This window comes from Tasmannia lanceolata, unplaced genomic scaffold (assembly GCF_043159265.1).
Source record: "Tasmannia lanceolata isolate RefF3 unplaced genomic scaffold, GAP_Taslan_0.1 ptg000002l, whole genome shotgun sequence".
NCBI lineage: Eukaryota > Viridiplantae > Streptophyta > Magnoliopsida > Canellales > Winteraceae > Tasmannia > Tasmannia lanceolata.
In genome coordinates, this window is record NW_027518679.1 from 31,271,949 (window position 1) to 31,328,461 (window position 56,513).

General features: G+C 38.1%; 4 protein-coding genes across 6 annotated transcripts in view; 2 read left to right on the plus strand and 2 right to left on the minus strand.

Annotated features, from left to right (window-relative positions):
* Window positions 1–415: 415 nt before the first annotated feature.
* Window positions 416–26,858, plus strand: LOC143867266 (F-box/RNI-like superfamily protein). The gene is made up of 8 exons (XM_077376075.1): window positions 416–813; window positions 3,749–3,994; window positions 5,558–5,964; window positions 7,066–7,251; window positions 11,570–11,762; window positions 14,003–14,079; window positions 23,536–23,686; window positions 26,058–26,858. Exons 1-8 carry the CDS (start codon window positions 502–504, stop codon window positions 26,352–26,354), a joined length of 1,869 nt encoding a protein of 622 aa, XP_077232190.1. The 5' UTR covers window positions 416–501; the 3' UTR covers window positions 26,355–26,858.
* Window positions 26,859–27,856: 998 nt separating this feature from the next.
* Window positions 27,857–29,721, minus strand: LOC143867420 (putative galacturonosyltransferase-like 4). Its single transcript, XM_077376092.1, has one exon. It carries the CDS (start codon window positions 29,562–29,564, stop codon window positions 28,518–28,520), a length of 1,047 nt encoding a protein of 348 aa, XP_077232207.1. The 5' UTR covers window positions 29,565–29,721; the 3' UTR covers window positions 27,857–28,517.
* Window positions 29,722–32,001: 2,280 nt separating this feature from the next.
* ABP1 (endoplasmic reticulum auxin binding protein 1) lies at window positions 32,002–38,369 on the minus strand. Its single transcript, XM_077387419.1, has 5 exons — window positions 38,255–38,369; window positions 35,461–35,567; window positions 34,768–34,971; window positions 32,953–33,020; window positions 32,002–32,326 (listed from the first exon to the last, which is right to left on the minus strand). Exons 1-5 carry the CDS (start codon window positions 38,364–38,366, stop codon window positions 32,224–32,226), a joined length of 594 nt encoding a protein of 197 aa, XP_077243534.1. The 5' UTR covers window positions 38,367–38,369; the 3' UTR covers window positions 32,002–32,223.
* Window positions 38,370–53,861: 15,492 nt separating this feature from the next.
* The window catches only part of LOC143867543 (putative protein phosphatase 2C 35), an 8,354-nt gene continuing 5,702 nt past the window's right edge, over window positions 53,862–56,513 (plus strand). The window contains exon 1 of one of the 3 annotated variants that reach the window (XM_077376137.1): window positions 53,862–55,923. In XM_077376137.1, the coding sequence (XP_077232252.1) occupies window positions 54,985–55,923 (939 nt within the window). In that variant the 5' untranslated portion in view covers window positions 53,862–54,984. The remainder of the gene's footprint in view (window positions 55,924–56,513) is intronic. The other 2 variants (XM_077376134.1, XM_077376131.1) reach the window with 2 other exon arrangements.

Genomic DNA, 56,513 nt, shown 5'->3' on the forward strand with positions numbered 1-56,513 from the left:
CCTGTAAATGATTTTTGGGACACAACATATTTACATTGTGTCCCATCACATGGTCAGTTTGGATCATCCTATGATGTGGTCCGTACAGTACCTTCTGAAAAGTAATGGACTATATAAGAGCTCACACCATATAAAATCTCAAATGATCCTAGCCCTCCAATCTACTGTAGATCAGCTACATATTATGGAAATCTCTATGGATCGGATGGTTGGGATTACCAATAGACATGGTCCAAATCTATTGGCCATCTAAACACGCCATTCATTCGATGATCTGGACCGGTCATATGGTGGGACATATCATTTGTATAGATCTAGACCCTCCATAAAATCTATGGGGGTGTCAATACCAAAATACAAGGTCGGCAAAACCATCCCCTTCCTCCTTTTTCTTACACACCTTAAAACGAATGTCCTCATGTTTTTTCCTCTCAAACCTCCCAAATCCAAACCCTCGCCTCTCTGTAATTTCTCGCGCGATTTTGGGAAATCTCAAATTCAATGAGAGGGCGCGATCTGATAAATACAGTACTTCCCGACGAGCTACTCCTCGAGATTTTCCGTCGGCTCGATGGCTTCAAATCCACATGCGATTCATGTTCACTCGTATGCAAAAGATGGCTTAAACTCGACCGATCCAGCCGCCGAACTATTCGGCTCGGCTCATCTGGCTCCCCCGATATATTCGTCAGTCTTATCGTCCGAAAATTTATCGACATCCGAAACGTTTTTATCGACGAGAGATTACCCGTTTCTTCCCCATTCCCCTCTGCTGGTTCCTCTCTAGGGCACGGAATTCCTCGTCCTGTTCTTGTAAGCCCTAACTAGTTTTTTTTTTTTTTTTTTTTTTTAAATTTTAATCGTTTGAGTTTTTGAATAAATTGAGAAATTTCCCAACAGCATTACACGTCAATGGAAATTGGGTTTAGTTTAATTTTTGTTCTTCTTATTTTAGTTTATTTGTTTCAATTTTTTATGAGTTAGAGATTTTTTTTAATTCTAGGTATTAGTTAGTTTTAGATGAATATGAATTTTCGCATTTTCTTAGAATTTGAGTCCATAGGTTTTAATAAGTAGAAAGTGGAGTTTTAGTAGGAAAGAGACTAGGGGGCTTTATAAAATTTGGACATTTGTTTTGCAATTAAAGAAAATTTCACTTTCTTAATTAGATAAAGCGTTGGTAATTCTTGTTCTTCGTGGATTCAAAGGTTATTCCGATCGGGGTCTAAGACGTTCGTGCTTCTGGTTACGCCAGGTGGTATCAGAACCTTGCTACGTTCCATGGTTTTCCATGGAGAGCGAGAAAAACAATTGACGGTGATGGTAGAGATGTTCAATGCTCTATAGGCTACCGTTAATCAAATAGCGGAGTAATTGAACTTTCATGTCAATTAAAATTCAATTAAATTCAATTAGTTCGTCTGGGGTGGACGAAAGTTAAAAGAGTATGAATCTGGGACTTTTTGGAGTGTTCTTCGTCAAGTCTTTCTATAATCATCTCGTGCCTTGTTCTTAGACTTCTATTGTAGCTAACGTGTGGAGGATCCAAGCACTTCCTAGAGTTTGTTTGTTTGGATGGGCTGCTTGTAGCGGTTGTATCCAAACGATTGATTTTCTAAGGAAATGGGGAATGTGGTTAGTGGATCATTGTTTGTTGTGCTTAGCGGCGGGGGAATTGATAGACCATATTTTCATTCATTGCAAGGTGGCAAGGGAGATTTGGAGCAGTATCTTTCTAGGTTCGGAATTGATTGGGTTTTTCCATCTTCTCTTTCATACCTTTAGGTGAGTTGGGAGATGGCTCCTTGGAAGAATTTTTTTCTTGTTAGGTTCGATAGTAGTAATGTTTTAATGGGCATTTGTTACTAGTTTTGATGGCAGTAAGTAGAGGCATTGCCTTTATTATTTTTGAAAGGACTTTTGTGCTGGCAGAGTAACTCAGGTTTAGTAATGATGTTTGTTGCAATACTTCAGTTACAAATATCACTCAACTTAGACTTTTCCAGTGGTTTGGTAAAAATATATAATCCAGCTGGAGGGGGATTGTTAGAAGAGTTAAAGTAATTATATGCCCGTCCAAAGGTATTTTAGTCTTTCTCATTGTACAACCCCAGTAATATATATACATATATCATATTCTGTGAGAGGTCTGATTTCGACTTTCACTTTTCTCTATCCATCTTTCTCATGTCTCTCTCTTTCTCAACTTTTCTCCTTCATCATCAACATGCCCAACAAAATCATTCAAAAACTCTTTTGACTCTACCGAGTTATGACTGCTTCAACCGAGTGCTTTGTTGCGTCAACTGAGTACTCACCCTCGTCAACCGAGACTCTGAACGCGCTGAGTCAAATAGGATAGTAGGATTTTCTTTGTCTGCATTTTGGCCTGCCCCAAAACCCATTTGAAAATGACAAAAAAAATGAAGTTCAAAGTCTTCATGTGAACATGAAATGATATGGACACTGTATCGGTTGTCTGATACAACTTGGGCATTGGTTATATTGGACGATATGTTTACAATTTTTTGTTAGGTTCTATACTATTAATGTTTTAACGGACATTTTTGGCTAGTTTTGATGGCAGTAAGCAGAGGCATTACCTTTAGTGTTTTTGAAAGGGTTTTTATATTGGCAGACTAACTCAGGTCTAGGATTGATGTTTGCTGCAATACTTCAGTGAGTTGCCCCCCTGATTCTCAGATGTACCCTGAGTTGGTTTGGTCAAGATAAATTTCAATCTTAGTTGTAAAAAAGCTGCAGGGAAAGGAGGAGCGCCCTCATCCATTTGCTTTGGAGGGTTGACAATCAATATCTGTTACCCCAGCATTCACTGGTCAAGATGTAGCAGCTCATGCTTTGAGGCAAGAGCAGCATCATGTCATGACATCGATCTTCTATTTGAGTTCTGTCCATTGGAGATTTAGATTTAATGTGATTTGGTTCTCACCATCCATTGGTTTAAAAAGGAATATCCTTCTTTGTGTTTTCTACCTTGCTTCGGAGAATTTGATAATCTCCTGGTAGTTTTGGGATTGGTTAGATTTTGTGCATGTCAGAAAGGCAACTCGTGGGCACCTATTATTTGGCAAATTTTTGGAGGCAGGTCTTATATGCCATGGAATTATATGGTGGATGTATAGATTGTACTTTCTCCTTTCTGGGGTACCTTTTCTATCTTTGAATTTGGATTAAAATCATTTGTTTCACTTGTAAGGAAAACAAAAATAAAAGAAAAGGAAAAAGACTAGGATTTGTTGAGGTTCATTGGTAGGCAATATTTGTGGTAAAAATGTACTTAATGGAAACGATTCATGCTAGTGAACAATGATAAATGAGGCACCAATTCACTTTCCATTTAACATTTGTTTGGTGCTAAACTTTTTTTTTTAATGCTGATAAGCTAGCAAACTATGATCTTAACTGTGCTGATATTGGAAGATCGGGGCGAAATGCTGAATATTTACTTTTTTCTTTTGGCTATTGTTGCCTTTTCCTTTCTTTTTCCGGATTGTTATCTCTTTTTTAGTTAATCTTTTAAACCAACCAAAAACTTAGTTCTTAAATGTTTTATATCACATTCAATGCTCATATAATGTTTTGCCTTTTCTTAATTCAAAGTAACCATTGCACTGCATGCCAATCTCCATAAACTGTTTACCTTAGCAAGGAGTTCAATTGAGCTTTTGCTATTACTGTATTGTAATCTTGTATGCTAAGAGAACTGGTTCCTTTATTCATCATGCAGAGGAAGCGTCGTGGGGGTAATAAAATTGCACTTTCAGCTTCAAAACTTCGTTATGTGGCCACAAATAGCGGGTCTGAAGAAAGTGACTTGGAATCTTCCACTCTATCTGATGATGGTCTAACTGTTCTTGCTGAAGGATGTCCAAGACTGAACAAATTGAGCTTAATATGGTGTTCTAACGTAACAAGTACTGGGTTGAAATCCATTGCAGAGAATTGTAAAGCATTGAAATCCTTGGACTTACAGGTGGATTCTCTTGTTATATAGCATGAAAATTTAAAATAGTAAGTCCAGAATTGTGCATGATATTTGTTTTACATTCTCACTTTCAAGCAAAGTTTTAAATTTCGCTTTCGGTTGTCACAGAAACAGAAACATTTAGTTTTCGGTTGGAAATTTTGTGGAAATTGTGTAAATGCACATAAACATATGGAAACACATGCAGATTATATAATTTTAAGATGAAGCTCCGGAAATGCTAGAATAAACACAAATACACACTTAAAAACCATCATATAAGCAAGGGCGCAAGGCAACCATCCATAATGATTTAACAACACCGAGCACCTTGTGCATGGCAACCATCCATAATGATTTAACAACACCGAGCACCTTGTGCATGTTTGATAATTCAGTACATACCACACTTTACATGTAATTCAGATGCATATTTATACATTATGCATGCACCACATTTCACATGTAATTTATATAAATATAATTGCATAACACATACTGATGTAGTATACCAGTAATACACTTACAGTTTTGGTTTCGGTATGCATTTCAGTGGGGGATGGAAACAAAAATATTTCTGATTTTTCGTGTCGGTTTCAGTGGAAATTTAAAATAACGGTTTCAAGGATGGTCAAAATTAAAAGTTTGTTGCATCATATAATATTTGTTGGGCATTCCAAAGTTTGGATACTGCTGAATTCATGATCTCTACCCTACAAAGCGATCTAGTTTTGATCGTTCAAATTTCATCTTATGATGTTCTTAATGGATTAATATGCAAAATAAATCTCATCCATGTAGTAGCAATATGTAATATTTAATAAACTGTTCTGGTAAGTTGTGGTTGCCATTGAAACCTGCTTCGATCTTGATGAAAAAAGGGTTCTGTCTGACTGGATGCTTCCCTTAATCATCTAATTGGTTTTGCAGACTCTATGATAGTTGATAGTTGCTCATCCATCGTGATATGTGTGAGGTTATTTATGCGAAAAATGTGCATGGTGAAAGGCACATAGTGCTTATTAACGCATTATAACTTTAGTTGGTGCATGCTATTTGCTATACTTGATAGAAGTTATGGAAAAGCCACACTGCCCCGACTCTAAACTAGTATGCTTGTCATGATAGCTTTATAATGTGAATTTCAACTCTAGTCCCTCTGTCCAATAATTCTTTTAGCTGGCTCCTTCTCTTGTTATCGCTAGGGCTGGTCCATCCGTCCATATTTTCTTGTTTATGATGACCAGTTCCTCTATTGGAGGGGAGCCATACCAATTGCAGAAGGGGAGGGAAATTTTAATGCCACCAATAGGAGTGCTGTTGAACCCGAGAATTCAACCTTTCTTGCCTTTCATTTTACACTGTTCCAATTAGGTGTCAAAGGCTGTTACAATTCCTAAAAAGTAAAAGTTAAAAAGCTATCAAAATCCTATTGAAATGATGTATAACATAGTGAAGATGATTGCCCTTATCAAAACAAGGGGATGAGGATATCATTTCACATATTTTATTGCTACATAGGGGTTATTTTTTGAAATTACAAGCATGAGAGTTTCTTACATATGTGTACAGGGTTGTTACGTTGGAGATCAAGGTCTTGCAGCCGTGGGGGAGTGTTGTAAGCAGCTTGAAGATTTGAGTTTGCGTTTTTGTGAAGGCTTGACCGATAAGGGTTTGACTGAATTAGCTGTTGGATGTGGGAAGTCATTGAAATCCCTTGGTGTCGCAGCTTGTGCAAAGATAACTGATATCTCTTTGGAAGCAGTTGGGTCTCACTGCACATCCCTCCAGACCTTGTCATTGGATTCGGAATTCATCAAGAACAAAGGGGTGCTTGCCGTAGCTCGAGGATGCCCATGCTTGAAGGCTTTGAAGTTACAGTGCATAAATGTTACGGATGAGGCTTTGCTAGCTGTGGGCTGCTTTTGTTTGTCATTGGAGTTGTTGGCTCTGTACAGTTTCCAAAGATTTACTGACAGGTTTATAATTCTTCCTCGACTCTTTAATCCTCCTATATAGTATTTTGTTCTTAAAAAAAAAAAAACCGTGCTCTCTTGTGCATTATCTTTTCCGGTTTGCTCCCCATTCACGCGATTTTGAATCCCCTTGGGCTTACCCGATGTGCATGGTTTACAAGTGATTGTGCGCATCCGTAGGGAATAGTCCGCCCTAAAAATTGGGGTGGGAGTACCCTATGTCATAAAAAAAAAAGTTGAACCAGTATTTCTAATAAAAGTATTATATTCGCGAGAATTTATATGATGGGTGGCCGTGAAAACACGTGAAGTCTAAAAAAGTAGGTACAACCCACTTTTTTGATGATCCAAACCGTTCAACTGTTTGGGCACAATGTAAATAGGTTGTGCCCCAAAAATCATTTCCATAGGATGATTCTAACCCTCTGATCTGAACTGATCTGAATATGTAGTGCCCGAAAAATCATTTATGGAATCTTCTACAGATCGGAGGGTCAGGATCATCCTATGGAAATGATTTTTGGGGCACAACCTATTTACGTTGTGCCCAAACAGATGAACGGTTTGGATCATAAAAAAAAGTGGGCCGTACCTACTTTTTTTAGACTTCACGTGTTTTCACGGCCACCCATCATATAAATTCTCTATATTCGCAATCTCAACCCTTGTGCTTAATTTCCTTCCATAATGAACACTGGAAGTTCTAACAATTGAATGGTGATTATTTTTACTTATTACTGCTCACTTTGAAGTGCATGAAGAACTTTTGGTAATGTTGTAAATTTTTGCAATATTTGCTTTCTTCATGTTTTTTATGAACTTTACCCACTCCATACGGATCGAAATTGTACAGGATTACCTTATGCATTTTTTGTCCACACATGGCAGGCCCTCTTAAGAGTAAAGAGTACATAAAATATTGCAATGTTGTTGCAAATTTATTTCATCTGCCTTCTGTTGCTTCATTTATTTTCTAGTAGAAACCAATTGTACAGAATGAGCTAGTCCATTTTCATTATAGTTTCCATTATGGTAATAAAACTGACCATTTTCTATTTCTTTTTTGCGACTCTATATGTTTTCACCTCTGTATACATCTTGTAGGAGCCTTTGTGCAATTGGAAATGGCTGTAAGAAGCTAAACAATCTTACTCTAAGTGATTGCTATTTCTTGAGTGACAAGAGTCTTGAAGCAATTGCCGGTGGCTGCACTGAACTAACCCATCTTGAAGTTAATGGCTGCCACAATATCGGAACATCTGGACTTGAGTTCATTGGAAGATCCTGTCCGTACGTTTTCTACCTTCAACTGTTCTAAAGCTTATACCTATAACTTATCAAAAGATTGCATGGATGATATTATTTTTAAATTGTGTTGGAGTGCAGATTAGCAAATTTGTGCACTCCTTGAATCCTTTCGTATATATGCTTCTTTTAGCTTAATATGATGATCATTTCTTCGTAGTGATTTCTTGGAAGCTTCTGTAAATGCATGCAATTTGGAAGTTGAAAAGTCTTAAATATAGTTTTTTTACAAGACAATGCATTGTTGGAACATTAGGTACATTTGAGTTGACTCAGATGGGCCAAAAACATGGACCATTTCTTGCATGACTCTATCAGGTACTAGAATAATCTGAAGTTTGTAGGACAACATAACTCAGTGGAATGGCCAAGTCTTGAAACTTGAACCCAGTTTTGCAAATCTAGCTTGAAAATGGATAAAGAAGTTACCAAGGTTTTAATTTCGGTTTCGGTCATCACGGAAACGGATTCATTTCGGTTTCGGTGGAAATTTCGGTGGAAATCTTTTAAAATCATGGAAACATATGCAAATGATGAAAGTTTTTAATTTTCTAAAAAACATGTGCAAATGAAGAAATTTTAAGTTGAAACTTTGGGAAATGCTAGAATAAAAACAAATACACACATATAAATCATCACATAAGCAACAAAACCATCCATAATTGCTTAATCACATCGAACACCTAGTGACATGCGTTGTCACGCATGTCTAGAATAGTAAAGTCAATAAAGTAGTACAATGCAAAAAAGTATAAGAAAGTACAATAATCCGTCACCCCTCTCAGAACCCCAACTCTATGTCAATAGACTCAACAACATAGAGTTACGAGGTATTATTAGTCCCATGCCAATCTCACATCCCATCCACAAGTACGGTTACTTTGCTGTGCAATTCAATAATGTTGCCTACAAAATATCATTCTCCACATTTTTTTTGAGTGGTGAGCAGCTTCATTAAAATGGACCGACATGGTCAAATACAAGAAAACAAAGATGGAATATACAAAGATAGAAATCAGAAAAACAAATAGAAAACCAAGAAGCCAAGAAGGAAGTCAAGGAGGGAGATGATAAAAAAGCTCAAGAACCTCCCCTCGCGCCCCATCTCTTGCAAGCCCATCCACTACCCCATTACCTGATCTTCTGATATGACGGTAGGAGATATTTGAAGGGTGGACTGTTTCTTGGAAAGATGTAATTATTTGCATTTCATTTCATTAATGCGGAGAATGATCTCTCTTTGATCATTCTCCGCATTAATAAAATGAAATGCAAATAATTATATCTTTCCATTTTTTTGTCATTCCGACCATTTCGGTCGCATTTTGGGAATTTTGGTCGAATTTCAAGAATTTCGGTTAAAATTTCTGGGAAATAATGACATAAAAGGAAATAATGTAAATTGTCCCTTCAAAAAAATATGAAATAACATAAATTTCGTTTCGGCGTGGATGAGAATGGAAACATTTCGGTCATTTTGGGGAAATTTTGAGGAAATTTAGAACCATTGAAGTTACCCTCTTTTTAACATTTGTGGTTTTATATATTTGTATTTTGTTAACCTAAAACTACCTCTATATATGTGCCCACCCTTTTATGCGCCATTAGATTCCCCTTTTTATTGCCTTTGGAAGTTCCTCCTCTTGGGCATGTTGTAGACTTGTAGTGCAGCCAAGAAACAGGCCACTCGCCTCTTGGCTGGTGATATGTTGAAAAACACATTCGAAAAGTAAGAAGATAGATCGAGTAGATAGAACCCACCCTTCACCCAAATTCGCACATGTGGCTGCTAAGTAGGTTGGAAGGAAAAGGAGAAAAAAAAAACCCTGGGATTATCTTCTCTAATGTTGTATAGTTATGCATAATATATAAACTATGTGTGACTTTGTTTTTATTACATAACAAAGTGAGGTTACTGTGATTTGCTCCTATCATTGAGAGATTAAGAGAGAACTATTCCTTACTTTTTGTCAAATTATACTAAGTTAGAAAGTTTACCACACAGTTACCAAGAGCTCCGTAGTTGGGTCAAAAGCTAAGTTCTTTTCGCTTCCCAAATTTAGCAGAAGCCTGCTTGCATCACACTCTTATTCCTAACTAAGAGTACACTTCTTATTTAGGTGATTATTGTTTCCTAAAAGAGTGTCTTCCCGTTTTGGTAATGACAAAGGCGTGTATTTAAAACTTAAAAAATCATCTCAAGTGTCAAATTACACATGTGATTTTTTTGTCAAAAGCTCAACATTAAATCCAAATGAATAAAAATCAAGCTTGTAGAATTGTCAATCCTTATATACTTGCAATTCTAATTAGACGTGAATTCCTCTTTAACCACTTTTTACCCTATCCTACATTAACCTTGCAACCCTAACTTACATTAACCCTTCCTCCCCAACCTACTATGATCCTATTTGTTTCTATAGCTTCTAATGAGATTTATTACATTCTTCATGTTAACTTCCTATGACGCTTTCCGCATATTTTTTCTTTACCTTTCTCATTGATTCTTTATTGCTTTTTTGCTTTCCGCATTTTCTATTTTAGAGCCCTCAGTTCGCTTTCGGTTATGCTTCTCACATATGCTTCCCACACTTGCAACTATACCACATTCAAGCATTATGAAAGTCGTTCAAGTTATCGAGTTGACTTGCCTGACTCAATTTTTTTCTCCATTGAATCTAGTCTGAGTTTTCCAACAATTGCAGAATCCTTGAATTATTGTTCTATTACCTACATTGCATTAACGTTCAATGCATATTTTCCAGGTCTTTTTTTACTCTAATTGTCTACCAAGCCATCCTTTTCCGATTATTTTTCAAAAAGAAGTCTTATATATCTCATGGATGTTACTGTGTGTGAAATTAGAAATAATTTTCACATTCTCTTTTTATTTGAAGCAAATCATTGATCTAACCAGTAAAGAAGGTGTGTGATGGACATGGTTTCATGAAAGAAAAGCAAAGATAAAAAGAAATGAAAAATATAAAGAGGAAAAGAGAACCATAAAAAAAGATTTAGACAAGTGAAAAAGCTTGCCAAATGCTTTCAACACACTTGCAATTGCAATGCTTGAAGTTGAAAAGCAAGACAATAAAATTTATGTGGAAAATAAAAATGTAATGCGATCCGCCTAGATTTACATTAAGAAAGGCTGTCCTTGCGCACCATACAAATGGAGCTCATTTTTTAGTTTAATTAATTAAAAATACGTTGTTGAACATATCATTCATAAGAACAATGCTATCATATGTGTATGCATATATAATACATATATATGTGTGTGTGTGTGTGTGTGTGTATTGTTAACTATGTGTGTATCAATATGTGGTTGATACACTATCATGGAAAATAATTTCAGCGTTATTTGTAATTGATTTCTACAGTGTGTTTTGTTCGGATGGTTGGCTGGGACATCATTCATTATATGCCTAGCTTTTGATACGTTATCATAGATAATAATTTCAGCGTTATTCGTAATTTAATTCCTCTAGTGTGTTTTGTTCTGATGGTTGGCTTGGACAGCATTCATTGTATGCCTAGCTTTTTTTACCATGAAAATTTTGGACCGTTGGTTATCTACTTTGGATGCTATTAATTGGTGTGGTCTTGATTACTCACGAGTGTTCCATATATAGTTTTGAGCCCTAAAGTATGCTGTAGAACTGTATCTATTTTGTAATTGTTGATGTTAGAAGTTCATCATTCAAAAAGAGAAGGTCACCACCATTGCTTGAGTTCATGAAGGAGGAGGAAGAAGAATATGAAGAGAAGAATGAAAAAAAGAAAAAAGAGGAGTAATTTTTTTTTCATGTGGGTTGGATCCCCTACCCCATGAATTGTCTATTTGCAATATCACTATCTCATAATTATTAGAGGCCATTATGATCATCTAAGATGGGCCCTATCAAATTAACCTAAAACTAACTCTTTAATAACTCAATTACATTGAGATGTGGGTCCTATCCTATCTAACATAAACTCTCAACACTCCCTCTCAAGCTGGTGCATAGATGCAATCTATGCCCAGCTTGAAACAACTGCTTTGAAATTGTCTTAGTGCAAGTGCCTTTGTAAATACCAAATCTTCACGGATGAGTTGTCATCCATGCCCAGCTAGATATAGAGAAGGCTTATAACTACATGGAGATCGGTTACGACTATGTTGGTTTGTCCTTTGCTGCTTACATTATGGAATGTTCGGTTACGGCTATCTTTCTAATGGTATGATGCATTGGACTTGATGAAATGTAGGCATATATGTCTCAGTCCTGATTAGTGTACAGTTCTCTTATATTGATTGCAGGGGCCTTTCAGAGTTGGCGCTGTTGTACTGCCAAAGGATTGGTAATAATGGTCTTCTTGAAGTTGGCCGAGGTTGCACACTCCTGCAAGCTCTTCATTTGGTAGACTGTTCAAATATTGGTGATGATGCAATATGTAATATAGCTCAGGGTTGCAGGAACTTAAAGAAACTTCATATTCGACGTTGTTACGAGGTAGCCCTCTTGGGTTTTCTTTTGGATCTTTTCTTTGATTGCTTTTGTAGTTTTTCCATATTATTAGTTTTTGGATGATCTCTGAATGGTCTCTTTGGCATTCTAATTATGTTTTCACATGAGTAAGTATTTTGGTTCCGTGTGCACATTTCTTTCCATGGAAAACTAAACCATAAACAAATCACTCTGACCAATTGAATGTTTCTCATGATGGAAAAATGAGGCACATGTTGGATCTTTAACAGTGCTCTGAATCAACCATATTCAAAACTTAAACATGTGATCAATTCCAGCCACATTAAATCTTTGTATTTATTACTTCATATAATACCAACAATGATATTTCTCATGCTAAAGAATGCATGGAATCTGGAATCTAGATATTAAACAGTTTGAACTATTTAATATGATATAATTAGTCAGTGATCACAGATACCGGATGCATGCATGGAGGGAAACCATTAAAGTTTTTGCAGTAGATTAACCGCCATCCTCTTTAAATTGACCTATTTAATGTCATAAATGCTTTCATTGATTGTCTTCTTGTCCCTTTCTCCTTGGTGCCCGTTTAAAATGTAGGGATGTGTTGTACTTTATAGTGGTTTGGTCCATTGACCACTTAATGGTCCATTACTCTTTCTTTGTTTTATGTTGGGCATAAACTTATGAGAACACGAATCACTGAATGTAAAGTCCATTACTCTCGAATTTCTCTTTATGGTATCTGATCCTGTTAAAAACAAAAGCACGATCTTTATCTTAGCATTAGGAGCACCCATGTTAATATTGATCTAGTCCCAGGTTCCAAACAATTTTCTTCAGTGTTTTTGTTGGTTCTTCACCATCCATACTGCTGACATCAGCATCATACCACTGATGTCCGCACCCCGGAACAGACCAAAAAGAGAGGGCTTTGAATTGTTAGTCTCTCTTGGATTTGTGTGTAGTTTTCCAGAAAATTCTCAGGTATTTTAGTAGCTATTCAGAGGGCACTAATTTGGAAAATTATAAGCCCTGTTCTCTGGTTTCATCCTATTTCATCCTAAATAGAATCTAATCCAGTTGAAGACGTGGTGGATCTGGAAGGTTATTTTTCAACAGAGGGCGAGCCTTGGTGCAACGGTAAGGTTGCTCCATTATGACCTGTTTGTCACTGGTTTGAGTCACGGAAACAGCCTCTCTGCAAAGCAAGGGTGAGGCTGCGTACATCTAGCCCTCCCCAGACCCCACAATGGCAGGAAGCTCTTGCACTGGGACTCCCATTTCTAGATCTGTCTCAGTTCTACTAGATTATTAACCTGTGCATTGTTTCTAATTTCTACAGAATTGGTGGATCATCTGCTCGTCTTCTTTCTGGGTCATCTTCTCGTCTTCTTTCTCCCTATGTTGCCAGGTTCTGGCTCCCAATTATCACTTTGTTTAGTTTGGTATAGATATTCCAACCTCCGTAGATGGTTTTCTAGAGACACGGGCTAATGGTCCACTCCCAGCTAGAGGATGTTTCATGTGGTAAATATGCTCTGTCACCACAGGGAAACAGTGGAATAACAAGATTTTAATTCTCCGTTTGGTTGCCAGAATTTTTTTGGTTCTTGGGATTTTTGTGGAACAAAAAGCTTCCTGGGAGATTGGTGGGAAAAAAAACTCCCTGGAAGTATCCCGGTAAAATAAAAATCCCATGTTTGGTTGACCGGACTATGGTGGGAAAAAAAATGCTTTGTTTTGTTGCTTGAACTGTTGGGAAGAAAAAAAAAATCTTCTGCAAGCTTATTTTTGGTTCCTCGGATTATTTTGGTTCCTGGGAGTATTTTTTTTTTCCTTCCACAAAAGTCCCAAGAATCAAAAGAATTCCGGCAACCAAACGGAGCAATAGGAACAAAAGTCAGTTTTGTTGACTGTACGGAACAAAGAGTCTAATTTAGATTTTCTCTTTTATTATTTTTTTAATGGCAATTTTCTCTTTTATTGTTGATCTTTTTATATTGATTGACTGGTGATTTGCTCAATTTGTATGGAAATGCTTGATTTCCTGCTTCGAAACCACTTCTTTACCACAAATTAGTGATTTAAAATTTTCAAATGGTGAAAGTAGTTTCTAAGTGGGAGTGTGGGACTATATGATAATTTGTCATTGTGATGGTCAAGTTTTAGGCACTGCAATTGACTAAATTATTTTATTATATATATATGTATATATATTGCTTTAAGGATTTGGCTTATCTCATACCTCTCATTAGCAGATTGGAGACAAGGGTATTATTGCTGTGGGTGAGAACTGTAAATTTCTCACAGACCTAAGCCTTCGCTTCTGTGATAGGTGAAAATCTTACTCCTACTCCCGACTTAATTTCCTTCTCACCCTCCTTCAAATTTGCTATTTTCTTAAATGTCTTTTATTTGTGTTCTTGTACTCTTCTGAAAAACTAATTGTTTCATGATATTTATAGGTATTTATGCACATCCCTATAACAAGAATTATGACATGCTGATACTTGTTGTTGGTGTGCTGGTGTCATTTCATTCTACTCTGTGCTGACTTAGTTGATCGAAGAGTTTAAAACCCTCTTTGCAATGCATTTGCTGTATTCCTTTCCTTTTTTTTTGAAATGGCAATATATTGAAAGAATGGAACCGAGATGGTCCACAAAAATACAAAGAAAAGAAAAATTACATTAAAAAAAGACTAAAAATACATTTCACGGAGGGAGATGATCAAACCATTCCAAACCCTCTTTATGGACACCCGATCTCGCAAGGGAATCAGCTTCACCATTGGCTGATCTTCTAACAAATTTAAACACTATGGATGAACCTGAAACAAGATCAGGTAAGAAATCGCCACGGTGGTGCAACCTTCCCAGATAGCCAACTGATTACGTTAGAAGAATCACCTTCCACAATCACCTAATCGAACATATCCATACTTAGGCGTTTTACTCCTTGAAAAGCCGCTTTAACTTCCGCTTCAGATGAGTCGCTTCTACCAATTGGGCCAGCAAAAGCCCAAGACACCACTCCTACAGAATTCTTAGCAAGGCCACCAATAACAGCCAGGCCCGGATTACCCAAACTAGACCCGTCAAAGTTTATTTTCAAATACCCTTTAGGAGCCTCCCATCTTTGAACTATCTTCTCTCTCCTCACCCTTTCCCAACACACAATTCTCCATCCTTCCCACAGATCAAAAGCTGAAACAAATTGAAACTGAGGAAGACTCTTCGCCAAAAAAATCACCAAAACAATAATTTTCATAAATAACCAGTAAGATGACTTAGCCACTCCATTGAAAACTCTCGAATTTCTTTCTTTCCAAATAACCCACCACAAAGCTATCAAACACAGCTTCCAAAGCAATTTTCCTTTCTTCTTCCAAGGCACAAAATCTCAACTCAACACAAGTTTTGGTATAGAGTTTGGGAAGATCCAACAGATACCAAACCTATACAGAATGAGGCCCCAAATCTCCCTTGCAACCTTGCAATGAATAAACAGATGATCAATAGATTCACCATCTTCCATACAAAGCGAACAATAATCTACCAACCACACTCCCCTTCTTCTAAGAAATTCAATGGCCTGAATCCTCCCACAGCAAACTGCCCAACCAAAAAAGGAAACTGATGGTGGCACAAGGAATTTCCAAACGTCAGCTGCAAGAGGGGAGCCTGAAGCATGCACCAACCAAGAATAAAATGACTTCACAGAGAAGAAGCCGGATGGGTCCTAGATCCAAATTCTTTTATCCACCCCACTTCTTTTTATATAGCAATTCTCAATCAAAAGAAGTAACCGAGAAATGGAATTTAACTCCCTGTCAAAAAAATTCCTTCTGAAGCTAGGCTTCCAAACCACCTTGGTGTCCACGCTCTCAAAACAATCACACACCAACACATCTTTCTTCAAAGCCACCGAGAACAAATCAGGAACAAGAGTCTTTAAGGGTTCATCAGAGCACCAAGCATCCACCCAAAATTTTATACGATCCCCTTTGTAAACTTTAAACTGGATATCCTCCTCAAATCTTTGCTTGAACCTCAATGTTTCGCCAAACAGTCCCACCTTTCTTGCTATATGAATCATCCGAGCTTCAATTCCCTTTTAAAAAGCCATATTTGCTACCAATCACCTTTACCCACAAAGACGATTGTTCCATACCAAAACGCCAAAGCCACTTTCCCAACATTGCACGATTGAACTATCTCAACTTTCTTATCCCCAGACCACCATTCTTTATCGGAACACAAACGTTTTCCCATTTTACTAAGGGTATACCACCCTTACTATTGGCACCTCCCCGAAGAAATCTTCTTTGAATCGGTTCTATTCTCAATACTACACTAACCAGACAATTGAACAAAGATAAATAATACATTGGTATATTAGCTAACACTGCCTTGACCAAGATGAGTCTCCCACCCTTAGAAACAAGATTTATTTTCCAAGTTTCTAATCTTCTTTCTATCATTTCCACTATAGGAGTCCAGAGCTCTTTTCCATGTTTTCCCACTCCCAATGGAAGCCCTAAATACAAGGAAGGTAGGGAATCCAGCCTACACCCCATCACCTTAGCAAACTCATCAGCTTCTGAAGGGAGAAGATTAATAGCAAACAAGCTAGATTTCCTAAAATTTGATCTTTGACCAGTAACCAATTCATAGCATCTTAGAGTAGCCTTCAAGTTTAAAATCATATTCCTATCAGGGGCACAGAAAAGAATGGTATCGCCAGCAAATTGCAGAAGAGAAACTTCCACTCTATCACATCCAATAACAAAACCCTCAAACAGACCCAAACAACAGCCTTTACTCGTCAACCTACTAAGAGTTTCCGCAATGATGACAAAAAGAAAAGGAGAAAGGGGATCCCCTTGCCTTAAACCCCGAGAAGACTTGAAAAAACCTTTTGGAGAACCATTTACCAAGATGGAAAACCACGCAGAGGAAATACAATTTCTCATCCAACCTCTCCAGCGATTCCCAAAACCCATTCTTCCAAGCAAAAAATCTAAGCAATCCCAATCCACTCTATCATAAGCTTTCTCCATGTCTAACTTACATAGCACACCTCCAGCTCCACTTTTCGAGTAAGATTCGATAACTTCATTCGCAATTAAAGAACAATCCAAAATTTGCCTCTTACTGACAAACGTACTCTGACTATCCGAGATAATATGAGTTAAGACCACTTTAATTCTATCAGCTAACACCTTAGCCAACAACTTGTACAAGCACCCTACCTAGCTTATTGGACGAAAATCAGACACCTTAGTAGCACCTTTGATCTTGGGTATTAAAGTTATAAAAGTAGCCCCTGTGCCTCGGTCAAGAGTCACTCGTAGAATTCTCTAAAGAATCTTAGAATATCACATTTCACAACCGGCCAGTAAGCTTGGAAGAAAGCTAGGCAAAAACCATCGGGTCCAGGAGCTTTATCTCTAGGCATCGAAAAAAGACCTCTTTCAACTTCCTCTTCTGCAAAAGGTTGTTCCAGATTTGAGCTAACCTCCAGATTCAAACTCTTAAACTCCACTTCTTCAGGAATGGGGCGAAGAACTCCTTCTGAAGCATACAGAGCAGAATAAAAGTCAACTATGGCTGAAGATACCTCCTCCTTGGAGCTAATTATAGCACCATTTACTAAAATAGACTCAATTCTGTTCAACCTCCTTCTAGCACTAGCCATAGCATGAAAATAAGCAGTATTCTTATCACCCTCCACCAACCATTTTACCCTTGATTTTTGCCTCCAAGATATTTCTTCTTGCAGCAATAGCCCTTTGTGTTCCTGTTTAACTTTTCCTAACTCCTGCCGATCTTCCTCAGAACTTAAACCACACTCCTCCAAAGCTATTAATTCTTTTACCCTATTTTTCAACCAAAACTTTCTATTATTTACCTGCTGATTTTGCTCCTTAGACCATTCTTTTAACTTTATTTTAACAAATCTGAGTTTTTTCCCAATCGCCACATCCGCCGGGCCCTCAAAACTGTATAAAGACCACCAACTCCCCAATCTATCCTCCATCTGGGGGAAACTAAGCCAAGCCAACTCAAATCTAAAAGGGGGAGGGCCCCACGACTCAAGATGAAGGTCAAGAAGAAGGGGACAGTGATCCAAAACCGAATGCATCAATGCTTTCTGAGAGCTGTCAGGAACTAAATTCAGCCACCCTGAGCACATAAGAAATCTATCAAGACGACTCCGACTAGGACCTCTGGACCACGTGAAGGAAGTACCCTCTACAGGAAGATCTATTAGCTCAAACTTTGCCACAAAATCAGCAAAAGCTTTGATCTGAGAATTGGTTCTTACACAACCTAATCTTTCCCCCACTTTCATAATCTCATTAAAATCACCCCCAATGCACCACGGCAGAGGACAAGCATCTCTGACCTTCTCCAGTTCCTCCCAAAACAGAACCTTTTCCACTCGAAGAACCGGACCATAAACTCCGGAAAACAACCACATCGAATCATCTACCTCTTTTTTCAGAGCAATCGACAGAGAATACTTTCCTCTCCATTCCTCCTGCTTTTTCCAAACGTTCTCATTCCAAGCTACTAGAATACCACCCGAGGCACCATTAGATCCTACAAAGGAAAACTCCCACTCAGCCCGAACCCCCAACCCTCTAAGATCTCCCCTATTAACCGACTCCATTTTGGTTTCTTGCAAGCAGATGCGATCCAGCTTAATCTTCTTAACCAGTTCCTTAACTTGAATTCTTTTGTCCTGATGGTTCAGGCCATTGACATTCCAAGATACAATCTTCATTATAAATCTAACTTGGCAGACGGCTTCCCCTTCCTCCCGCTAGGTTTTTTTTTTTCCAGATCACTAGAAACCCTCTCCCCTTCCAAATCTTTACCAAAGTTAATGTCCATCCTCAGCTTCTGAAGTTCCCTGATCTTCCTCCTTGAAGGCTCTATAGAATCCTTGCTCAAAGACTCTTTTTCCACATCAAGGTTTAAATGTAATTAGGAATTAAAATATATGAAAAAATATAGCCTCTTGAGAAGAAAAGATTGATTGGAAATAATATACTAATTTGAGGGGGAGAGGCCATTAGAACTTTAAATTTCATCCATTTGAGAAGAACTCATGTGTGGGCCTTTTAATAAAGGGCGCATGATTTTTGGCTAAAGCCCTAAACTTTTTAGTTAGTCCCGACAAAGGTTTAAATGTAATTAGGAATTAAAATATGTGGAAAAATATAGCCTCTTGAGAAGAAAAGATTGATTGGAAATAATATACTAATTTGAGGGGAGAGGCCAATAGAACTTTAAATTTCATCCATTTGAGAAGAACTCGTGTGTGGGCGTTTTAATAAAGGGCGCATGATTTTTGGCTAAATCCCTTAACTTTTTAGTTAGTAAGGGTGGTGATTCGAGTTAGCACAAAAAAGTCTTGCAGGACTAAGGTGTTACTCCTCAAATCCTCTGGAGTTCGCCAAATTCCATCCCAATTCCTAACTAAGTCCCACCCCCCACCCCCAAGGAAAAAAAACAGCTGGCCTCCCCCAAAAGCTGGGCCATATACATGATTAGACCTTTCAGCTCAGCTCTAAGAAGGCATGCATGTTATATTACTTGGGTATAGGGACAAGTGTATTCAGTGAAAAACTATCATAAATTGTTGTGTGTGTGTGTGTGTGTGTGTGAGAGAGAGAGAGAGAGAGAGAGAGAGAGAGCCAACCAAACTAGTTGTACACCAGAATAACAAGTGTGCATGCACCATGGTTTTAAATTTTGACCAAATCATTTCGTCTCAGCCGAAATATTTCGATTTCGGCTGCTACCGAAATGAAATCCACTTGGTTTTGGAAAAATGCAAGATTTCGGTCGAAATTTCGGAATTTCGTTAAATTTTCAATAAAAAAATGCTAAACATGCAACTTTTCATATAAAAAAGCAAAGTTTATATCGAAATGTCGACATTTCTACTGAAACCTTGACAAAAATCAACTTCACTTGCAGAAAAGATAAAAAGAATGAGATTCCTTTAAGATATTTCTAAAAAACGACAAAAAATAAAAAGGAAAAACCAGCGGTGAAGATCTTACATGGATTTCGGTTGTAATTTCCTACCGAAATGTTTCTGTGATTTTACTACATTTCAGCCGAAATTTCGTAACGAAATCGAAATGTTTCCCTTCCGTGATTACCGAAATTTAAAACCTTGGTATGCACGATAACAAAACATGCGACTTATGGGTCATTTCTAACCCTCCCTGCATGCTGAACTACGTATCTGACCATGTACAACTTGTCAAACGTGTAACAAGTGTGCATGCACCATAACAAGACGTGTGATTTATGGGTCTTTTCCAACACTTCCATCAATTTGAATTATATATCTGAACATGTACAACTTGTCAAACAAATGCTAATGAGGATCACTTGTGAGGCCTTCAGTAAAGATGCCTGCCACTTGATCATTGCTTGGGCCAAGGAGGGGAACTATCTCACCACTTCTCAATCTTCCTCTAACAAAATGGAAATCAATTTCTATATGTTGCGTTCTTGCATGAAATGTTGAATTTTGTGATAATTTGATTGCACTTTGATTATCAAAATAATGCCTTCCATTTTCTTTTCAAAGCATGTGTATACCGAAGTAATCGTCTTAACCAATTCGTCACTGCAATAGTAGAGGCTGTGGCTCTGTATTTCGCTTCCACACCAGATCTTGCCACCGTCCGGTTTCTTATTGCTCCATGAAATATAGAATCATTCACAAGGACCCAGTACCCTGTAACCGATATCCAAGTGTCAAGTTCTCCTGCCCACTCAGCATTTTAAAATGTTCTTTCCTTGGATCATGCATAAACTGACTCACTTGATCCAATGTATAGGTAATCGTTGGCCGTGTAAAGTATTGAAATGCTCCAACTATACGATTATACATTTGAGGATCTGCTACCTTTTCTTCATCCATACTGCTAACCTACTTATTATAGACTGTAGTTGTTGCAATAGGCTTGCAATTAGACATGAAATCTGCTGAAAAGATCCATAGTATATGTTTTAGGGTCAGAATCATCCTTTTTCTGTTCTCTACACTCCAATACCAAGAAAGTAGTGAAGTTCTTTCAAATCCTTAATTGTCAAAATTTTATTTAAGACCACTTTTCAACTTATTAGTTGTTGCAATAGGCTTGCAATTGGCCATGAAATCTGCCGAGAAGATCCATAGCATACGTTTTTGGGTCAGAGTCATCTCCTTTTTGGTTCTCTCCGGTCCAGTACCAAGAAAGTAGGGAAGTTCTTTCAAATCCTTCATGTCATAATTTTATTTAAGACCACTTTTGAACCTATCAATTTCTGTGTTATCACTGCCAGTAATAATAATGTTGTCAAGCTCATTCAAAAAAATAATATTGTCATCAATATATATTTGTATGAGAACCATATCTGGCCTAGTGTCTGTAAAATAGTAGTGTCACTTGTATGGAAATAGTAGTGTCACTTACACTTAATCTTGTATCCTCAGAGCTGAAGAGCTTTATTCAGCTTGGCAAACTAAACTTCAGGGGCTTGTTTCTGCCCATTTATGGTCTTATGCTTGTATGCACATTTGTTTACTTCTTCAAATCCTTGTGATTGCTCCATGTAGACTTCCTTGAGATATCCATGCATGCATGAACGCATCTTTCACATCCATCTGATTAAGCTTTCACCGAAAGATGTTTTATAATGTCAGAACCAACCTCATTGTAGTTGCCTTTACTATAGTTCTTGAAGGTTCCTTAGTCAAGACCAACTTGCGGTCCTATTGCAACTTGTCTAGCTTTGTATCTATCCACTGTTCCATCTGATTTCTGCTTTATCTTATTCTCTCATTTGGCCTTTGAAATTTCCCTTATTTGAACCTACACTGTCTTCAATTCTTCAACCATTTTCCTTCCTATCACTTTCAGGGGTGTAAAATATTGTAATGTATCAAATAGGGATTTGGTCTTTTCTGCCATGTATTTGATGTTCTCAGTTGAGATATATTTAAAAGGTTTTTTTTTTCTATACTGATCTGTTTTGTACTTTTATTAGATCCTCTATAATGTTTTATTTCATTAGCTCCATCAATCTCATAATTCAGGTGGATCTCCCTAAAATCCTGGTGGATCCTCATGATGACATGCTACTTTGAGTGATTTATATGCAGAGACTACGATGTTCTCAGTTGAGATATATTTAAAAGGCAACTACAATAATGTTCGTTCTGAAATTAGGTAACATCTTTGGGTGGTTTCTCTATGTAGATTTCCTTGAGATATCTATGCAGGAATGCATTTTTCACAAAGATGTTAGCTAATGTCAGAAGACTCAGAACTAGCCTCATTGTAGTTGCCTTGACTATAGTTCTGCAAGATTCCTCATCGTCAAAACAAGTTGCTGATCCTTTTGCATTTCTTTTTTTTGAATGGTAAGCAATTTTATTAAAAGGAAAAGAGACAGAACAATAGGAAGCCTGCACCTAGGCAATGAGAGAGAGGTGTTAAGGCGGAAGGAAGTCAAATAATTCCACGGTCGCCCTAGAAACCCCATCTCTTGCTAATCTGTCAGCCACCTCATTAGCAGACCGCCTAACATGTTGGAAGGAAATTGAAAATTCCCCTATCTTATCTTGTATTTCATCAAAATATGCGGCAAACCTCCACGGATAAGGGTGGGAGCCACTGAGCCACCTTATCACATTTAGTGAATCCCCTTCCACCACAACTCTATTCAAATCTTCATATCCTAAGAACTTGATTCCTTGGTGGACGGCACGCACTTCAGCTTCACTTGCATCAGCTACTCCAACTGGGCCTGTAAAAGCCCATATAACTGAACCGAATTCATCCCTGAGAACACCACAAATACCAGATGGGCTTGGATTCCCCATACCGGACCCATCAAAATTCAACAAAAAAAAAAATCCTTTTGCAATTCTTTTCACCCATGTATTTGATGTTCTCAGTAGAGATATATTTAAGAGGTCAGTTTTAATTCATTAGCTCCGTTAATCTCTAAATTAATGTGGACCTAACTAAAATCCTGGTGGATCCTCATGATTTCATGCTACATTGAGTGATTTGTATGCAGAGACAGATAATAAACGCTTGTTATCTAATTAAACTCCTATTGTTGCTTACTAGTCGAGTGCTCTGAATGATGTTATACATCTTTTAAGTTTGTACCTTTTAAGCATCCTTACGGAGCCAAAACCTTATGACCATGATATTACCATTTTTATCATCATATTATTCTGGTAAAGATGCCCTGTCCCTTGGCTTTTGCATCTGGGTACAAGTTCACTAGTCGTTGCTAAGTGGCATTTATAGCTGCATGTCAGTTGCTTAATATTGTAAGTTCCATTAAACATCAAATACAATTCAAAGAAGCAACAATTATAATCTGGTTTGAAGTTTTGTTCTTGCAGCTTACTTCATCTTTCGACGTTCTCTAACAAATTGAACCATTTAGGCTGATCAATAATCTTTAAATTCTAGATAACAACAGCTGTGGAAGATTAAATCCTGATTCTGAATAAACTTTGATGTTCTGAAATTTCCGATTTTTGTGCTTTTAGTTCTATGGAAATATTCGATTTGCCCAAAAATATCATGTAAACCATATTACCGTATGCATTGGGATTAATTTCTCTATTATTTTGTAGCATATAGTTTTTAATGCCATTCTTGGCCATCTCTGTTTGGTAATCGTACACTTTATGAAGTGTCTAAGGCACATACATGGATTTCATCTGACCTTATTCAACATTTCATTACTAGGGTTGGTGATGATGCCCTCATTGCTATTGGTCAGGGCTGCTCACTTCGGCATCTAAATGTCAGTGGGTGTCACAAAATTGGTGATGCTGGACTGAGAGCCATTGCAAGAGGTTGCCCTCAACTCGTTTACCTGGATGTTAGTGTTCTTCAGGTATGCTTATATGTAGACTGACCATTGCAAACCAAGTCTCTGATTCATGTGCATATGTGGGCATGGTTTTAAATTTCGGCCGAAATACTGAAATTTCAGAAAAATGTTGAGTATTTGCTTTGATTTTTTACCGAATTTCGGCCAAAAGTTGAGTATTTCGGCCGAAATTGCGGTTTCGGACTCCGAAACCGAAATTCAAATCCATGTATGTGGGTAGCATATGAGCTGTGCACATATGCATTCTAGGTCTATGAGAACAAATTTCTATGATGGTTTTTTATTGAGGATTGATCTGCCACACAAATTTCTGGCTTGTCATCTTCACAGTAGTCTGATCTTTGGTTGGAAAGCTGTCTCGTGGGACCAGCTCATAGGTGGTGTCTTAACACCCAATTGGTTGTTAAGTGATGGTCCCATCGTGTAAGTCATCCAATAAAGAATTGGACGTGAGAGTTTTCCATACTTCTGTATGGTTGTTTCACTTCCGACTGAGCGGTTGGTGATTCCTACTCCTGCTTCCAATCAAGACTGTTAATAGCTGCGAATTCTTCTAAATGGGTGACATACTCATGTCGGACATGTCTCAGATTCTATACTTCAGTATTCACTGAGACACTTCTAGATCCCTTTGTCTATTTTTTTTTATTTCGATACTGGTACCCGAACTTTACAATTACCGCTTGTTTTGAGTTTTACCCAGGTTTTTAAATAGAAATAAAATACTATATCTATTGTCTACTTTTATTATTTAAACAGCTCTCAACGGTTATTACAATTCCCAAAAAGTTCTCAGAAGCCAATTAAAAAAGAAAAGACAAGCTGAGTTTGTGCAATTATTGAAACATTGTCGTGCCAATATTAGTAGCATATCTATTTAACCTATATTGATATTAGTTGTTATAACCATATATTATTATGTAAGAAAATTAAAATTTGAGACTCGATACTTGTGTTGTATTCCGACACTCGTACCCCCGTACTGATGCAACATAGTCTACACCATATCATTTCTCTTGGGCCCTCTTTGTTTTTTATTTTGAGAGCTGAATGTGAGTCCAAAACTGATTATTGATCTAATGCCCTGAAGTCATATCTCCTTCCATCTGTTGGGTGAAAACTCTTTCTTGCTTTCAGTTTGTTTCTTTTTTTTTTCTTTTTTCTTTGAAAGGTAACGATTTTATTGATCGCTGTAGTCATATTACACGCAAGGGGGATGACATGGGGACAAGTCATCCCTCGTGTATAGCATTTTACAGTTGAGCCCACCAAAAGAAAAACAAATTTTACAGTAAAGCACACCAAAAGAAAACCAACTTTCCTTTTGCTTGCCCATCCTGCAAGCATCAAGAAGCAGATACTGCTGAAACATTATCTAGGAACCAGTAGAGAGCTCAAGCACCCCCTCCACCATGATGGAAACATAAGTACAGATTAATGACAGCCCCTGCTTGACTCTAAACCCATGCAGATTAATGGCAGCCCCTGATTTCAGTTTGTTTCTTGGAGTGACTTAGAGCGTCGTGGAGAGAGATTTGCCTTAGTGCTTAGGCGAATGTGCCTTCCCCGCCCCAGATGGGCTCCCTCCTGGACCAGGGTTGTTTAAGCCGTGGATCCAGTCTTTGTTATCCTGGGCCGGTAGGGACAAGAGGGGCATTACTATGTGGGCCTTCTCTGGTCCGACTGGGATCTTTGATTCCACCGCAGCGGAAATGAGGGCTGTCCTCTGGGGCATTAGACTCACAGATGAGAGTGTTCTTTCCCTAGGGAGACCCACCCTGAGAAATTTGTATATTTGATGGAAGTGATTCAGGATTGAAAAGAGGAGGGGACGGAGGTTACTAGGCCCCGGTTGGAGATTCTTGACTTTCTCTTGCCGTGACTATTGGTATCATTGTGTTTTCATCTTCTTGTTGTGTCTTCCTTGTTGTATTGACCATCCCATTCGCGGGGCTTTCTCCTTTCATCTTTAATAAATATAAAGCATTTGCAGTGACTCTTGGTATCCTTGTGTTTTCATCTTCTTGTTGTGTCTTCCTTGTTGTATTGACCATCCCATTCGCGGGGCTTTCCCCCTTTATCTTTAATAAATATAAAGCATTTGCCGTGACTCTTGGTATCCTTGTGTTTTCATCTTCTTGTTGTGTCTTCCTTGTTGTATTGACCATCCCATTCGCGGGGCTTTCCCCTTTCATCTTTAATAATTATAAAGCATTTACCTTTAAAAAAACTGATTATTTTGAATCCAATAATCAGTTTTGGACCTCAAAGTATAGCCCTTTTATTCTTTATCAAAATTCTTAATCCATTCACTTGACACTAATATATGCGTGCTTTGACACTGAGATATGTGCATGAACTTGTCTTTTCCCAGAATTTAGGGGACATGGCACTGGCTGAATTAGGGGAAGGCTGCCCTCTACTCAAGGACATAGTATTATCACACTGTCGAAAAATAACAGACATTGGATTAGGACATCTCGTAAAGAGATGTACCCGACTCGAGTCCTGCCACATGGTGTATTGCCCTTTTGTGACTTCGGCCGGAGTTGCCACCGTGGTCTCCAGCTGTGTCAATATAAAGAGGGTCCTTGTCGAGAAGTGGAAGGTCAGCCAGAGAACAAGACGACGTGCAGCTTCTATCCTCTCCTACCTTTGCGTGGATCTTTAGTCCCAGATGCTATATAGTTACATATATAATTTCTCCAAACACCCTTTCAAGCCCCGTGTGGGGCGTGGCTACAGCAGAAAGGAGTGTGCTAAGCAGTAACAGAAGCTACAGAAGCATTGATGCTGTGGATAAGAGTTTCCTTATTCATATGGAGGTTTGTCTCTAAAATTTCTGTGTGTCGATGCTTAGTTTTTTAGATTTGTGAAGAGTTAATGGCTAATTAATGTAAAATCAGCCGAGCGATCAGTAGAAATAGGGAAAGGAAGATTTAAAAAAAAAAAAAAAAAAACATTCGTCGATGGATTAGATTTAATTGGTTCAGGTATTTTTATCATGTTGTCTTAAATAAAGTTATTATCTTGACCATGTTAAGCTTTCAGGTAGAAAATTGAGACATTTGATTGCAGACAAGCCATATCTAAGACATCACTCAATTCAGATGATTGTAGCCTTTGGTTTTTTGGCTTGCAAATGGATGGTTGAAATTAAAAGTTATTTCATACATACAGTTTGGAGCTCTCATAATTAGTAGTTCATAAATTTATAGTCTCTCATATCCTATTGCTCATGTCAGGAACCAACATTATACTCTCTTATTTCTAATACTTAATATGTGATATAAGTTATAAGAGCAATGATAGATACAAGGGAGCCCTTGCATAAAGAGCCGCAGAAGGGACCTTCATTGGATCCACCTCATTTTCAGTTACAATTTAAAATTGGTTGAAAAAGTAAAATCAGTTACATTTGATGATGTGGATCCAATCAAGAGCCCTTTTGCGGCTGTTTATGCAAGGGCTACCTTGTATCTATCATTCCTCAAGTTATAAAGTTACTAGATAGAAAAGTAAAATCCAAAAGAAAACATATGCCAAAATTCATAGATCCCAAAGCTTGCAATCGAATTTTACACCAGTAACATTCTGACTTTTGAAGTGTGGACATACAATACACATGTTCCTAATACTCATCTCTCTGTCTCTCCTATCCAAGCCTTAGCATTAAATGCTCTTGAGGTGAAGAAAATGAAGAGGTGGTGGTGATGACATATTCTCCACTCATCTCTCGTTCTCCTATTTAAGCCTTGGCATTAAATGCTACTGGGGACTGGGGTGAAGAAAAAGGAATGAAGAACAAGGGGAGGTGGTGATGGAAGTATTTTCTAATAATTAATAATATTTTATACAACACACAGATCCAAACACATCCTTAAAGAATACGAGGGTGAGAAGAGTAAAACATATTCTTAACAAATTTTGTCTAAGTTTATTCAAATTTTCTAAAAATGATCCTTTGTATGAAGTTTCAACAGGAAAAAAATCATTAAACAAAATTACAACTCAAGTCCAGTTTTCTCACTCAAGTTTGTAGTTGAGTTATTCATCTACAAGTATACATTATGGTTTCTGAAGTAGGGTTGGAGGATCTTCAAGTAAAAACATGCTAAATTCATAGATTACTTTGGCAAATAATTAGCAATGTTTAGGATGAGCAGATCAATGTAATTGAAGCAAAATGCTTGTACTCATTAAATTTCGAAATTATGAATGTTAATCACAGGATGATAAACTCAATTTATCAGATCGCTGCATCGCCAGATCAAATTGGCGACGGGTGGTAAATAACTAGGAATAATCGAATTTTCTGACCCTACTCATGTAAATAATGTACACGTGGACACCATCAACAGGCTCCTTATATGACCAAATAATTAAAAAAATATTTGGGTTTTAGGTTTTCTTAATTGTGGCTTACAAACCAAGGCAATCTTACCAAAACCTAGCTAAAAAAAAGAAGAAAAATTCACAATCTCCCACTTTTCCCTTTGATGCCATCAGAGGCTCTAAGCACATTTTCCTTGAGCCCATGGTTGAACACAAGTCCATAGGCAAAATCCATATCCCTCCTTTCTTGTTCTCAATCCCTCATAAACCCAGCAACAAGAAGTTCACCAAGGCTACCTCTTTTGGTAATTTCAATTCATTGGGATTCCTTATTTGTTTGCCAACTTTTCTCAAAAGTTGCCACACATCTTGCTCTTCTTCACTCATTCCCTCATAACATCATCTTGCTCTTCTTCACTCATTCCTTCTTTTTTTTTTCCTTGTTTTTTTTTGCCCCTCTCACATTACTCTCTCTTCCTACTCTCCTACCTTCTCTCTTTTATTCTTCTAGTGCTGGTGATGATGAACGGTAGAGATCATATGGGGCCCAAAGATGATCAACACCACAGGGCTTCCTAGAGTCCAACCTTAACCATGGCTTCCCTTTCCCACTCCAATGGAGGAGGCTAATAGGGCCAGGGTGAAGGTTCCTACACTTTCCTTCTAAGTTGTCACCACCCAAGCCATGCTGGTTCCATCTATGGTCCACTGCCTTAATATTGCCAGCCAAAACAAGCAAAAAAGGTGGCAAAGAGCCCAAATGGTATATCCTCTTGTGCTTTTGCACCCCCATCCAATCCTCAACCTTGTTGGTGTAACCACCTTCTCTCCATTTATCCACATCTAAGACCATGACCCCAGTGTTAAAATAACAAGGCTTCCTCCCTTCAAATGTTCTTGCCAAAATAGGGTCAGACCAAAAGGCATCGTTGAAGTAATAGGTGAAATTTGCATGGCAATATTCTGGTGCAGCCACCACCTTTTCTTCCAAGTCCACCCCCCACAACTTCTCGATGTCGTCCACCACGACGATGTCGGAGTCTAGATAGATTATTCGGCTCACGTCGGCAGGGATAATATCGGTGAGGTAAATTCGAGCATAATTCAATGGTTGGTCTAAAGCCTGGCGTATAGACTTAGAGATCTTCCCTCGAACCCGGTTCGAGTCGAAGCGGTACACTTTGAAGTTAAGGTAGGGGAAGGTGGAGTTGATACTAGCAAAGAGCTCGGGCTCGAACCGGGCCGAGAGGAAGTGGAAGGAGACGTTTTCAGGGCACGATGAGTGTTGGAGAATCGATAGGACCGCCGCCATTGTCCCCCTAAGGTAGTTCGCGTCGAGTGTCATGGCAATGTGGATCCGGTGGGTCTCCGGGGACCCACACGCGTCCCCATTACGAAATTCGGGGGCCTCCCGGAAGACGGGGACCTCATGGGAGGGCGTCTTGATGACCCCTACACGAATTCCGTTCGTGGCGGAGGATAGGTGGAGGAGGTACAAGGACAGGAGGCCAAGGAGTTGAAGAGGGGAGGGGCTCCATGAGGCCATCCTGCCTTAAGGGTGGTGGGGGTGACCCTTGAATTAAAAGAGTTTAGAGAAGATGAGGAAGAGTAGCCATTGAAGGCTGGTTAAGGGAAGGTGAGGGGAGGTTTGAGAGGGGTGATAAAAAGGAAAAAGAGAGGTGGGTGTGATTGTGAGGAAGAGAACAAAGGTCGGAAGGGGTCTTTGTTTGCCAAAAGAGCCCATGAGGAATTTTCTACTTTTTACAGTTTTTTTACTCCTTGAAAAATTGAGCCTATAGAAATGGGTTTTTAGATTTTGTTTTGTTTTTTTAGAATATGTGTTTTTTTGTCCTTAATTCCTATTTTTATCTTCTCTTTTCTCCTGTCGTTAAATTTTGGAAGAAATGGTCTTTGGGAGTCTCCTAAATGCATGGAGAGTCAGTTTGGTCACCTTTGAAATTTTGGAAGGTGGTTAAAGCTTTAGCATTTTACCAAGCTCTGATCTCTCTCTCTCTCTCTCTATTGACTTGGTTGAATGATGGGTGGGTCTGGACCATTCATACAGCCTGTTCTATTATCAATCTGCTATGGTAAAAAATTGAAGAGTTAAACAAGTTAAACGATCACGACCTTCTAAATGATGGGTCTAAATAGAAATTTAGAACCCAATTGGTATGCATACCCAGTTGGGTTTTGACAGTGTAACATTCACATGGCTCTTGTGTTTGGCCTGGTTTGATTCTCCTGCTAAAACCCATTTAATGTCCTGAGGTGACTCACGTGTATACATTTGAAATTGTTGCAAGCTGAGTTTTATTATATCCTTGGATATACTTGATATCCAATGTTTAGGTTGACCCAAATCCATGGATAAAAAATAAACAAAACAAGGCTACCTATAGCCTATAGGGTGTGTTTGGAACTTTGGATAGCCGGAATCAGGAATCAGAATCCACATGTCCATTACAATTTCACTAGAATCAGAATACCACCTCTTGGGCGCCTTAAATTTAGGAATGAAACTCGGGTCGGGTTGGATCGGGTTGAGGCCAACCTTAGCCCAATCCAAAATAGCATTCCCTCAAACCCTAACATAACCCAAGCCCTGGGCCGAGGATGGTAAACCCTAACCCAACCCATCTAACTTGCTTTTTATCCAAATCAGCTTGCGTTGAATTGGGTTGGGTACAGGCTAACCTAGTGCCAAACGGGGGAAAAAAAAAACCATAACCCTAAGAAATCACGATAAAGTTAGAGAACAGAAGTTGGGTTCGGGTCTGGTTGCCCAAGGCCTAAACCCTAACCCAACCTCAAATTAAATTGGGTTGGCTTTTCCCAACCCTAACCCAACCCAACCTAACCTGAGCCAAAATCGGGTTGAACCCTTCGAGTTCGGGTTGAGCCCGAACCCGACCCAAGTTGCACCCCCTACATGGCTTACCCAAAGAAAAGCTAACTCATTTTAGTTACATTACATCTTCAAGCATGTCTGCAAGGTGAGGCCAGTGATTAAGATTGGATGAGTGGGCTTAGCATTCCTTGAAAACAACAAAAAATCTAGTTAAAACAAAAAATCAAATTGCACTATTTTGCCAGACTACACAGTTTTAATCGATAAATATAGAAAATTCCATTCATGTCACTTTGTCCAATGTGAAAATGTGATATACTTTCAAGTCTTCTACATATAGGACAAACGGATATGGCGGCATTAATTTTTTTCAGAGTATAGGGTCAGTTTGATTGTACAACCAAGCTGAAATTTGGGTGCAATTTGTGTGTAAAATGCAATCTGAAAAGCCATTGATTGTTCAAAACTAAAACAGACCTCACTCAGGTTAAAACACTCTTCAAATAGAATCCATATAGAACAGATTAATCTCACTCTCTTTTCTAATCCATTCAGCGACAGCAATTAGGCATCTCACCCTTCAAATACAATCCTAGCAGAACAGATTAATCTCAATCTCTTTTCTAATCAATGCAGAGACTGCAAGTATGCATCTCACACCAGCTTTCTATCACAAATTCGCAACCTCAACTCAACTCAACAAAGCCTTTGTCAAACTAGTTGGGGTCAGCTAAATGAATCCTTTAAAAAAAATTCATGAAGAAATCTACCCAGCTCTAATCCTGACTCTAAACAAATCCGCAACCTCATGGCAGCAAAATGCAATTCAGCAGCAAATCACAAGCTAGTACATAGCATCAATCAAGGTTTGAAATTTCGGTTTCAGCTGAAAAACCGAAATTTCGGCCAAAAATCGGTTAAAAAAACAAATTTCGTTATGTGCCAAAATTTCGGTAATTTTGGCCAAAATTTTGGAAAAAAGGTAAATTACTGAAAAAAAATAATTACATTTCTGAAATTTTGGCTTGGATGAAATTTGAACCGACACCAAAATTGGTATTTTCGGCGTCGGTCCGGACCGACACTTGGCCGAAATTTATAACCATGGCATCAATATAATCACACGAAACAATTGTTCAATATTTTTTTTTATCAGTAGAAACAATTGTTCAATATGAGTGAGCTGAAATATACACAAGATGGGTTTCCTCTAAACATATGCTCTCTTTCACTATACACCATTTAAAATGATTCATGATATAGCCAGTCAAAAGAAAGATTGACGAATTTACAGTCAGAAATCAAAGGCCGATTAGATGGACTTACAGTACAGCTTGCTGAGAGTTAACAGACATCACAACTCATCCTTGGGAACATGGAAGCATTCCTCATCCCAATAGTAGGGGAACTTCATTTTGGCAGCAGTGTGGGGCATGGACCAGTCCTCATACATGAACCTGTACAAGACTTTCGGATTCTTATTAGAAAAGGCCTCTTACAATTTTAAAAGACACAGCAAAAACAACTTTGGAAATACACTCCCAAGAAAGCGCGAGAATTTCTGTGACTTGGAAACTTAAAATGAGCATCAAATGTCCTGATTCAAACACTGATGACAATATCACGACTAAATCTTCTTTACTATTATGTTCTTAGAGATGCTAATTTAACGATTAAATCCTCTTTACTATCATCATGTTCTTAGATATGCAAACATAACGATTGATTCTTGTTATGTAGCGACATAGGGGGCCGCTAGATATGTTATGTATGTTCGGAAAGCTCTGGCCTTGCTGTAATTCTTGTTATTATGAGATTACGCTTCACAACAGATCATGTCAACAGCCCAACTTTCCTATTCAAAAGACCATAGAAGAACTGAGGATGATTGTAAATGATAAGTAAAGATTAGATTATGCAATAAGAACTGAAGTTCTGCAAAAACAAATGTCAGAATTAGGCCACAGAAAATCAGGAGGATGTCCTATTCGTACACAAGTCTTTAAGCAACAATGACGAATATAGTAATTTAAAGTTTTGAGCAAGCAAGGTAAAGGAAATATGGGGATTGCTTAGTACTAACACTTTGACAGGTGGGCGAGATATTACAACAAGCAACTGCAAGTCTTCATTCGCATCTGTATTTTGGATCTGCATAAATGAAATAAATAAAACAGTAAAATACCACAGAATAGCTAAGTAATAGATGAGATCAAACAAAACACTGGTCTCTTAACACATTAAATAAAGCTGTAAAGTGTCCAGAGACTTGGAAAAGTCCAAACAGCAATGATTTTGTGAAACATGTAAGCTACTGCCATTCCTTTTATTTTTTTTTGTGTGAAAAATAACAACCTTATTGAAAGAAAAAATATAAAGTTATGATGCCGGATTAATAAAGCAACATAACATTTTGCTTTTGCTTAGGAAATCCACTATGTGGAACGCCCAAATCCACTATGTGGAACGCCCAACCCCAGGGGGAGATCTAGACATGAATTGACAACGTGTCCTTTTTTTGACAGGTTTGACAAGGTGTCCTTCCAAAGCTATTTCTTGTAATCTCTCCTATTCCATCCCAATTCCAACCAATGAACTCTTGTCCAAATATATCCATAATACTAATACTTCAAAGCATCTCCAAATCATCTTAGATTGCCTTTTGATGGATTTCTACCAAATATTATTGTCATCTGCAAATTGTAGTGAAAGCAATTGCAATTCCTATTCAATAGCAACACTTAGATAAATTGAGAATTGGAACTTTAGGAAATGTGCCTTTCAAAATAGGATTATCAAGCATATATAGGACAATTCACAATCATGAGATTTGTGTAAATAATTTAAAATGAATACCAAGTGGATGGAAATTGTATCTTTTCAGGGAAAATCTTGAGTACAGGGATAATAATAAACACGGGGTTGTTGAGGTCATTGAAAGAGCTTCTTAAACTGGTCATTTTTCTGGTATTTCCTTTATAGACATTGTGAATGACTGGAGAGTGATAAGCAAAGATTTTGTTGGCCCATCAAGAGTCATTGATGTTTGGGTTGCTCCTCCACCATGGTTTTAAATTTCCACTGAAACTGACATTGAACAATCGAAATGTTTTCATTTCCATCCCCACCAAAATGCATGCCGAAACCGAAACGCATGCCGAAACCAAAATCGTTAAGTGTAATAGTAATACACTATATCAGTAGTGTTAATTATATTTATATGACTTCCGTGTGAAATGTGGGATGTGCTAAATTATTAGACACACGCAACAGCATGCCACTAATTGTTCGATGTTGTTAAAGCATTGTGTGATGATTGGCTTGCTTATGTGATGATTTCTAAGGCCCTGTTCGTTTCAGATTGTGCCAACCGATGGTGATCGCCCAAACCGATATTGGAAAGTGTGTATTTGTGCTTATTTTAGCATATCCTTAAGTTTAATTCTAAAATTTAATCGTTTGCATATATTTCTACACATTTCTATGATTTAACAGGATTTCCACCGAAATTTCCATCCAACACCGAAACTTTTCACTTGCCGTGGCAACTAAAACCGAAATGGTAATTTAAAAACCTTTGTCCTCCACTGGGATGGGTTAAACTAAACTTCAATGGGAGTTACAAAGTTTCAGGAGAATCCCCGCCGCTGCATTTCTATTATTGCAAAGTCCCATTGACATTTAAATTTAGCCCATAATTGATATATCAAAATTCTAATTATACTAGGGCGATGAGCATAATAGAAGAAACAAATTGGGTTCTCGCTAGTTTAAACTTTCCATAAGGTAGAGGTTCTTGACTTCTTGTGGAGCAAAAAAATATTACAAGCACCAAATGACAACTAAAACGTAAAAAAAAAGTATTACTATCACAGGTCCAACTATAGGCAGATTTTACCTGATGGGCATCGTTGATAGGTATATGAAAAGTGCTATTTGAATAGATAGGGAATTTTTGTGGTGTTCCTGGGTATTTCATGTTTGAGCTTGAGGCCAGAAGAAGTGTACCACTCCCTTTAAGAACAATAAACACCTCTTCACATGAATGTCTATGGATTGGAGTCTGCGACCCGGGAGAAAATGTCTGAAGCCATACCTCAACCTGACAAATATAATAAGTAAATACTAAGCAAGCCAAAATTTCAAAGGACAACTCGTAAATACCCACATTGGGGAGAACGTCAAGGTATCATGTCAGAGTGAAATGAAACTACTCTATATTAACGCCCTCGTAGAAAGTGAAACTAATGACTTTTGTTTGAAAAACAAACATTAAGTTGAATCAGAACTCTCAACTTAAATCTTTCTAACAAAGTATTTGTTACTTGTTGTACCTACCAGCACGTACTGACGTGATTGTTGTGACTTTCAATCGTATGAAAGGAAAGCCTATTGGGAAGCTCTAATTTACAATCTTATTTTGAATGTTTTTTCAACCATAGAACTTGACTAAATAGCGCAATTCTTCAGAAATTCAGATGGTAATATGCTTGATAAAATGCCCGTAACCAATTTACCAGAAGCCAATAAAGAAAAGATCATTATTAAAATTAATTTATGGATTTGGAAAAGACATAGGCCCAAAGTATACCTCTTTCATTCCATGTAAAACAGCACCAGCAACAGTAATGTGCGAAAGACCTTCTCTTCCGAAGTTATTCAGCGGAACATCACTAAGATTCCTTACCAGTGGTATGCCTAGATAAGGAAAAAAATAAAAAAACACTAAGCCATATTCAATTAACATGCAGTTGTAATGAAATTTGTCTCCCACATCCAATATTGCATAAAAAATATCAAGAATATACAAGTATGTGTGAATCGCAATACTAAGTTCAAAGTTCAAACAACTCAGCTAGTGTTTTAGAAAGTGTATGATGCGTAACTTCAATGCCTGGAGGCATACAGGCTTGTAAGGTGTAGGCCTCAGACTCCAAGGCATACACCTCAGAGCTAAGACATAAATCTCACATGCATGTCTGCGATAAAACGTTAAGGAGCAAACAAACTCTTAAGAAATTTGTTTTCTTTTCTTTCTTTTTCTTCTTCTTTTCTAACTTAAACCTAATATAATAGTAAAGTTATCTGGGTATATAAAAGGTAATCAAAACAGCCTTATATGAGGAAAAAAGAAGATTTGGTGTTTGGGTGCTAATTATCACTTATCAGAGAAACAATATTATTATTATTATTTTGAAATGGTTGGAGAAACATTATTTTGTAAAATTATTTTTAACATAATTGAAATCCATAACTTTTGGGTATTTTTCTTAATCAAGATCCATCATTCAGATGTGGTGTTTTGGGTACTAATCAAAACAGCCCGATTGGAACCCCTATGTTCGGTCCCTGATCTCCTCAGCAAAATCCACAAAACTCCATGGTAGGAGCATTTCCTTTCAAGCCACCTTATCACATTCAAGGAGTCACCTTCAATCTTTCCATATCCCTTCTCTGAATTATTCTTATACCCTGTAAAACCACTCTAACCTTTTCTTCATGCCAATCGGGCCTGAGAGGGCCCACTTAGTGGCACCGTGTTCATCTCTTAAGAGGCCCCCTGTGCCGGCTGGGCCAGGACTCCCAATGATGGAACCATCAAAGTTTAGCTTTACCTTGCCAAAATCCGGCTTGCTCCAGTGAGGAGCACAAGTGTCCATCCTTGCCGTACTACCACAATACTCCCGCCAGCAACGCCTCCGATCTGATAGGGAGACAAATCTGAAGCTCGACAAGGTCCTTGCCCATGAGATCACAAGCAATATCATCTTTGAGAACAAGAAGGAAGGGCCTTTAACAGGCATTTAGACGGTACGGTCATTTCTCTCCTTCCAAATAGAGGGTAGCCAGCAACACCGACCTCCAAAGGATACTCCCTCTACTGGGCCAACTGCACATGGTACCGGCGGAACAACTCGGACGGAGTGGATAGGAATACCCACACTATCCCAGATCTTCTTAGAATCCATACCTCTCATGTCCTAATCTAGCTAACACACTCACTCAATTTGAAAAATGAGTGTAACTATGCTTTGGTGAGAGAAATGCTTGGAAAATATGGGAAAAGTTTAGGGATTCTACGTGCCCCATGCTACTCAGGTTAGAGCGTAAGCTGGTGATGCTTTCGGCTACTAGACTCTAACCATAAGCCGCTAGAAGCAAGGTGATGATAAAAGGATTTGACGTTGAAGGTTCCATCCTAGTCCCAATTCCCATATCCAAACTCTCGTCTTTGCCTGACTTCTTCAGTTACATTGAATGCAACAAGCCCATAAACAGAGCCACCCTATCAAGCTCTTTGTCAAAGAACTGCCTTCTAAAGTTGACCTTTCAAGAACGATGCCCTTCATCTGCACACATCTTTGTCATTCTCCACTACAAACAGATTAGGAAATCTATCCACAAGGGGATCCACCACATACCACCTATCCTTACAATCTGATCTGGTCACCTTTATATGCTCTATATCTCATCCCTTGTTGGAAAAGGTGCCTCTGTCTCAAGATATCGCGCCACATCTTCATGAGATAAACGAAGAATATTACATATTCTATCAAATCCATTAATTTCATCTACAAAATCCTCTTTCATGAGATTTTTTTTTTCTAAATTTAAATTTAAGGTATGGGTTATGGACATGGACACTGAAATCACATGCTGCCTAAAAAGTAAATTGTACCCAGGACCATGATAGTAAGAAAAGGTGCTTCTTCCAACTCCATCCAAGGAAGCATTTCCATAAGCTCGTTTCGGTAGAGAATCTTAAATTGTTCAAATTCCCAATTTAAAACTCTGAAAAACAAAACTTCTAATGAAAAAACTCACTTCAAAGCACAAGATGTGACAAATCAGATCCTAACAACTACATGATTTTTCTGCAGATGCTCTTTCTAACTTTAATCATAAATAATCAGAAAACTAGAAGGAGTTTAACAAAGATACTGATATAGATCCTAAATAGAACAAAAAATTCCCATCAATACCCATTATTATAATTCAAAAACTGTTCAACAGAACTACCCGCCCCATGAAACTCCAACAATAGATAAAACCCATCAAGAAGAACATACAAAAAACCCTACTTTCAAAGAACAGAACCGATAAATAACCATAAACCCACATATTTTACAAATTAGATGTTAAAATAGTTCGCATTTTATACTTGTAAACTAAGCCCTGAATAGAATCTACAGAACCCAAAACCAGATACATATTTTCAGAACATATTCTGCTCATATTTCAAAAAAAATTGAAAAGGTTCAATCAATTCAGACAAATTTTCGTGCATGAAGGAAGGTTTTCAAGATTACAACAGAACCCAGTTTATGAAATTGAGAAATGACAAAAGAATGAAAAGAGGATGATTAAAGAGATGAAAAACTGACCTCTGGTGGAGCAGAGAGAGGCTTCAGTAGCTGAGAATGAGAGAAGGGCAATGAGAAAGAAAATAAAATAAGGTGTTCTTCCCATTTTCTCATATGCTCGTAAAATTCCCATAAAATTTCCATCCTGTGGTCTATTTATAGGAGTGTTAACGGATCCACCTATTATTCGGGTTGAGGGAACGCAACTTGGGTCGGGCTCAACCCGAATCCGATTCGGGTTGGGTTGGGAAAAGCCAACTTGATTTAATTCCGGGTTGGGTTAGGGTTGAGGCCTTGGCAACTTGACTCGACCCGAACCTGACCTTCGTCCTCTAATTTATCTTGTTTTTCTTTGAGTTATTGTATTTTTTTGTTTGGCGTAAAGTGAACCTGAACCAATTCGACTCAACGGGACCCGATTTTGAGTTAGATGAGTTGGGTTAGGGTTGAAAGATTTAGAGGCGGGTTGGGTTAGGGTTGACCATCCTCAACCTGAGGCTTGGGTTGGGTTGGGTTGGGCTAGGTTAGGGTTGAGGGAATGCTATCTGGGATTGGGTTAGGGTTGGCCTCAACCCGATCCAAGCCGACCCAAGTTGCACCCGTAGTAGAATAGAGTAGTGTCTACACCCCTTAATTAGTAGGGCAACTGGAACCCGAACTGTTGCGCCCGGAACATCGTCGGAGAACAATGTCGGGACAGGGGGAGAACCCTCCGTTGGTTACACCCTTTAAGTGTTGGTTCTTCCATATTTAGATATGGCCAGATAGAGATATATAATATAATACTTAAAGTTATAAAAGTAAGGGGCCATTTCAGATAGAGATATATAATATAATACTTAAAGTTATAAAAGTAAGGGGCCATTTCTGTAAATTAGTATAATAAAATCAGATTTAGAACTGTCCCATGGGCTTTTGTTAGTTGTCTGGATCCTATCAGTAAGAAATTTGGATCCTGTTGCGAAATGGGTCCATGGAACCTGGAAATGTGTCTCAGTCCTAAACGTTTAAATTTGGATTCGGACCATCCGTCTGGATCCATTGACCGTCTGGATCCATTGACGCCCCTCTATGGACATAAAATGGGAGTAAAACAAAATTTACACCCAGTTTTCTACTTAAAATGGGCGTAAAATTTGTTTTACAACCATTTCATGTAGAAAGAAGCCAAGCCGCAAGGAATTATTTACATGCAAATAATATTGTGAACTCTCAAAAATGTTTCGGATGACATGATGCATCTTAAAAATAATAAGGGAAGGGATTACAAAGGTAGATATAAAATATACATTAGACAAGGAATATGTATGCCCTTGTGAAAATCAGCCACAAGAGCACCGCATTGGATCACGTAATCAAAATGCATTAATTATTCATTTACGTTGTGTTCAGCAAACATTTTGATTCTCATTAAGCAAAATGGGCGGAAATGGGATAATGAGAATCAAATTTTTGCGAAGCGGATCAGAGTCGCTTCGGAAAATCACATTTTTGCAATATTTTTGCCGGACCAGGAAAAAAGGCTTTAGGGATCCAGGTTGCCGAATTGCCTCCTTCTTTTCTTTTCTTTTTCTTTGCATTTTTCTCATTCATCGCGCCTAAAAAGTGGGTAGATAATGGTTGATGAACACAACCTTACATTAGGAGAAATTATACGATGAGTGGCAGTGGCGAAGCTAGGATTTATACATAAATAGGCTATACATAAGGCTGGGCCCAATTGACTTGGGCCTATTAAGGAGTTTAGCCCAACTCAACAGGGGCAGCTGCCCCACTTATGCTACATGTAGCTCCGCCCCTTATGAGTGGGTATGTACAACCCTTGATAATTGATCCAACATTTTTGAGAAGCTGTTGGATCAAATATCAATGGTGGTACCGCTATCAAGTGTTTTCACGCCCACTCATCATATAAAATCTCTACTTTTACATGTTTTAGTGTTATAATATAATGACTGCCTTTTGATTAGGTGGGTCTAACAGGGGCGTCCTTGTGGCCGTTTTTTTCGCAAGGGCACCCTTCCCTTTAGCATTGCCCATAGGGTAGTAAAGAAAGAACAAGGATCCCACTCACTGAAAAAAAAAAACCCAAGAATGGAATTTCAGCTAAGTTACAATTTTTTTTTTAAAAAAAATAGGAAAACGGGTTGAGCAGTTCTCAAAATCCAAAACAAACAGTGCCTCAAATCTTAAGAACCAATTATGACTCCAAAACTAATTACTGGTCTCAAAATTATTAGTAAATTTGGGTTCAATAATCACATTTGGACTCACAATCGGTTCTCAAAATCCAAAACAAACAGGGCCTAGAAATACCTAATTCAGTTCATCCTCTTGAGAACATATATTTTGCAATTTTCAAATTAAAAACTAGTGACTAAATTAAATAGGAAAAATTGTTAGAAAAATGCAAAGTTTTGGTTAAATTGTCAAGTAAGGGTACGTTCTTTTTATTTGTGAAATAGGGGCTGTCAGTGCTTTTAGAAATCCCAATGGACAAGAATACCCTCCCTATCCCTATGCACTTATTACCTTCTCACCTACCACCTTCTTCTTCCTCAAGACTTTTCTAATATGGAAAACTCCATGGAAGGGTTTTGAAGGTTGCCATTTACAACATGGTTTGGTAATCATGAGAGAGAGAGAGAGAGAGAGAGAGAGAGAGAGTCGGACTCTTGGAACAGGATTTGGTAATCATGAAGGTTGCCATTTACAACAGGGTCTGGTAATCATTTTCTTTGCATTTTTTTATTCTAAAACATCAAAATCAAGCTTCAATTTATAGTTGCCTGCATGACACTAAGATCACAATGTATATCCCTATTATCCTTCGAATTTTTACTCAATTTGAAAAAAAAATCTTTGGAATTATCCCTATTCTACTGGCTTCCGTCGGAAGTCCGAACAAAACTTCGGACTTCCGAATGGAAGCCAGTATACATAACCAAAATATTGGTTACATTCGGAAGTCCGAAGGTTTGTTCGGACTTCCGACTTTTACAGTCAAACTTTATAGTTCGGTAATTGTCATATGTAAGTGCATCATTTTGGTATTTTTTTGTAATTTTAATACTTTGCTTCCATTTTTTCGTAATTTTTCATTTAAAACTTAGCACTTCAGCCACAAATCTGTAATGATTACTATTTTTTTGCAAGTAATGATTACTATTTTTTGCAATTATGCTTTTGCTAGCCACCTTTGCACCCATATTACTTCTGCCAATCTTTGCATCAAAGGATGGGCCACAAGCCGAGAAGTTGCCTCTGCAAAGGTGGCTAGCAAATTCCCATAAAAAAAGGGAAATGTTGTCCACACTACTGTGTTTTGATAAGGGCACTCCTCATTTAATTAAAAGTACGGTATGGCCCCCCATAGGATGATCCAAAGCGTCAATTAGATGGGCCACAGCCTAAATTGGTTGTGTCCCAAAAATCATTTCCATAGGTTGATCCTAACCCTCCGATCTATAGAGGGTTAGGACCAACCCTCTCACATTATGATCAGAGGGTTAGGATAAACCTACGGAAATGCTTTTTGGGGCACAACCTATTTAGGTTGTGGCCCATCTAATGAACGGTTTGGATCATCCTATGGTGCGGGCCATACCGTATTTTTAATAAAGTGAGGAGTGTCCTCATCAAAATACGGTAGTGCGGATATCATTTCCCAAAAACATCTTAAAAAATACGGCAAAAATCCGGGTGACACGCGGGTCGACCAAACCCGTACGGGCCCGGCGTGGGAACCACATTTTCTACCCCGAAACCACTAGGGAACCAAATTTTATACTTCGGAACCACTAGGGAACCACATTTTATACCCCGAAACCACTAGGGAACCCACATTTTCTACCCCGGAACCACTAGAGAACTACATTTTATACGCCGGAACCACTAGGGAACCATATTTTATACATCGGAACCACTACGGAACCACATTTTATACCTCAGAACTATTACGGAACCACATTTTATACCTTGGAACCACTATGGAACCACATTTTATACCTCGAAACCACTAGGGAACCACATTTTATACCCTCGAACCACTACCGAACCACATTTTATGCCTCGGAACCACTAGGGAACCACATTTTCTACCCCGGAACTACTAGGGAAACACATTTTATACCTCGGAACCACTGAACCACATTTTCTACTCCGGAACCACTAGGGAACGACATTTTCTACTCCAGGACTACTAGGGAACCACATTTTCTACCCCGGAACCACTAGGGAACCGCATTTTATACCCCGGAACCACTAGGAAACCACATTTTATACCTCGGAACCACTACAGAACCACATTCTATACTCCGGAACCACTACGAAACCACATTTTATACCCCGGAACCACTATGAAACCACATTTTATACCCCAGAACTACTAGGGAACCATATTTTATACCCCGAAACCATTACGGAACCACATTTTATACGCCGGAAACATTAGGGAACCACATTTTCTACCCTGGAACCACTACGGAACCACATTTTATACCCCGGAACCACTACGGAACCACATTTTATACTTCGGAACCACTAGGGAACCACATTTTATACCCTAAAACCACTAGGGAATCACATTTTCTACTCCGGAACCACTAGGGAACCACATTTTATACCCCGGAACCAGTAGGGAACCACATTTTATACCCCGGAATTACTAGGGAACCATATTTTCTACCCCGGAACCACTAGGGAACCACATTTAATACCCCGCAACCACTAGGGAACCACATTTTATACCACAGAACCACTTGGGAACCACATTTTATACGCCGGACCCACTAGGGAACCACATTTCATACCATAGAACCACTAGGGAACCACATTTTATACCCCTGAACCTAGTACAAAACAACATTTTATACTCCGGAACCACTTGGGAACCACATTTTATACGCTGAAACCACTAGGGAACCACATTTCATATCCCGGAACCACTAGGAAACCATATTTTATACCCCTGAACCACTACGGAACCACATTTTATACCTCGGAACCATTAGGAAACCACATTTTATACCCCGGAACCACTAGGGAACCACATTTTATACCCCGCAACCACTACTGAACCACATTTTATACCTCGTAACCACTAGGGAACCACATTTTATACCCCAGAACCACTAGGGAACCACATTTTATACTCCGCAACCATTACGAAACCACATTTTATACCTCGTAACCACTAGGGAACCACATTTTATACCCTGGAACCACTAGGGAACCACATTTTCAACCCCGGAACTACTTGGGAACCACATTTTATACACCGGAACCACTAGGGAACCACATTTCATACCCCAGAACCATTAGGGAACCACATTTTATACTCTTGAACCTAGTACGGAACCAAATTTTATACCTCGGAACCACTGGGGAACCAGATTTTATACGCCGGAACCAGTACGGAGCGACATTTTCTACCCCGGAACCAGTACAAACCAAATTGGGTAGAAACAAGTAATGGTCTTTTTCCAACAGAGAAAATTGTGGTTCTAACTTTATTTTAAAAACCAAGAAAACAATGAAAACAATTATACAACCAACATAGAACAACTTGGGTAATTTCTCTGTTTTTTTCAACACAAAACAATGAAAACAATGAAAACCTTCATAAAATGTTAAAACCCAACAAAACTGAAAACCTTCATAAAATGTTAAAACCCAACAAAATATGAAAACCTTCATAAACTGTTAAACCCTATTCAAGTAGAAGAGCATGGACCTACTTGGAGCTATGTTTATCACCGAAGTTCAAATTTGTCACAAGTAATGGTGTTTTTTTTAAACAAAATACAATGGGATTGGAGCTTCCAAAGGATGGCAATGGCTGCACTGGGTGTTTTTCACGTTGGATGGGTGAGGAAGAAGAAAGAAAAAATGTGAACATAGGGATTAGAGCATAAAAAATGGTGGGAAAATGAAAGTGGGGGTATATTTGTCCTAAAACTCATACTCTCTCACCTGACAGCCATTTTTTTACAAAATTTAAATATCTACCTTTTATTCACAATTTAGCATAAACTTTGCATTTTTTTAATCATTTTCCCTAAAAAAAACTGAGAATAGTAAAAGACATATCATTATTCTAAAAATAAGAGTAGTCTATGAAAAAAAATATTTTTTATTTCTGAAATAACAAATGCTGCCATTTTATTTCTAAAATAACAAGTGGATGGTGTTTTATTTGATTTCACGTCAGTATGGCACCATACAATAAACGGACAAAAATGCCTCCTTCTTCTCCTTTCATTTTTTTTAAAATTTTTTCATCTACACCACTGCCAAGCATCACTGCAACTCGAAAGAGGAAGAGAAATAATAAAAAGAGTGGGAAGAAGCCACAAGAAGAATCGATGTCGGAAAAAATGGAAGACGCCAAGAGAATGGCAGGCACCAGAAAAATAGAAAAAAAATCAGAGGAAGACGAACAAAAACAAAATAGGCTCAAATCAGCAATAAATCATGTTGACTTGATAAAAGTTAAGGGTCAACTTGGAAAAGTTGGTTCAACTGGGCAAAAGTTAGTGTTGAGCAAAAGTTGAGGTAGATTCAGTAAAGATGGGGTCAATGCCAGAAAGATCGAAACTCAACTCAACTCAATTATGCCTTTGTCCCAAACTAGTTGGGGTCCGCTAATGAATCCTTCAGAAAATTTTCATGAAGGTAAAAGGATTTATCTCGCTCAAATTGACTAAGTTTAATCCTGACACTAGTTGGGTTCTTTTACATGGATCATTTTCTTTCACTCTATCCTATCTTGGGTCATGTTCTCTGACATGTTCCTAGCCTTCAAGTCTTTCCTCACTGTTTTTACCAAGTTGTTTTCGGTCTGCCTCTGCCTCTTTTTACTCCATCAACTTGGCATAATCTTACTGGAGCATCCAAAGGCCTATGTTCGATATGCCGAAACCATCTTAAGCAGTGCTCTCTTATCTTCTCCTCAATTGGTGACATCCTCAATTGGTGACAGCCAGAAAGATGGAAAGTGCCGGAAAAATGAATAAGAATAGGAAGAAGAAGGAAAGAAAAATGAAGAATAGGAGATAAAAATATAGAATTTTGGGCCTACTTCAGAAAAGTTGGGATCAACTCCGAAAAAAGTCAAGCCTGACTCGGTAAAAGATGGGGTCAACCTCAAATTTTAATGACTTGATAGGGGTGGCAACGGGGCGGGTCGGGGCCGGATGTTGGGGTCCCCTACCCCTTCCCCTCTGCGGGGATGGTGGGGAATCCCCCTCCCCTCCCCGCGGGGAATATCTAATCCCCTTCCCCTTCCCCTTCCCCTTCCCCTCCCCGCATCCTTCGGGGACAAAATCCCCGCCCCGCCCCCTCTTTGGAACCCAACCAAACCAGCAAACAGAGCTTCTTTCTTCTACGTCCATTACAGACAATATTGTGATGAATGCTATGATTCTATTCATGTGATCAACAAACAGATGGACAAAATCAGAAATGCATGGATGAGACAACAAACATAAATAACAACAGGACCTCATCTTTCAGCAATATTCTGCATAAATTATGGAATGATAAATAGGAAATGAGCACCAGGATTACCTTCATTAACAGGCAGCCAATGTGCAAAAAGTAACTATTTCAGTAGTCACAATGAACTTAAAAAGTCCATAAGTGGGCGCTCACACACGCAAAATAATGTTCATTAGTTCATTCTGTAAAGCATGTTAACCCCCAGATGAGCATGAGAAATGAGAATGGAGAAGAGAACAAAATCAACAAATGACTTATTTCTTTAACTGCAATCCAGTCTAGTGCTGACATGAAACAAATTTCTAGTAGCTAAATTTTTCTTGTTGAAAATCAAAACCTGCAATCCAACCCTAAAATTCTGTTGGCACTACGATTTTTTTATAATTGCATACGCTCAGCGTCTCAGGCTCTCAGCTTGTCTTTATTATTTCAACATCTGTGAAAAGGTTATTATAGTTCCCAAAATGCTCTCAGAAGCTAATTAAAAGGAAAAGACAAGCTAAGTTTATGTTTGGGGGAATCTTGTAGCCGATCCACAGAGTAGGGGTGGCCAGAACCGAACCAGAACCGAAGAACCGACCCAGAACCGAAAAAAAAACCCGAACCGAATTGGGTAAAAAAAATTTGGGTTTGGGTCGGTTCCAATTATGAAGAACCGAACATTTTCGGTCCGGTTCCGTGTAAATTTTATTTGGTTCGGTTCCAAAACCGAAGAACCGAACTCTTCTTTAATTGTTTATTTATGGTGGGCCCAACATAACTTACTATTTAAGACTTAACTTAAGGCTTAAGTTGAGAGAGATCAATTCCCGATGAAAATTTTCAGTTTTCAAAAACAGAAAAGACGAAAGTAGAAATTAGAAAACCCACAATTACAATTTCACAAGTCACAACGTCTGTTACTCTGTTTTCAAGGGTTTTCAAGTTTCAACTTTTTTTCTCTTTTCTATTTTCGCCTCTTCCACTTCTCCTCTCAGAAAGAGAAAAACCCAAAAAGCTTTTCTAGGGTTTGTTGGCTTCCCTCCTTCTCCGATCATCCCAGCATCGCTCCGGCCCGATTTGTTCACGCCGTCGAGCTATTGGGTGAACATGAGAGTAGGCTTTTTGGTTCTCTCTCTTTTTTTACACTTGATTTCTTGTTAGATTCATTTTAACTATGAAGAAAATAATTTTAATGGGTTTTTGTTTCTTGTTCTTTATGGTGGTTTTACACTTTTACGTTTTAGAGGTTACACCCAAGTCAGTGCTTGAGCAGTTGAGCTCATGGATGTAAAAGATTTCACGACCTTGATGTACCTTCCTTGTGGCTTGTATATGTATTTCTTGATATGTTTATGCATCCCTTGATTGTGAGAATTTATGTCTCTTTACAACCCTTGATTTTGGGATTGGATTTTGTAAACTATATGTGGGTTTACACATGAGAATATAGAACAGTTCTTATCAAATTTTAGTGTTCTTCTACCCATCTACTCAACCATGTCGACCAATAGTTCTGATGTTTCAGAAAAATTTCCATTAGAGACTCTTGGTCATTCATCAAGCAATTAGCAATTCCCTCAATGACAACTACAATAGTCAGTTCTACCTTCATCCGGCCGATAATTGTAGAAATATCCTTGTCTCCATGCTTCTTGATGGTGACAACTATCAGACATGGAGCAGGGCTATGCAAATGGCTCTCATAGCCAAAAAAAACAAACCTGGGTTTGTTGATGGTCCATTCCTGGCTCCACATTGCGACATCCAAAATCTCTGAGATAGCATTATTTACTCTGATACTTCAGCTGCTGTTTGAACTTTGAACTGATCTTAGTGAGCGTTTTTGCCAAGGGAATGCCGCCAATGGTTATATTGTATTCGATGTGATATCATCAGCCATCACCAAAGAACAACTTTCTATTTCTGCCTATTATACGAGACTGAAAGCTCTCTGAGACGAGTTGTCTTCCTACCTCGTCCTCCCTCCTTGCCTATTATATCAATCACCTTGCTTTACCTTGTAATTTTCTATATTTATTTATATGTCTATGCATCCCCTGATTGTGGGGATTTATATCTCTTTGCATCCCTAGACTTTGAGATTGGATTTTGTAAACTCTTGTATAAATATGTACGTTTACACATGAGGATGTAGAACGGTTCTTATCAAATTTCTCATACCGGAAATGTGAAATCCCATTTACAGGTTAAAAAAATCCTTTTTTTGAAGTAATCTCTGTTGGGTTTTGTGAATTGTGATCTTGCATTCTTGCACCAAAAAGAAGAAATGGATTGTACAAGGGAAATGATATCACCCACCCTGCTGGCTATTCCCCCCGCCCCCTTAAAAGTTTCTGTTAACTTTTATGAAGGGGTGGAGAACCCCCCTTAACAGTTTCCATTAACTTTTATGAAGGGGTGGAGAATCAACCGTTAACTCCAAAGGGGGGGGGGGGGGGCGGGGGAAAGCATAAAAGTTAACGATTTCTGTCAAGGGGGGGATATATCACTGCCCTTGTACAAACAGCAAAAAAAAATAAAAATTAACCATTTATTTTCTTTTGGTTAGTTTTTTCAAGCATACCCATTTGCATTTCTACCTTGAGACCTTGAAAATTCAATTGCTTATGAAAGGCAGAAAGGGTCTGAAACCGAGCCATCTTTTTCCTGTTTTTTTTTTTCTTGTTTTTTTCTTCCATGAATTTTTTTAATGCTTGCCAAACGTGCCCTGAAAGAATAGTAAATTAGATTGATTTCATTTCTAGATTAACAAATAATTAATCCTTTAAATATCAAATATTTAATTTAATAATTAAGGGTCTCTTTTGATACCACTAATATCTGTTTTTATTTACAAATGAGATTCACTTGCAATGTTGAATGCTTGCCAAACGTGCCCTGTTTCGAAAATATTCTTTTCCCTTTCCCAGGCCAGCTAAAGAATGTCAATGAGTTATTCTTCTGATACACTCCCGTCGTTGGTGGTCAACGACATCAACAACAATGATATTGACATTGGCGATGAAGAACATATGTCTATACCTCCTTCCACTTCCACTGTTCCTAATGAGGAAACTGAAAATGCAAGTTTCGCTGCTGCTACTTCGACAATGAGAAGCAGAAAATCGCAGCAGCCGAGATCCGCTATTTGGACTCATTTTCACCGAAAACTGAAGCCCAACGTAGATGGTGCTACTGCTGCTGGTGAATCTTCACTTGATGGTTTGGATATATGCAAGTGCAATTATTGTGAGAAGGAGTACAAGTGCAACAGTGGCGTTAACGGGACTTCATCTTTGTGGAAGCACTTGAAGGTTTGTAAAAAGAAGCCGCAATCTTTAGCTTCCAGTGGTCAATCACAATTGACCTTTTCCAAGGATAAATCTGGTGAATCTTCATTAACGACATGGAAGTTTGATCACATAGCTATTAAGAGGGAAATTGCTTTGTTGATTATGGAAGGTTCATATCCATTCAATTCAAGGTTATTTTTCAATTTAATTTAATCATGTTGATTGAATATTGACAATTAGTTATTTGGTTTATTATGGATAGGTGAACTTCCATTCAAGTTTGTCGAACAACCGCGGTTCCAGAGCTTATGCAAATTACTACAACCGCGCTTCATCCCAATATCGAGGCAAACATGCAGGAGGGAGGTGGTAAATTTATACGAGGGTGAGAAATGCAAGTTGAAAAGCTACTTGAGGAGCAATAGCCAAGGCATTTGCATTACCACGGATACATGGAATAGTAATCGAGGTACGAGTTTCATGTCCATCACGGTGCATTTTGTTGATGATCAATGGAAGTTGAATAAAAAAATTCTCAACTTTTGTCCTATAATCGATCACAAGGGTGAAGCTATGGGGAGAGCCATAGAAAAGTGCTTGAAAGAATGGGGGATCCGAAAAATTTTGACTTGTACCGTGGATAATGCTAGTGCTAACGATAACCTTGTGAGGTGGTTGAAAAGTTCATTTTCTAGCATATTAGGAGGAGAGTTTATGCAAATGAGATGTGTTGCGCATATTGTAAATCTTATTGTTTGTGATGGTTTGAAAGAGTATAGTGTCTCAATTGCTAGAATTCGTGAGGCGATTAAATTTGTGAGAGGTTCATCTAGTAGGACACACAAATTCCGGGAATGTGTCGAAATGGAAGGAATACAAAGTAAGAATCTATTGTGTCTGGATGTGTGTACCAGGTGGAACTCCACTTATTTTATGTTGGATGCTGCAGAAAAGTTTGAACGTGCATTTCTTAGATTTGAGTGTATAGAGCCTCAGATTAAGATTGATTTAGAGGCGAATAATGGAGTAGGTACGCCTACTTCATCTGATTGGGTTGCAGTGAGGAGAAAAGTGGCTTTTCTACGACATTTTTATGAGCTCACAAACAAGGTTTCGGGCACTAGTTTTGTCACTTCATCCAATTTCTTTCAGGAGTTGACTGTGTTGTATGATGTGTTGTTTGATTGGAAGAATGGAAATGACCGTGATATTTCTTCAATGGCAAGCAAAATGATAGAAAAATGTGACAAGTATTGGGGTGGGTATTCGAGTAAGATGAACAAGCTACTTTTTGTAGCTGTTGTAATTGATCCACGATACAAGTTGAAATATGTTGAGCTTGCGATCAAAGAAATGTACCAAGGAGCAACTGGAGAGGTAGTTGCGGAGGTAGTGAAGGGTTTGACGTATAAATTGTTTGATGAATACAAAAATACTATCTCACCAGCTACCAGTGTGGGTCAAAGTTCTAGTTTGCCTGAAAGAGTGGTTTCGGATGAACTTTCAGCGAAAGATAGATCAAGAGCCAAGTTTAAAAGATTACAATCTCAGGTTGGAGGTGGTGCAAATTTAACTGACCTAGATAAATATTTATCTGAAGGAATTGAAGAGGTGGATGAGAACTTTGATATACTGAGATGGTGGAGTTTTCACAGTGCTCGATTTCCTGTTTTATCGATGATGGCTCGAGATCTTCTATCTATACCAGTTTCCACAGTGGCTTCTGAATCTGCTTTTAGTACTGGTGGACGAGTGCTAAACCCCTTTAGGAGTTCTCTAACTCCTAAGATAGCAGAGGCACTCATCTGTGGATCGGATTGGGTTCAACCTTCCTCTAGTTCGACCATGAACATGGAAGAGGAAGAGTTAGAAGAGCAGGAAGTGTTCGAAAAAGGTGAGATGATATGGACCTTGCTTTACTGCTTTGTTAATATATCTATCAATTACTTGCTGCTGTCACTAGTGGCTAGTGCTAACTAACAATTGCTTTATTAATTTCAGAAATTGCAAAGAATAACAAATCGTGATCTTCTCTTTTCATTCTATGTTGCTGCCTGCCTGGAATAGGTACTTAATCATGTTTCTGTCCATTAATAACTCTGTATGATTTAACTTCTATTGTTCGATGTTGCTGCTTGCCTAAAACCTTACTTAGGAACTTTTTTTCTGCAGGAGGAGGAGCTTGCTTTTTTGTGGTTTGGATTTTGGAACTTGGCTTGGAAGTTGGAATTTGATATTATGATGAGACATGACTCTGACTCTGTAATATTTTGTTTTGAGATGATATGGACCTTGCTTTACTCTTTTTTTTTGTGGTTTGGAACTTGGTTTGTAAGTTTGAATTTGATATCATGACTGTAATATTTTGGTTTGAGATGATTATTATGGATGCAATCATGCAATGCAAATACGCAATGAAGTAATTATAGATATATTAATGAAATCTTTTAGGATTAATTATATATACAGGTACATGATCATATCTTCTCTTTTGTATTTTTGTTGTTGTTGTATTATTGAAGATATCTGGTGTTGTATTATTGTTGGTGTTGTATTATTAATAATTGCACAAACCCTGCTTGTCTTTCATTATTTAAACAGTTGTCACAGGTTACCAAAAAGCTCTCATAGGCAATTTAAAGAGAAGATCCCATAAACAGGTTACCAAAAAGCTCTCATAAACAGTTGTCACAGTTTACTATGGTTCCCAAAAAGCTCTCATAAGCAATTTAAAGAGAAAAGATAAGCAGAGTTAGTGCAATTTTTGAAAGATAGTAGTGCCAACATCAATAGCCTTTTTAAAACATTATTCCAAGTTTTAAAGCGATTTGCTAGGGACCATCGAACAAAGCATTTTGCGGACAGGCTGTGCCATTTTTAAAATAAGATAGTTAATCAGATAGAACCGAAGAACCGGACCGGACTGAACCGATTATTTTCGGTTCGGTCCGGTTCGGTCCTACTATGTACTACGGTTCGGTTCGGTCCTACGGTTCATGGAACCGGGAACCGAGAACCGAAAAAAAAAGTAACCAAGGACCGAGAACCGAACCGGTTGGCCACCCCTACCACAGAGTTTCTAGTAGTTTTCCTTAAAAAAAACACTTAAAAATTTACAAAAAAAATGGCACTGATTAGCGGGGCGTAGCAGGGCGGGTCGGGTCGGGGCGGGGACAACTCCATCCCCTTCCCCTTCCCCTCCCCGCACCGGGGAATTTTTATATTCCCCTTCCCCTTCCCCTCTCAAATCGGGGAATCCCCTCCCCAAACGGGGCGGGGCGGGGCGGATCCCCGCTTTTTCGGGTGAAATTGCCAGCCCTATGACTTGACCCTATTTTTGCCGATTTGATCCCATTATTTTTACAAAATCTTATTTTTTCCTTCTACCTCTTATTTTCTATTTTTCCGCTACCTTCAATTTTTTTACCGGCATCTTCAATTTTGTGTAGTGGCGATTCTTCTTTTCCTCTTCTTCTTCATCTTCCTCCTCTTTCGAGTTGCAGTGATGCTCGACGGTGGTGGAGATGAATAAACGGAAAAACTTAGGAAGAAGACGAAGAGGGCATTTTTGTCTTTTTACCGTACATCGGCATACTGACGTGAATTCAAATAAAATGACATCATCCTATCATTTTAGAAATAGAACACTAGATTTTTGTAAATTACCCTAAAAGGAACGGTGGAAAAGAAAAAAGGGACACGTCTTTGCACGCCAAAATAGCCGTCAAAGTTGCATTATCAATGTATGACCTTTGATTTAGAGTTGATTATGATTTTTTATCAAATTAGTACAGCTCTCAATCAATCTAATTTGACCACTGTTCTAATGCATAAATGCTATGAATGATGTACTATGAAATACTGTTGCAGTAAAGGATTGTCTACAAGAGGTGCCAATATCATTTCATTAAATTATTATAATCAAATGAAACACCTCTCTTGTACTTTGTATGCAGATACTTTGTCTGAAAGGATAGAAGGCAAAGTGAAGAAAAGAAGCAAAGCATGAGAGAATCTTGATGCTCAGCTTTGCTCATGTGAGATATGCTTTTGAGTGAGTGCTTGACAAGAGAATTATGAAACCCAACCTTTTTTCCCTTCACACAAAAATATATTATCCATCTCAAAGCTTTTGTGCTATGTAAAGAAAGTGTTTTTGGATTTTGCTTTGCTTTCATCCAATTCAATAATTCCCACATCCCTTTCTGTCCATTCTCTTTCAAACACTCCTCAAGGAGAGAGCCTACCCCATGGTTGTGAGGTGGCTATGAGAGAACTTACGCAAAAATAAAAAAACAAAAATGTCAGATAATGACTTTGAGATATAGCCAACATGGATTTTTGGCTCTTTCTGGATAAAAAAAAAAAACCCACAAAAGTTCCTGATTATTTTTCACAGTCTCAATCAGAAAATGAATCAAAATACCTTAAAACCTTTTAAATGATTCTTGTAGAAGTGTAATGCAAAATTTAATAACCATCTGTCAGTTTTTCATTTGATATCTGTCTAAAAAACACACAGAATTTCCTGATTATTCTTCATTGTCTCAATCAGAAAATGAATGGAAATACCTTAAAAAACTTTTAAATGATAAGTGTAATGCAAAATTTAGTAACCATATGTCAGTTTTCATTTGATATTGTCTAAAAATACCCACAAAATTTCCTGATTATTCTTTATTTTCTCAATCAGAAAATGAATGAAGATACCTTAAGAAAAACTTTTAAATGACTTTTGAAGACATGTAATGCAAAATTTAATAACCAACTGTCAGTTTTTCATTGGATATTTGCCTGAATACGCAGACAGATAAATATCTCAGACAGATAAATATCTGCATGAACCTATTATCTAATTCAAATTTCAAAGCATCAAAACTAGTGATTTTGAACTTATATATGAGAGTGCTAACTCTCACGCCCATCCACAAGAGTGACAAGACCAATCTTCTCATATTTTCCTTCTTTTTTTTGGTGTTTCAGGACCAAGCATCTCTTTTTAAAAACTTCCATTGATTTCTCTGTTTCCCTGTTTCTTTTTTAAAAAAAAATAGTCTAAGCTTTTCTCTTTTCTAATCCTTCTCTTGTGACAAGTAAAAAGAAAAGAAAAAGATGTTTTTTCTAACACAAAGTACTGAACTGTCAATGAGAAAGAAACCCTTGATTGGCAGATAAAGCCAACTTTCTTCTCAAACACATTCCAACAGAAAACTGCCCAAGAAAAAATGAGTTTTGCTCACAAAACCTCTTGCAAGGAAAAACCCATCTCATCATCTTCATACTCAATCCTCCTCAAAAGAATCGGCCCTTGGATTGTTGCTTTCTAGGTTAGGATTGTGGACTTTTGCTTTTATATTTCTTGAAACATGGGTTTTGTGAAGAAGACCTCAAATAGACATAACAGTATCTCTTCTTAGGGTTTTGTTTTTGGGTTTTGGACCTGTAATCTGCTTTCTTGACATACACCTCTCCTCTGATAAAAACCGATTTCCCTATTATCTTGATTATCTTGAAAAATCACAAATTCTCAAGAACCAGAGTCTAGATTTTGTTCCATTTAGGTGTACTTTAGGTCTTTGCAGAGAGGGATTTTTTGCAGAAATTCTCATGTGAAAACCTCATTCACAAAACAACCAGATCACTTCATTGCCAGAATCTGAAATCCTCATGTGGGGTTTCAGGGTTTGCTACAAAGCCTTGATTTTGTTATGTTATGTTTTTAATCCTGAATTTTCTTTTCCACAACAAGGGACCTGTTCAGAAAACTTCCTTGGTTTTGTAATGTTTTTAGTCTTGAATTTTCAGTTTCCACAACATGGGTTCTGTTAAAAAAACTTTCTGCAAACATGTAATTGTTTCTTTTCATTGGAACTCATTTCACCATCTCTGTCAAGAAGTGGAGTCATCACTGTAATAATAGTTTTTGGCATTCTTGGTCTTCTTTAAAATTTGTGCCTTTTAGGATTTGTAGATAACATGGGCTGTGTTCATGGAAAGTGCTGTCGTCATTACCAACTGTCCGACGAGGAGACCAGTGACATTGGTGAATTACGCCTACATAATAATAGCCACAGCATTCTAGGCCATGAGAATCATGGACATGTACACACAGAGAGTTCAGTGGGATTGACTAGGGTTCCTTCTTACAACTTTCACCTTCAATACTCATTCCTCACGCAGCGAGGCCACTACCCGGAATCGCCCGATAAAGAAAACCAGGACAGTTTATGCATTAGAACCCAACTCCAAGGTAACCCAAATCTTCATTTCTTTGGGGTCTTTGATGGGCATGGTCAGTTTGGCACCGAGTGTTCTAACTTTGTTAAGGATAGGTTGGTAGACATCTTGTCTAGTGATCCTGCATTATTAGATGATCCTATAAAAGCATATAATTCTGCATTTGTTACTACAAATTCTGAACTTCATAATAGTGAGATTGATGATTCATTGAGTGGTACGACCGCAATTACAATCCTTGTTAGTGGGGATAGCTTATTTGTCGCAAATGTGGGTGACTCTAGGGCCGTGGCCGGTGTTAGGACTGAGAATATGGTTGTGGCGGAGGATCTTTCGGTTGATCAGACCCCATTTCGAAAGGACGAATATGAGAGGGTAAGGCTTTGTGGGGCTAGAGTTATGAGTCTTGATCAGGTGGAAGGGCTAAAGGATCCAGATATTCAGAATTGGGGTAATGAAGAGAATGGTGACGGTGATCCTCCGAGGCTGTGGGTACAGAGTGGAATGTATCCCGGGACTGCGTTTACAAGGAGTGTTGGAGATGCTACTGCTGAGAACATTGGTGTGATTGCCATTCCTGAAATTTTGAAAGTTCAGCTCACGCCAAACCACTTATTCTTTGTGATTGCAAGTGATGGAGTTTTTGAATTCCTTTCAAGTCAAGTTGTTGTCGATATGGTAAGACAGTTATAATTCATTAGTGGAGAGAAAATTGGCTGCTTTAGCTTTGTGTTCAATGTCTTCCGCTCTTTTAGTTGTTTATTTCTAATTAGCTTTTTGGCAAATGCTTATGGTTGGTCGAATTCCTTTCCTGTTGAGACACCACTTACAAACTCAGTTCAGAACTTTAAATAAAAGAAAGAATAGAAAATCAGAAGTATGTGATTGTTTATTCATAGATAGTTTGTTGTTTGATTCTGTTTTTTTTTTTTTTTTGGTTGGAAATTTTGGGGTTCTATGCCTGGAGCTTTGTCTAGTATAACTAATTACTGAAAAATACTCATCATGAAAATTTAAGAATCACGAAACAACCATTGGATTGATCCTAAGTGCCTGGCATTTTTCTTCTGGTCAAGTTTGTGAATTGTTGCACTCTTTTGGCTGCATTTTTTTTATAACTGAACTCGTGCTTAGTCATATGGTGCTTTATTCTGATCTTGATTACTCTATCATGTAAGTTCTGTGTGTATGACTTCTAATTTGTTGTGATATGTTTATTGCATAACTTTTTTCCTTGGTAAGGCCTACCGCTATCCTTTGTTGACAGC

What these genes read in the sequence shown, in the direction of transcription:
- LOC143867266 (XM_077376075.1), top strand. Translation starts at nt 502, where the DNA reads ATGAGAGGGCGCGATCTGATAAATACAGTACTTCCCGACGAGCTACTC. An exon ending in ATATTCGACGTTGTTACGAG is followed by an intron (nt 11,763 to 14,002) that starts GTAGCCCTCTTG and finishes TCTCATTAGCAG; the next exon opens with ATTGGAGACAAGGGTATTAT. An exon ending in AGCCTTCGCTTCTGTGATAG is followed by an intron (nt 14,080 to 23,535) that starts GTGAAAATCTTA and finishes TTTCATTACTAG; the next exon opens with GGTTGGTGATGATGCCCTCA.
- ABP1 (XM_077387419.1), bottom strand. Translation starts at nt 38,366, where the DNA reads ATGGGAATTTTACGAGCATATGAGAAAATGGGAAGAACACCTTATTTT. An exon ending in TTTTACATGGAATGAAAGAG is followed by an intron (nt 34,972 to 35,460) that starts GTATACTTTGGG and finishes TATATTTGTCAG; the next exon opens with GTTGAGGTATGGCTTCAGAC. An exon ending in TCTCGCCCACCTGTCAAAGT is followed by an intron (nt 32,327 to 32,952) that starts GTTAGTACTAAG and finishes AGTCTTGTACAG; the next exon opens with GTTCATGTATGAGGACTGGT.
- LOC143867420 (XM_077376092.1), bottom strand. Translation starts at nt 29,564, where the DNA reads ATGGCCTCATGGAGCCCCTCCCCTCTTCAACTCCTTGGCCTCCTGTCC.